The following is a 65,777-nucleotide window of genomic DNA, read 5'->3' as shown; positions in this document are numbered from 1 at the left end:
ATCTCAGGTAAAGTGTCACCTCAGGTGGTGGGATGGGGAAATAGGGAGAAAAGGGCCCTAGGCCTAGTGACCATAATGACAGACCTGTGTGCCAAGAGTTTACAGTATACAAGTCATTTATGTATGCGGGTACAGTGTATACCTGTATCCCCATGTACAATGTACAGTACATGTATATCAGTATGTGACAGACTTTTGTACCAATTACACATCAATTAAATATGATAACAATTAAATAATTAATATGTACACGTATGTAGTTAGAAATCCTTGATATGTATATGATAAAAATATTGTATTTTATGTGTATGTGTAAACACTAAAACACAACATGAATTATATGCGACACTCCACATTATTTTAATGTACATGCAGGTCGATGATCATCACTTTTAGTTAATAATCTTTTAATAAATGTACACAACTTTTGCTGCTTAATTTTGATATAGATTTCATATGTTTATACATATATATACGGTATATAGAAATAAATCAAAATTTAATATATCAATCAAAATATATTTCAAATATTATGATGTAATATTACATGTGTAGAAATATATGTTTAAACAGAAATAAGGATTTGATTTAAATAATTAGACTCATCAACGTGGTCCGTTTATCATATGGAATGATTTCGCAAATTTGATTGACTGATCGTCCCAATCGCACAGCTGTTAATTAACCATATAAATTTCTTGCTAGAATTAATAAACAGAGTCAGAAACATATAAAATCTATATTTGTATGTCTCTAACAGAGTTATTTGGGTACAAAGGAAGCTAATAATAAGATTTTTTTAATAAATTTCAAGTTAATTTATTCGAGGACGTATATATAAATCCTTGATTTATTTCAGTTAAATTGTTGACTCTTGACAAAATGCAAAGTTCTGTAACTTTTCAAAAATCAAAACTCATAGGGCACCTGTTCACCTGTATTTTCAGGAATCACAATTTTTGTGTTAATTGAACTGGCTTCATAGGTAATTACAGGATTAGGTGAGGGGCAGTCATGCATGACAAGACAGGTGACCCCTAGCTTGGTTATTGCCCTAGGCCTGGAGCCTGGCCAGTACAGGTAAAATTCACCAAGCGACTTATGAGGGTATAATAAAAGTGTAATAGCCAAAACTGCTAAATGTACAAAATCTGACATTCTAAATGTGAAATACAATTATATATAGCTGTTAATTTCTAGAATGGCAAAAACAAAGATATATGATTCAAATAAATAAATAATAAAATCAAATAAAACAAATTGATTAAATACATGAAATAAATTAAAATAAATATAGCTATTTATATCTAGAATACCTAATATTTGATCTGAGTAAATAAATGTAGCTATTAGTAAATGTATTATAACAAGTATAAAATATTTGATCCTAATAAATAAATATAAATTCATTTATTTTCTGAAAAAAAATATTTAAAGAAAAGATGCATGTGGTCAAGCCATATTGCAGCTTACGGTATAGTCTTTACTTTAATATTAAAACTCATATTAGGCTAAATTACTCAGATGAAACCCATATACATGTATAATAATGTACACCATTAAATGTAGCCATTTTATTTAATAAATTAATTATTTACATACTCACTTAGTTATGCTAATTTTTAAATACAGAGTACATTTGGTAATTCATCTGAAATACTTTAAAGATATTTAAAACCATTCAATGAAATATATACATGAACAGATTGTACATGTACAATTTATGCAATAAGAAGGAGTATCAGGCTCATTTATCTTGTGCACTACGATGTGAACTCTAGTGCACTACAGTGTTAACTCTAGTGCACTACGTTGTTAACTCTAGTGCACTACAATGTGAACTCTAGTGCACTACAATGTTAACTATAGTGCACTACGATGTTAACTCTAGTGCACTAGCTAGTGAACCGGAGTTAACTTTACTTGTGCACTCCAGTGCACTTCACTACCAAGTTTAGCTTGCTCCCAACTGTATGACGTAATCGGGATGCGTCACTTTGAACATTGTATAACAACGTACAACAACGTATATTTACATTTTCACTACAAATCAACTATGTAACCTTACCAATCAACGTTTGCATTCATTTAAACATTAAACGTCTTTCAGTTGGCATTCATAGCCAATATGAATGCAAACTGGAGAAAGGCAAATTCCATGATTACATAGTGTGAAATATAAATATATAAACAAGCGCTTATTATGACGTCATTATCATTGTGACGTCACAATTGTCGTGCCAGCTATCACGGAAAACGGCTGTTCAAATTGCTGTTCCATCCATACGATAACGAATTATTAATTATTCATTAAAGATGCAAAATCCCTTGGATAGCGCGCTAAATGGAATTAGCCTGTGTCCAGTTCTCATTCATATTTGGCTATGAATGCTAACTGAAATACGTTCAATGTTTAATAACTCGTATGTCTATACTAATCAGTCATGAAATGAAAGGCAACATTAACACTGACGCGTAGAACATTGAGGGCATTTTCAATAGCATTCAATATCCCGTCTTCATTTTCTTTTCGATGTGACTGCTTTTGGACTGTGATATCAGAATTATTTTGCGCCAATTCATCTGCAGTTTCTGTGTTCCTTCCGTTGATATTGGTATCACCAGAGTATCTGGAATCATCTGCAAACGATTCTATGTCAGAGCCAGTATCAAGGGTCAAACTTATTCGCTCTGTTCCTTCGTCAGCAGTGTTTTTACTCGTCTTTTGCATAGAAGCAGCATGCCATCTCTCGTACCAGATGTCGATTTCAGTCTGTAGAAAGACTTCGGTTTCATCTTCAGACGATTCCAGGTCACAGTCGGTGTCAGAGTCGGTGTTATGGGTCAAACTTGTTCGCATTGTATCATCATCAGCAGTTCCATTTCCTGTAACAGTTGAGGTTTCATCGTTAACCCTCATCTGTGATGCCAATCATATCTTGAATAGGAGCGATTGTACATTTGAAGAATCCACAGCAATAGTTGCTATAAGCTCCAGGTTTGTTAAGACAAATGAAGCAGAATTCCTGGCCGCATACACAAACCATGTGCTTACAGTCTTTTATATGTTCAATCAGCGATCCGCACTTTGGACATGCTCGTATCGATGGACACCCTTTAAGACCGACTATCTCTTTAAGCGGAGCCTCCTTTAGGATTTTCAGTATCGGATCTTCATCAGTACAGACATCATTTCCATAGTTACTGTTGCCAAATGGTTCCTCTTGTGCATCCGGGTCATTTCCTCCTGGAAGCTGAAACACTACAAATAAGTGAGATCTGTCCTTCAGGTCCTTTACCATCTGCAGTTCTCTGCCTGAAAGTAACATAATACTGATCAGTTTTACCGGTCTAAACCTAATGTGTTAAATAAGTTATTTGATGATCATTTGTAATATAATTCATTAATGTGCGATTGTTCATTTTTTTTCTCTGTCTAACTTTAACATTTTTTATGAATTCATAGAAAAAAATACACTTCAGATCTATGAATGATACGTATATGTCTACAAAGAATTCAATGATAGATATGTTAGTTACCTGCAAAAAGGACACGCTGACTTGCCTCGTCTATTCCATTCCACTCCGTTATTTTACTCACCAGGTCATCAACTGACGCGTCCTAAAACAAATTAAATAATCATGTATCCAAATACTATGCATGTTTCACAATGATGAAATCTTATCATAAACTTCGTAGACGTGAATTACGTTTACACAACCGAATGTGTAAACGCCTACGGCGGCTGTCATTGGTCGTTATCAACTTCTCTTGATTCTGATTGGTTTTGAACCGTTGGCTACTTTTTATGGCGCATTTGCTTTAAAATTACACATTAACGGATAATTGCTTATCTAAAGTATAACCAACAGACATTTGACTCTGTAATTGGGTACAATATTTTATGGCGGAAAAAAATCATGATGCGAAATGTGTCGGTTAACTTTTCTGAATGTGACATAGTGTTAAAGGGTTCCCCTTGCAAAAATAACCGTCTACACGACACGACGTTTTCAGTTCCTGAATTAGTCCTTTGACGGTATTATTTTAATAACATTACAATGCATCAAACAACGTATTGCAATTCTGGCGGCACAATAACATTTCCATACCAAGGTTTTAAAACATATTTAATTTGTCATTGAACATTTTGTTTTGGTGAAAAATACTGAAAGCAAGACGTAATATATTAATATTTGTTGAAATTCGATTTATTATGTATTTCAATGTATTTTGAAACTTTTCAGGTAATGCTTCATATCCGTAATAGTTTCTGATAAAAAATGACCAGTTTTTTTAATTCGAAGCGCATCTTTCATATGAGTGTCGCCATATTGGAAAAATTCAAACGCCTTCCATTAGACAGTGCCGTATCAATTTACACATCTGGTACGAATCTGCAGAAGGAACGCACGGAACAACAAATCATCTTTTCTTGAGACATAAGGGAACCGCAAGCTATTATTAAGCAGGGGATGATTTCTTTTGTTTCGTTTTGTTTTCACTTTCGTTTTTAAAATGTACAAAATTAAAGTATACAAGTGTAACAGACAGAGCACATGATCACGTAATCACTGCCTCTGCCAGGATTCGAACTCGGGACCTCTGGGTTACTAGTCTGACGCTCAACCGATCGAGCTAAAGAGAAGTTCTCTCTAGCCGAGCGGTATTTAGCGACTAGTATTCACCAGGGTTACAAGTATAAAATTTAAGAATATTACAAACCGGTAAGTTTACCTATACTTAAATCACAATTAACAAATATACTCACTTTGTGTACTTCAATAATGGTGTTCCTGTTACTTCCCGATCTTACAAACAGTTGAATCATATCAGTCATTTTCCTCGCTCAATTAATTTCTTTCTGGTGAATATCGTATAACGCGAAAAAGGATTATCTATCAAACAGTTGATGGCATACTAAAACTATATTAGAAATGAAATACGCTAAAGACAAATCTAGCTATACGTCATGCTTGTTTCTGCGAATTTGTACAATTGATTAATCGTGTCAATTATTCAGCAGTTTAATACAATGCATATCATATAAGTAAATATATTAGGTTTTTAGCTATCAATTGCCAAATATGCAGAACCGTGCAGAACCGTGATCCCCAAAGACCCGTGCTGTAAAGCTTATGTAATAGCCCACCAAAGACTGAATAGAACCACATATGCTCCATTACTTCAGTACGAACATAAATAATAACTAGAATAATACATGTATTGCTTGGCAGTGGGGTTCTCTGTGTAATTCTTAATTAAATCGTGGCTGTCATATTAATTTAATCAAAGACGCCAATGACACCAGGCGATCACGTACATTTAAACTCCCTTATTTTTTATATAAGGAAAAAATAATTAACTTTATAGCATGCATTCTATATCTGGACACTCAAACAATCCTACTTCATAATGACCTATGTCACCAGAAATAATGGAATATCTAAAAGGCCCAAAACATCTTCCTTTTTTTTAAATTGAAGTCAAACTTAAGAATAGGAGAAGATTGAAGTTGATTCAAACACGGAATCTTGAAATAAGGTATAGTATAACAATCACCTTGGCCAAAACTGTGAGTAAAATAAAGTGTGACAATTATTATTTATTAACAACAAGGTCTTTATCCGTTGTATGAATTGTAACATGCACATTACATTAATTAACTTACATAATATATAATAATAATAATAATAAAAAAAACTGTTAGAGGTATCTTCATAATTCCAGCTGTTCCGAAATCAGAATGATTTTTTAGGGTTCCAGCAAAATAAATGTATTTTATTTTTCTTATTTTTTGAGAAAATCAATTTTTTATGTCCCTGTTCCCCCCATACAAAAAATCACTTGGAAGGTCTTTATCACTACGGTGTTGATTCCAGTTTAAAACAAGCGTTCTGACGCCCTTCGAATTTGCGAATTCAAATTCAACAAAAGTAGCGGAACAATATCAATAAACCAGATATTTTCAGCACTAATATCGAGATTAATCAGGCATAGAACTCGATACCAGGTAATAAGAATTTCCTGAAACAGTTGCGATAGGAAAATATTGCGATGTGAGTAAATAAACGTGTAATTTCTTTATTCTGTTTTACCATTTCAAAATTTGACGATTTGATACCGAACATTCCAATGAAGTCACTTTTTAGTCCTCTATGAGCCCGGGTGATTCGACCTTGCAAGCTGGCGTTTTGAAGGAATACGCATTAATTTGTGGTATTATGGTGGCAATTCGCACTCATATACAGCATAACATAGTTTAAAATAAAAATGTAAGTATATCTTGAAACATTTTATTATTTTAACGTCACTTTGACAAAAAGAAAAAGAAACAGTAGGCATAGGCTACAATAAAATGTAAATCTTACAGCGTTTGTGGATACAATGCTTCGTTTAGTAGATGAAATTCATGAAATATTGCACAAAAAAACATCATTAACATGCTTCTGAAACATATAATTAATGATTTTGAATTGAATATGTTTGACATTGTGTGTAAAAAATCTAATTTGGTCTTTCGCCGTCGAAAACCGATGAAACCGCGGTACTGGCATGGGTTGCGAGTAGCCCGAGATACTCTGACCCTGACACTAGACTTAGACATTGTGACAGATAGATGTCTGGCATAGGGCCAGAGCGCAGTAGTACTCGAAAACCTGGAATAAGCCGACACCGTTTGGTATCGGGCCATCAGACTGACCACCGAGAAGCACAACTAACCTTAGTCTATTCAACAAATAAATATTATATCTACCCAAATATAGCAATCCGTCGAGATTAAAGGTGATTTGCATACTACGAGAAAATGGCAACGACGACGAGGGAAATTTAAAGTTGCGGAAAAGAAACTACTATGTTGACACTATAGATCGTGCATGCGTGATAAAATTGATGGCTGTGAGAAGATAAATTATTCATTTGTTGAAAAGACCAAGGTAAGTGGCGATTCTCGGTGCTAACAGATGTATAGCCCGAGATACTCTGACCCTGACACCAGACTTAGACATTGTGACAGATAGATGTACGCCAGACATCTATCTGTCACAATGTCTAAGTCTGGTGTCAGGGCCAGAGTATCTCGGGCTAGGTTGCGAGCAGCTATCGTGATTTTTACGTGTATTTTTTTTTTTATTCATTTAAAAAGCGATCTTTGAAGACTTAAACATCCACATGAACTATCTTTAGTCCAAAAAGTTTCGGCAATAACATTCATTTTTTTTTTATATTTGAGTTGAATCAGAAACATATGTTCACATGGTTGAATGCATCAAATCGGAGCTGGTCCCGACATCGATTTATAGGCCTACCTGCAGTTATCGTGATTTTTCATGCAACTTAGTAGAATTTTACGATGCATACGCAGTAGGCTCGATAGAAAGATATATATATAATCTAAAATAGATAGTATTGTACAATTTCTCACAGCATATAACTTTGATATTCCATGGTAACGTTATAAAATAAAAACTGTCGTTTTCTCAGTATCAACGTAACACGAGCCTTTGCTTCGTCTCGGCGAAATATAAATTCATTCCTCTCAGGGGTGACTTCACCGACGTTCGAGCATTTCGCCAAAAACAAAATCAATAAAATAACAAACAAACAAAGATTATCGTATACCAGGTATATTAAAGAAAAACAAAAAACTTTTTGATTTGTGATCAATGTGTTATTATCACTTTTTTTCTTCACTTTTCTTCATGTTGAAACAACAGCTACATGCACATTACATTTAAAAAATGGTTTTTTTCCTATTAGGAAATACTAAATTATACATCATCAAATACAAATAATGTATTTGCTATTAAAGATAGGTGATTAAAATAACAATGTTATCTGCTTCTTATAAAAAATCACTGTATATAAAAAAAAACAGAAATCTGGCTTAATGTTAACGTGCAGATCTTCTGATCTTTCGATTCTCACCACTGGCGGCATTTTTTTCGTTTTTTTTTTTTATATATATATATATCATGCAAACATGCCTATTCAAACTATTCACAAATCTGGTGAGGGCTACATGGCTACATGTACATGTAGCTATTACTACAAAATAAATTGTATTGAGGATTTACACGGTCCTTACAGTAGGCAAGGACGTATCCTTGAATAGGCAGTTAGCAAACGAAAGACGAGATGACTCCTTTCCTGAGAATCCGGCAAATTATAATAAAATATTGGTCAAGGAGACCCTAGGCCATCGCACCACAATGCACTCGACGTGGTCTTATACATATGTATTGTGTAACTTTTCATCGATTATGTGATCCAGATGTATCTGTCTTCGACAGTTATATTTAGAATTATGAATATGTGGAAGGAACGTATGTACAAGATAAAAGACAACCCATCTCAACTGCTATTCCGGGACCGTGAAATGTAATATTGGTCACCTCAGACCAAGCACAGGGGCACGCAAATTATTCATCATGTAAAATAATTGCTATGTACGTCATATCTACATGACTGAAAATTGCGAAAAATGAATTATATATTATGTAAATATCTGTTAGCTTGTAATAATAATAATAGTATACTTTATTTAAACTTGCTAACATGTTGAGCTTAGCAGCTCGTCTTACACATGGTCAAGATAAATATAAAATATACAAATATACAATGATTGAATGTGTATTGTCAAAATGACAGACATTACAGGCACCACGACAAAAGGAACCTAATTAAGTGTATGATAAATAAACCACACAGGTATTAAGTCCCCTCGAATGCATGGGTAAGATACAAAAAGTAAAAATACACATAAATCAGCCACTGAACACCGCTAGGGTAAAATGCTTCATTGTTCTTAATTACTCGGCAGTATAGACAATGTAGATCTGTATATCATATCACTATATTGCAATGGTTTTTTTAGCTATCAATTGCCAAATATGCAGAACCGTGAACCCAAAAGACCCGTACTTTAAGGCTGATAAATCATCCGAATACAGACGGAATGAAACCACACAACAGGCAGTGGAATGTGACACACATATGCTCCATTACTACAGTGCGAACACAAGCCCTAACTTAAACAATTCATTTATTATACGGCTGTGACGTTCTTCAAAATATTGTAAAAGAAATGATGGCTAAAATGATAATGAGATGACAGATGTTTTGATAATTCGTTAGATTACCACTAGCCGATCACATACATTTAATAATCCTAATGTGTGATATAAGGGGAAATTCATAGAATATTAAAGCCCTTTATCTTATTTGGCCATATAAACAACCCTACTTCATAATGACATATGTCTGTAGGAACGTCACCAGACATGAATGACCATCCAGAAAGGAAACAATAACATTTTGAAAATATTCTTTTATTAAAGACAAAATCATGAAACGGACAGTGAACATTTTAAATCACGTACATCTTAAAATCAGTTATAATACACCCATCACATAGGCCTAAATTGTTTTACACTGGAGTAATATAAAGTGTGAAAACTATTTGTAATATTTATTAACAACAAGGTTTTAATGCATTGTGCGAATTGTACCATGCACATTACATTGAATGAGTGTTGGTAAAAATTACAGGTACCATAATCCAAAGGTGATTAGTGCAGTGTATCTTAAATAAACCTCACAGATATTGAGTCCCCTCGAAGGGATAGATAAGATACGAGAAGTAAAAATGCATATAAATCAGTCACTGTGACCTCGAACGCAGGTGGGGTTATAGGAACTAATTTCGAACACACAATTTAATACTGTGTACAAAATCATACAAGCTACAGTGATACTTTACAATATCTTAATTAATGATGGAAAAGAACAATACAGACGTTTAAATTGTTACATATCTGAAAGCAAGAATCCTTGAATACTCAGTAATTCTTAGTCCTCAATGGCTCCCGAAATTAAGAATCCACATCAGAACACAGATCCACATACAGATGAACATATTTACACAGTATATTGTATAAAATACAGCATATCAGCTCTCCATGCAGTTCTCACATAGCACTACACAATTCCAATCACTCACATATAGGATGGAGTTCATATACACTTTCACTTCCAAATATGCAGATAGGCGCCGTGTTTTTTTCTGCGATTCAATCATTTTTATTTCATAGTGCCAATGTACTGTACAATAACGTTAGCAATGTATTGTCGCTTTAGTTTATATGTTGGTTTTAAATAAATCACTACATTCCTTTAATTTTCAACACATTACTGATTTGTGTTGTAATTATAACATAGACAATTCAGGAAATGAAATGGCATATCTCATTATCAAGTTTAAACGAATCGTAATTCATAGAAGTAAGTACTATTATATAATTAGCCGCTTTAGTAACTTGTCCGGTAGTTCCGGTTGCCGCTTAGGTATTTACAAAGAAAGTCGCTTACGTCATTGAGAACCGGCAAATCGCCTATTTGTGTCAGGATCATCCCTATCACTTCGACGTGGCTGGCTTTGGATTGCAATATCAGTGTTCTGTACCAATTCGTCTGTTTCTTCTTCAACATTCTCTCTTTCGATCATCCTAATAAAAGCTTCCCGTTCCAATTCTTCCATTAGTGTTGAATGCATTTTTCAAAAAGATACTTTAGACATTTTGAGTAGAATTCGACTCACTTTCATCATTTCGCGTTGAATGCATTCGGTTTGATAAAATAGAAATATTCTGCACCAAATTATCTGCATCTTCTTCCGCGTTCAATCTGTCGATTTCGATATTGCCAGAATATCCGGTTTCATCAGCAAACAATCCTAGGTCGGAGTCGGTGTTAAAGGTCAAACGTGTTCACTCTGTATCATCATCAGCAGTTTCATCTTCAGTAACAACTGAGTTTACCTCGTTATCCTCATCCATGTTGCCAATATTCTATTAAATACGAAAGATTGTACAATGACTATTGTAGGCTCCACAGCGATATTCACCATCAGTTCCAGGTTTGATGAGACAAATGAAGCAGAATTTCTGGCCACATACACAAGCCATGTATTTACAGGCTTCTGTATGTTCAATCAACAACCCGCACTTAGGACAGGCACGAATAAATTGACATCCTTAAAGTCTAACTACCTCTTTTAGCTTGGCTTCTTTCATGATTTTCAGTTTCGTATCTTCGCCATTACAGTCATCTATTCCACAGTTACTTGTGCAGGTCCGTATAAGCCTTCTAATTATGTTTGAGAAAGCAATCGTTGGTACAATTATACAGATCGGATAAATGTTTTAATGGAAAATCTATGTGTTATGTACAGTTCGTATATATACAGGATATGGAAATATCCTAGGAAAAAGTCCTTAAGGTAGCTCCATACTTTTGGGAAAACCCATGTCATTTTTTTCTAACAGGTCTTATTTTCTTGCATTTTTCATGTAGATTTCAAATCTGTAAAGATAAATGGGTGTTCTCGAACTACTTTTTGAGATATTTGAGCTTGAAATATACCATCCATGCAAATTTGCTGACCGAAAATAGAAAAATTCGTAAAATTATGTTTTCTGTAATATTAGGGTGAATATAGTCTCGATCCTGTTGATTTTTTGTCCTAAATTTCTTACGATAGGACAATATACAAAACTATTTTATTTTTACAAATGCCAATTAATTTTTGTTATTTCCCAGGACCCTTTCTATACGTAATTATCATGTTTTGTCATATTTTCGCCCGTAAAAAATCAATGAATAGACCAAAAAGGAAATGAAAACCCATGTCAATTTCACAATATTTGTATATGATATGCCCAAGGTAATATGTTTTTCAAATATCATATAAAAAACACGGGGTCCTCGATCAAAATTTCACAATTTTGTAAGCTTGAAGTTTGTAACTCGCAACCCTACCCCCATTTCATCCAGTGCTAAGATGGGTTATATTTGACTATTTTTTGAAAATCATGCCGCAAAAAAAACATTCCACATCATTTCATACGTTTTTTGTGATATTATATCTGGTTTATGTCTGTTTGTTTTTATGATTTTCTCCAAATTGTGTGTTTAAAGAAAATCCGTATGCGATTTTTTTAGAATTCCGGAAATTTCGGTCCGGCCGGGTCCCCTCTTATGATTTATAGCGACGAACGCCACTTCCGGTGTTTAAAAATCCATTCCCATTTACGACAGGGACCGCAAAAACCACAGAGATAGCATATAGTTTTCACTTCACTGCTTTTATTTGATTTATTTAATGATTTTAAACATTCAATATTATATGTAGACAATTTTCACCCATTGAAAAAATATCCAAGTCTGGTGTCGTGGGTTATCGGAAACCATTCTGGAATTCAAAACAACCTCCGCAACTTCCGGTATAGCGTCATATAAATTGGCGCGATTTTCAAAAGTTTGGACCTACCTTAAAACGAATCGTAGGTATTTTTCAAATATCATTCAAATTAATTTTGCTGCTTTTTATTTAAAGGGTTATGATAAAGTAATGTATTTATAGCGATTTATTCAGCGTTTTAGTGATTTCATCTTATTATCATCATTTATCACATAACTGACCCGTACAACCTTGTCATGAGGCTATGTCATAAATATCGTACGGCACACGTGTAATAATTCTATTGTGACGTAACAGGTAATAATGACATCATTATCAAAATATGACGTTGCACGATTGTCTCGGTAGACGAGAACGTCAAATCCTTCTCTGATTTCCTCACTCTTATATAAAAAATGAAATTGAAAGTGTTGTCTACATTTCCATAAATACTTGTTATTTAACTAATAGAATCTTACATGGGTCTGTGAAGTGGACAGGAATATCTCAACCCGAGCTAAAATCTTTCACGAGGGTTGAGATATCCCTGTCCACTTCACAGACCCATGTTTGATTCTTTTTCTCCCATACTTAATAGAAAAAAAATGATGAAATTTCACTCGATTTCCAGCTTTTTCATCGCTCCATTATCGCAGGAACGTCGTTATGCGTCAAAATTGATGACGTCATCTAAAATGCGCGCCGCAGTTACGCCGCATGTAATGATGATGTCACGTTATTGTCTAGCGCGTGTGAGCTGTCTTACAACCCCTGTGTAAGATAGAGTTATCTTCTCCCTAGCAACCACGGGATATCCCTGTGTAGTAAGGGAGAAAAAATAAAATCTCACACCGGTTGCTACGTAATATGAAATTTATCAAACTCATTAAATAAATTACCACCAATTACCATAGCCACTTATGTAAGATCCGTAGATAGGACAGAATCAATGATTGAGTTTCGTACAATTTATCACCCATATCCAATAATGACACTTTGTTCCAATTTCAGCCTGGAGATTTAGGTATGATTCCACGTCCCGAAAACTACCAGTCAGGAAAAGATGTCGAATTCTGGCGGAGTACAAACTGTCAAAGGGTCAAAGGTAGGTATAATATATCACAAATCTCGTTAGTGTATCAACTTGTATATCAAAGTACTCAAAAATGTTTATGCTTTACATATATTTCATGCCTTACAATCACTATACCACAACCAGTATGTATCTCCTAAAAAATGTCAATACAACAAAATCTTAACAGCACTGCGTTTAAGAATAACTATAACGTAAATGAACGAAACAACAGTTAATATCTACATATATGATTCCGATCTATCAAAGATACTTCCCAGCGTTTCACTCCGTCAGAACTGATTGAGTGCAACGAATGGGAATAACTCTTATAGATCAGAATGTATCTATATAAACAATATTAATTGAATTATATGCCAAATATATTTTCATGTTGATTCGATGGCGTAATTTAAAATCAAGTCCACTTTTTCTACAAACTGAAATCATTTAGCTGTGATTTTTTTTAAATTCTAATACCCCGCCAATCAGCTTAAATGAAGGTTTGCCTACAGAAATAAAGGAGAAAATCACACAAGTATTGAAAATGAATTTCTAATTGTAAAAAGTAAAATAAAGTAATATGTTAATTACATTTCAAGCATTGTACTACGCTGACCAGCTCTTCGACAATTTCACGCCACGACAACAGCAATCCTTTCTTCACGAGCAGGGACGGGAACATTCTCGTGACCAAATCAGATCACGTGGTACACCTATGGGCAGCATCGGACCTGTTAGTCCCACCAAGAGAATTCTGTATGGAAAGGGCTACAAAGTCACATGATATTGACTCTGTCGGTCGTCGTAGTGTATTTATGTAGTTAGATTATGCCAAAATATGTGTATTACGTGACGATTAAAATATCATTTACGTCAATAATTATATTAGTTTCACATCATTTTCACTCCCTGATTAGAATAACACTGAATAAAACAACGGTTTTCTATATATTCATATTTGCATTCACTTCTCCAAGTTCACTAATGTTGATATGGAAACAACGACTGATCACCGTCAGAATCCACCTAGAGGATTAAGTCATCGTTGATAACAACGTAAAAACATAGAGCCCAGAATAAGTTAAGATTGTAAATATATGTATAAATTTATTTTATGGCATATATCTTCAGTATATATGCCAGAAAATTGTATTCATAATGCATTAACAATTGTTAGCACAGCTCTTGCATCTATATAGAAATATATTCCATAAAAAGATAGTTTAATGTATAAGTAACGCTCGCTTGCCAAAAAGGTGAGATATCATCGAAGTGTGACCGTAGAAATAAATGATATTGTCAAATTGACAACACCTTCTGCGTATCAAATAGTCAGCTCGGATTAAGCAAACAGTACCAAATGTTGACATTACACAGCAAAAATGTAGAAATTCGCCATAAGAATACGAAATTATTACTGCAGGCTGCCACGTGATTTTTTTCTACTGAAACATTCATGTAACTATCAACTTCGATTGGTCAGTATTCGCTCAGTTCCCGGGATTCATTCAAATGACCAAAGTAAAATAAGAAGATCTTATGTATCTTAACCTATTGTATGCAAATCAAGAAAAAGGAAAACGATGATGTTACGTAATTATAGGAAACAAATATATCTGCTGTCAAACCAATTCCAAAAAAAAATAATTTAGTAATTTTAACACAATGCTTCCTTATATTATTTGATTTTATTAATTTTTGTTACGCAATCGGTTATGATAGCTGAAATATTTGTTTCCTATATTTACATTTCCGTTTTCACTTGACTTGATATGAAAAACAAACCAGTCGTCATTTGTAATTTTGAATGCTTTAAGTGCAGTTAAAGGTAAATTTCAATATAGAAAAAAGACTTTAAAGACAACGATTTCCATGGGCTAGAAATATATTGTGACGTCAGTCAGCAATGACGTGACGCCAGTATTTGACGACATCGTGACAAAATGGCGGCATCTGCTGGATTGAGTTCGATTCCTTTGGAAAGAGCATCTTTGGAATCATTTTGTAGGAAACCTAATCACAAGTGCGACCTACCGTATTTAAAAAGTAAATTACACAATACAATCATTATGTGTTATATACAATTTTATTTTCATTCCTTTAAATATTCAGACAGATGATACAATTGGTCTAGTGAGTTTCTTTTTACCACTATTCTTTCATTAGTTAAAAGACTAAATCTTAATAAAAGAAACTTCGATATTTATTTACATCTTATATATACTATTAGCCTTTGTAACATTTTCCACACAATCACCATATATAGTGGTTGGCACTTATCATCAAAATGTCGTTTGTTAAGTTCCATATCAATCACTACTGATCGAAAAAATATCAAACTTGTTTTGGTTGAGTTCCTAAGTTTCAATATTTACAAAACAATCAGTTGACTTTTCTATCTATATAAGCTATAAATAACACTAAATATACTACATATAATATAACTCAATATGGTTACTCAATGTATCTGATAATAACTGTAAAACACCAAAAACGATGAATAAATAAAAGCAGCTCCTGACGTGAATCCCATAATATGATAATGTATAATACATAAATACATACAATAAATCAAAAATACCGAGCGAGAAATCAATGATAATTACAATGAATAAATCAAGGGCTACCCTAAAGTCAAGTTAACGAGCTACCGAAAAGCCTTTGTAACTTAAAGTGACAACAAGTTAAAATTATTAAAATGATTTTTTTTAATAAGTATACTAAGAATCGTTTATGAGACATTCCCCGGTTGAGGACAGCCATTTTTCGTTTTACATTCCGACGACTCACCGACCCCTATATAAAGCGCGTGTATCGACACACATGCGCTCATTCATGTACCTATACACCTAGCAGTCTACAGGTTATATCACCTACAAATAGGTAAACAAAACCCTCACCTGTAAAACTATATGGAACTTTTTTTAGCAAGAAAACATGTCAACTCCTCTAAGTTGTCAATTAGATGTTTCTCAAAATAAAATCCAGCGCAAGTGAATAGAAATCCAAACAATAGTCCGTCCACATATCTCCACGTATATCATCGTACCCGATGCACTCAACTGACCATATACACGTGACTACGTACCTGACCCGAACGAGCGACAACTATCAAAAACACACACGTGTCGTTCTACATGTACGTGTAAAACCTACTGTATATTGAAGTGTTTTATTAGTTCGTATTGGACATATTTTGGGATTTAGCTGACAACACATTCATCTATTACTTCAATGAACTATTGTCCGGTGAGTGCAGTGTTTATATTTTCAATTTGACATTGTTATTTGCAATATCGGGGCATGTGTATCTGAGACAAGACATGTTTAGAATGATACACGTGTGTCAAGTGTCCCGTGCTTTATATAGGGGGTTGGCCAGTGAAGGTTACTAAGCAGAGCAAAAGAAAAATGGCTGCCACTTCCTTAGATACCACACTGTCATAACTAGGGGATGTCTCAGAAACAATTTTTGAAAAAAAAAAATTCGTTAAAATATTTTTTTTTTAATTTCAACTGCATGTTTTTTATCTTGCATTGTCAGCTTTAAAGGTGCTCGACAAACGTTTTTTTTTTCTCTATCAAAAACAGGAGCAGATGCTTTAGTATTTTTTTAGTTACAAAAGTTACATATTTACACCATTACCAGCTACTTTCTTTACACCATTACCATCATTGAAAAGTTTGAGCTTCTAATTTTACTTTTAAACACATTAAAATAATTAATTGCATCCCGTGGCACCATGTCCTATATGGAATGAAGTTCTGATTGCGCATGCATCAAAAAGAAAATAAATTGTTTTATATTATTTTTAGTGTTAATTAGACATATATATATATATAATATATACATACACGAATAAACACCAATTATTGTTCAAATGATGATGATCGTTTTTGCTCTGTCCGTACTGGAGCATCTTTAACTAACGCTGTTAATCTATATTCCAAGTCAAATTCTCTACAAGGCAAAAACCTACATTAGCAATTAATAGATTACAAACGTCTACCTGTCCTGGAGATTCACAAATATATGACAAGGGTAAATATTCTGGATAGTATGGTTACGCAACCGTTATTCACGACAATGACACACTACAGATTTTTTATGATGTCTCTATTTTTCTAATAATGTGTAAATGTATTTAACTCTCTCCGCTATCCACTTCAGAAACTAAGATCATTATAAACAAATTGTAAAATGTATGACATATTTTGTTGTGCGAGCGTACTTTCGCACTATAGCTTTCGTGGCTGGTGGGGAGCCTGTGTAATACAATGCAATTCAGGTTCGTATAGTCAATGAAAAATGGACGAAACGGATAACGGTTTGCACCGACCAAACACATTTAGCTGCAATTTGGATTATATTTACTTTGCGGGGTATTATGTTCTCCTTAACATACAATAATGTAGACAAACATATAATTCACATGCAATGTATGCATCACATACCGATGGCTAAGGAGTTCTAATTTCGTTTATAGAATTTTCACCAGCAGTTACATGTACGTTCCTTGGTGTAACTAATTCATTATGTGTTACTGCATACTATCTCTTAGCAAGGACATTATATGTGCATGTACAAGAAATATGAGTTTTAGGAAGTAGTTCGCTAGCACTTTTAATGTCTAACATGCATGTTTCTAGTTGTTTTTAATTTTGTATTATGATGCAATATAAATCATAACCTAAAAATGTCACAAGATATCTTGAAACATCGCAAAATGACCAGATGTCTGGATGATTTATACTAGTAAATATATTCTCTACCCAACTTTCATTATAATGAAGCTGAATTGTTGACTTGCAATGGTTTTGAGCTATCCATTTAAGACTTACATTAATGCATCATAACTGAAGTTAAAACAAAGTATGTTTGTCCATTGAAAGTTGTCCTAGTAATTATCCTTTTTCTAACGATGAGTCACAGAATGCAGAACTTGACACAGTATTGCACATACAAATGTGTTAAATAGATGATTTTTTTATAATTAGAATAAAATATCTGTGAACATACTAATGTAAAAAAAAGTTCACGTAATTACCATATCACAGCATAGAAGAAATTTTACGTAAGCATGTACTAGTATGTAAACGTGACTGGAAGCAGATGATGACAGAAGACACGTGAAAATTGTTAAACGCATGAAGCTATATTTTTCTTCCTTCAGACAAATTATTCAAACGGAGATGAAGGAATAATCTGATAAATTATTTGAAAACGGAAAATCCATGCAGCTACATGATCGTGCACCAAGAGCCATTACTCTGTCCTCCTTCAATTTCGTTGTCTTCTTTACCACTGTTGTCGATCTCCTCTTGTCTGGGAGCGATTTTACAATGACTGTTGTAGGTTCCACAGCGATATCTCCCATCATCTCCAGCTTTTTTGAGACAAATGAAGCAGAATTTCTGGCCGCAAATGCATTTCATTTGCTTGCAAGCCTCTGTATGTTGAATCAGCATTCCGCACTTAGGACAGGCTCGCATCGATGGGCACCCAGCTAAACCAACTATTGTCTTGTTTGGAGCTGTTTCCAGAATCTTTACTCTGGGATCTTTACCTGTGCAGGCGGTGTTTCCACAGTTGCGTGTGCCGGATGAATTCCACTCGCCCAAACAATACCAACAGAAATCGAACGCTTTGCCGGATTTACGGCAATACAAGCATGACACTCGCCTATCTTTTGAGGATTTTCTGGTACAGAAAACGGTACATTTGGGACATTCTTGAATACCAACCGATCTACGCATGTAGTTTTCCGACATTCTTGTTTCAAAATACTTTTTTTCGTCCTCTGTTAAAACTGCCAGTCGTCTAACTACGAAATATTCCCAAACGTGACCACAGTATGTCGAATTTTCCTTATCAATGTATGGACACTGGAGCTGCCATTTCCCTGACGTAAGTATGCTTCTGCAATATGCCGTAAGCGACTCTGGACCTGAAGCATTGCATTGCAAGAATAATTTCTGCTATAATAAATTATGAGAAAAAATATATCAAAATACTCTATAGGGCTTGAATGAACACTTGGTTTTCTTGTGCACTACAGTCGAACCGATACCACACCTTTAACTTGATATTCATAATAACTTTTCTCGAACGTTCGGATATCGTGGTTCTGTTGAGGTTTTATTATATATATATTTTATGCATCTTCAACAGAATTTGATATTCAGCTAAAGTCAATAAATTTCACAATCACAAATTACATACCAATGGCATGTCCACAGGGCATTTTTGCGCGTTTATTATTTGGGTCATCGTCCCAAGTAATCATGTCTGGAAGATCAGTAAGTTCGACATCATCATCCAACTGTTTAGGTGTGTCTGGGTCGTTTCCTCCCGAGACTTGCATTACTACAAAAAGATTGGACCTATCCAGAAGGTGATAGTCAGACAGGTACATCTTCTTTCCTTGCTTGGTAACCTGAAGCTCACTCACTGAAAGTAATAATTAAGTTTAATAGTTGAATTCTAAATGTGTTATAACATTGGTCTAGCAATTCAATTCTTTTTTTATCGTTTTACTGACTAGAAATTTTGTATATTCGGTTTATCGATGTTACAATTTACTGTTATTGTTTGGTCGGTTGTCCGTGGCAACAGCTGGAACCCACTGCAGTTTTTCCGCCATATTTTTCTCTATGTAAATTATTATTTATGTCTAATTGGTTATAATTTGGTATAGGATGCAATTTCATAACCTAAAAATGTCACTAGGTATCTTGAAATATCGCAAAATAGCCAGATGTTTGTACCTCGGACAAAATGGGTGATTTATATACAGGTAACTATGTTTTCTTTCCAGCTGGCATTATTATGATGGCATTCCATGGCTACCCATTAGAAACTTACATTATACATATTTAACGAGAGACGTCAATTTGTTCTAGGTTATGAAATCCGGCTATTTTCAAGACGCCTAGTAATATTTCTCTGGTATAATATTGCATCATAGCTCAAATCAAAACAAATTTTGTTTGTCGATAAAAAGATTTCCTTTGAAGATAGTTCAATTTTTAAGTAAAACCCCCATATAATAGTTATCGACCTGTTTCAGGTGGATATGGTGCTACATCACTCGAAAAAAAAATAATTTGCATGATCTGAGGCATTTTTAGAATACATGAGATATGCATATATATATAATTATATATGTAAATAATTATATATCAGATTACGTTAAATAGGCCGTGTCCAGTAAAAACCATATAATTATAAACTCGAAATCCCACGTGCATATATATTATTTACGCAGTTTGTTAGTGACCTAATACAGAAGAATATTGAGTTTTAAAAAAACTTTATTGGGCGAGGCCCTATTACGCCATTAACAAACAGTGTAATGGATTTATACCGTCGAAGTCGTCTTTGTTAAATACATACATATGTACAATGTAAATAAGAAAATACTTTAAAAACAACAATCAACAAAATGACTTCAGAAGATCTTATGCAATATTCTCCAAATCAAATAACTCACATACATTGTTATAGTCTATTTCTGTTCAACAATCTACATCTACTAACTTTAAAAAATGTTTACGACTATATATTTTAGATATCACGTGATATCAGTTTAACCAATAGGAATACACGATCCCTGCCTGTAGTGGATAATATTTATCTCTTTATGGTCTGAGGTCAATAGATGAAGCCTTATTATCATTTTACAATATGATCATGATGGTCAGCATTGTTACCTTCAAAAAGGACACGATAATCTGAAGAGTCTACACCAATCCAATGAGTTAATGTTTTCATTAGGTCTTCTACTGACGCATCCTGAAACACGAAACAGTAATCTGTAAGATATCTCTCATTCAGTGCTTTTTTGTTTATGTAGATATCACTACACTGTATTTGCGTATGTCGGCACATAATATTTATCTATATTTGGAATGTTAAAGCTCGTTTGTTTCGTAACTTTAGAAGATAACTCAATACATTCCATATCCTATACCTTTTATAACATCGTTTCAGCTTGATATGGACAAATAACTAAATCAACAAATGCGAAATATATACAGTCATGAAAACAAAACATAATGCAAAGCCGACACAAAAACTGATGTATACTATTATGGCCAAAGTAGGTTAGAAAATTTTCCTATACTATACCTGGGACTATACAGACACTAAACATAAGTGTTTTGCCAGGCACGCGTGCCATAGCATGTCTCTTACTCTTGTTCACGGCAAAGGAGTAGGTACAATAAGGGGCAATTATGGCCCCAGAATGTATAGAAATTCAAACAATGTCAAATCTCACAAACACAGCTTTCCAAAAGAGCTGAGTATCGATATTTTCGCAATCGAAGATGATTTTCCACTTACAGTATTTGTAGATGGGTTAAAAGACGATATATTTAGGCCATTTCATGCATTTTTATACCTTTTCTTGCAAAAATGGCTTGAAAAAGCGTAGTTTTCACATTGGCCGCAGCTTTGTCCAAACACCAATTTTTGTCAACAGAACCAACATAAAAATTTAAATCTTTATGCAAAATGTCGAATTTGGACACAAATGCGGCCAATCCGAAAAAAAGAAAATTCTATGAAATTAACGAACCAGAGATCGCAACGGCGGTAATAATAACATAAAACGGTATCGGGCACGGCTATTATTTATCCGGAAAAAAATAAATCGGAAACATATTCAGTGTGCATATATGAACTAAGGAATAAAAATAATATAAGTAATTATTTTGATTAGTTTTATATGACGATGTATAAAAATTATTACTCCGTGCAGTAAGCGCCTTTCTCAATTTTCTGTAGCGAAAACGTTGCGATAAAAATAGTGTCCGTATTCTTTTGCCCGGATTACGGTCCCGCCTTTATAATGTACTCGGTGTTTTGACACAGCGTAACTGGCGATGTTTACGCTGATTTTCTATATACATTGTCTTCCCGGTCGTTTCAACATGGATCGTGATGTTCAATTGAAGAATCAAGTATACTCTTCTTGATATATATAGTCTATAGATTTACTACTATATATCTCACGAGAGGTATTTTGATCATAGATGGGAACCCGTCAATGACCTGACATTTCGGTAGGCCTACGTCACTGAAAATTCGAAGCCATGTATCGTTGGTAGGCCAAGTACAGTAACGTTAACGTTCAGTTCAACATAGACCATTCCGTCATACAGTAAATCCTATTCATTGACACCATTTTCAGGTATAAGCCTGTGTGTTTTATGTGAAAAATGTTCATTTTTTTAATTTTGAAAATCTGAAAAGTTGGCGATTCTACAGTTACGTTAGGCCTACTAGCTAGCTAGGCTAGAGTAGTGCAATACGGTAGGACACTGGACATGGGTTTAACTGCTGTAGTTTTTTTTTATCTCTATATGTTATAGATGTATTTATATCATAAAGGCGTTATATACCTTTATATAATAAAATCTAATCTAGCAAAAAATTGTTTACATTAGAGTGCTACAGATTATTAAGGATACATATCTTCATTTTTTCAACTAATTACGAAGCATGCGTGGCAGTCGTGACGTTCTGTCCCCTGTTCCGAAGGTAGTGAGTCCGAATCGACATTTATCCATATATATATTTTTTTTTTAATTTCTGAACCCCAACTTTTAATGAAATTATCAATTCATCCTTTCCTAAAAAATATATATTTTTTATATATTAAAGACCAATTACCTTTCCGAAATAAAGAATTAATATTATTTCAATAACATTAATTATATAAGAAAATTATATTTATCGATGACCTAACACAAGGCTTCAACACTTAACAAATGCAAGCTTTCCTTCGTAATCTATTTTAACAGTGAAGTACACTTCGCTGTTTTGTTGTCTGGTGCAGTCAGGACGACGGCTAAAACATAATACGACCCGCATTATGAAAATAGCATTAGGGTTATTTTGAATAAATTGGTCAGAATGTGTTGCCAATTGAAGTATTAACAGAACGCTAATAACTTTTGCAAATCTACAAACTTATCAATCTCGTTTTACTTTTCAATTTTAAGAATAAAGAGCCCTTTCGGAAAGGTAGTGGGCCTTTCAGTAATAATATGTTAGGCCTATACCTACATGTGTTATTTTAGTAGGCCTATAGTTCCATTTACAATTTAAAATATTATATTTAGAAATATTGAACCAGGAACATTCTTAACCTATATAACCGTATGTGAATATGTTGTTCAATCTATTTTCTCCTTTATTCAAGTTGACATAATTAAAAAATAATAATAACAAGGACACCATTACCATAGTCAACATATGTACTATGTACATACTTCCCGGTAGTTATACATGTAACCATTGACTTTACTGTTAAAATATTAAAATACATATACATGTATATTACAACAACTTGTTCGTGGTCTGAGCGTTGATTATATTTACATCTGTATGGTAGGATGCCTAGACGATTAATTTGATTTGATTGTGAAAAAGGGACACTTCTTAATGAAAGACTGTATGGTTGCCATGCTACCAGTATTAATACTAAATATTTAGGAATAAACCACTGCAAGGACACTGGCGTTGCTTGCCAAAAGTATTTTCTTACATTAAAAGATCATGCTTGAAAGTAAATAACATAAAAACAGCTTATTAATTGATAAGAAAGGGTAGATGTGACGTAACGCAATTCCCAGAACAGGATACAAACCTCTGGAACACATTGAAAAGGTGTAAGTCCGAAGTCACTTGCGCGGTTGAAAAATGCTTGTTAATTAAACATGACCTGTTGTACATGTATCTAAATCTATTATCTTTCATTATTGCACTTGGAAATATTTACATGAATTAAAGTATTGTCGATTTTACTTTTGTAAATAGCGAGTGTATACATGTAATACATATCGTAAAGTAGTACCGTAGTGTACATATGTAGTAGTGCCATAAGATTGTGATTATAATTACGTTGTTGCTATCCTTTTGGGACTTTGATATAAAATTCAAGAAATGTGAAGACTACCCTGCTGAAATACAGAAATGGAATGAACAGACGTAAAATTAGATTGATTAAATATCTTTAAAATCTCATTATTTTGTGTTTTTAGTGTCTAGAGTGTTGTTGCTATGGGGAGAAAATGGTTGCTATGGTGTAACTATGGGCTATAATATGGTTAAGTGTTATGAAACATGACATGGTTTCGATGATTTCTTATACACATCACAAAGTACTAACTTTCTTAAAGTTTCCACCTTAATCTACGCGTTAGAAATTTTTAAAAGCAATTCAAGTGTCTGTTTTTGCATCAATACTGTATGCTCGTTGCCAGGCCTGTTGCTAGGCAACAACATAACAGAATGTATTGAAAGTGTGCATTTTATAATTCCCATATATTGATGTATATATAGTATCAAAATAAAGGCAATCTCTGTTGGGGCCAAAATTGACCTTTATTGCACCTACTCCTTTGTCCGAAATTGAAATAATCATAGATAGCTTATACAGAAGAAAAGGTTCACAAAACACGTTAAATACGTGTAACGACATTTACAATGAAAGCCTATTACATGTATCATTATAATGAATTTCAAACATTTCTGTTGTTTCAAAGTTTTTGTTTTTTTAGAAAATACTTCTATTTTTTCATATTCGAAAACGCGATTGGCCGTTAATGGCTTTTCATGACAAAGTAATTTCGGAATTTAATCATAAACGTTTTTATATACCAATTATTTAAACATTCTCGATCAGTTATCCCGATTTAGTTAAGGAATCCCGAAAGTACGCAAAGTGTATTTGTTAACGAAATACGTTGACGTACAGCAATGCTTTTCTGTAAATATTTTGTTAGTATACTTACTTTGTGTATTTTAATTACAATTCTCCTCTCGGATCCAAATTTGACGAACAATTGTAACATATCGGCCATTTTCCTCAGTGTTTACTGTAAGTTTTAAATGACGTCGAGAAATCCTTATTTCGTTTTGATTACACGTAGAAGGAAGCAGTGTTGTTAAAAGTTCAATTGGTTTGACTTCTTACTACCTAACAAGAAAAAAGGTTAAATGGTTAATTGTTTAATCAGACAGATTCATACATATATGATACAAATTCATACACAAAATTTCTTACATATTATTCATTTGCATCTATATTCATGTGAAACAAGAAATGAGTTAATGACGAAATGAGAAAAGAAATTAGATCGGCTAGTTTACCTTCTCAATTCCTGTCAACATTTTTAAGCATGACCTTTCCGTCTTGAGCTAAGATAACCACCTGCTTTTATAAACATATTGTTTGACTAAAGTTTGCTTGAAAGAATCAATTTTATATTGAATTTGACTTTAACATTAGTTTTATTGATATATATTTACACTTGCTAGGCTTGATCACTATACGTAAGTACTAGCCGATTTTGTTCACCATAACTGCATGGTAACATTGAACTTTGAACTTGCGTATGAAAATATTCTATGCAACGTAAAGGGGCTACTTTTTTAAAGAAACACATGGCTTTGTTTACATTTTGACGTAACATTACGTGTATATTGTTGTTTTTCATAGAATTTGGGGAAAATGTAAACAATACATATATGTTTTATATTTATATATGATACAAACATTTTTAAAATTAACAATTGTATAAAGAAACGGGAAAAATATCCCGACCGGGGCGACGTGCAGCGCTTTCATTTTTGTTAAAAATGATGGATGTCAAATGTAAACATTACCTCTGTGTCTGTGTCCTACGATCGAGTCTTTTGGGTTGACGGGCGTGAGACCCACTGGCAGAGATAGGTCAGTTATAAACATATTCTCTTGTCTTTGTTCTTTGAGAAATTAATCATGTGTATTATAAAACATGCACCGCTTGTAATCCACGTGTTGACAGTCACACGTCACCACAAATACATTGTATCCATCGAACACAAGTGAAGTTGTTTCATTTATAGATGGCGATGGATCTAAGCGTAGATTATATAATCACATGGCTTCGAAGGATGTAATATCGTCAAGTCAGACGACAATCTCAAACAAATTTAGCTACTTGAACATCGGTGTTTTGACAACTTCGGAAAACTCCAGTGTGTAAGCGTGCGTCAGCCTCGCCTCGCTTCACAATAACGGTCACCGAGTTCACACATGTGGCCGAGTACAAACACTTTATGTTATTACGCTATATATTAAAGTGAACAGTCGTGCAAGGATGGCTAAAGTCGGTAAAACTGGTGTGAATGTATCCAGTATAATTTCTTATGAAATAGAAAAAAAAGCTCTCGTCAAAATCTCTCTGCGTACGAAGAAATTAATTTAAAGTATAGGAATCCTTAAACGTCCTCCCGGCTGACTATGTCCGTGGTTACATTTCCACGCAGCCTCGCTTTCAATGCTTTCAACTTTTCTTTATTTCAATGGTCAGAACTGGGAAACGTAAGCAGAACTTGACCGTCGTATTAATATATGAGAACTTTTGGAAGGCCAATGAACGCATTTAGACTGGTTTTCTTTGCCCGACTATTCACTTTAACTTTTAGCAAAATTGAATACCTATTTAAAGTTCTGATATGATTAAATAAAATTATCACTGAGATTTACTCTGTTTGTCATGTTCATTTTACATTAAAATATTGAACTTTTTTTCGTCGCGGATGAATAATTCTATCCTACGTGAAGAGTCACCATTCGCTGTTCAATTGAGTAAGCTCCTCCCACTTTTGACCGACTTTTATTGAATAGTTACGCCACTTTCAAATGACGATTTTATTGCATAAAATATAAAAGAAAAGTCTTGTGAGTGTAAATATAGGGATTCAATAACGCGCCCCATAGAATATATTCTTAGAGGACTTGCTCCATACAAGCATGGTTAACATAAAAACGAAATCCAATCCCTATATACATTCAAAATATTAAGGACATACGTCTTACAGAGGAATTATTTAATTTTTATTGTAGCATTTTTATTGGCTTAAAAATTTAAAGATTTACTTTATTAGCCAATAAAGGAAAAAATGGCGTCATCATTTGCAACGTCACTTCTGATTGGCTGAGATCACATATAATGATTTCATAGACAAAACAAGTCCTAAAATGAATTTCGATTATTGAAGAGATTATCTTTAGTAAATTGAATTATAAGGTTTTATTTTAATATATGTTTTATGTTATGGAGATATAACACATGTGCTATATCTCCATAACATAAAATCTACTCAAGTTAATCCTTAATTAAATCGAAAATTATGCAATTCAACCAATGGTCGCAAAATAGCTCATGGTGAATACCGTTTTAACACTTATTGTAAAAAAGACATATTTTTAGCTAATTTTTGAATGAAAATATACTTACTATATGTATCTAAAGCTCAATTTGTTGTCACTGAAAGATCAAGCCAACAACTGCTTGGTAACGGCTACTCCTTACTGGTATTCAATTGGAATTGGGAAAACCTTATTTCGTTCTGCTAAATATGTGTATGATGTCATCATTATATAGACCAGAAATGAAAGTTGACATTTTAAGAATCCATTTCAAAAAGGAAAAAAGAAAAATCACAAAACAATTTATTATAAACCGAAAGATTAACACTTCAACTAAAATCAATACAGTTTTTGAATTAAGAAAAAGTAAGATAAATGAGATTAAAATATATTTCAGCGAATTTGCACACGTCATCAGTAAATCAACAATGAATATTTATATATACATCATTCCTTTTCTGCGAATTTGTACACGTGAGTCAATCGTGATATACAGTAATGTTTTATTGTTAAAGGGTTCGATTGTGTGGTGACCATGACATTACATTTATATGAATCACAGTAGGACTGTATAGATACCCAGCGGTAAACAATGTTATGTAGATATATATATCCACACCGAATTTAGCCTGTAGACTTCGACTATATAACCATATACATGCATTAGACAAGGTAATGTGGGCAAAGTATTTACGTACTGTATAGAAAATAGAATCCTATCTACATTAATTATTTCATTCGTGTAAATAAATGCTGCTGTTGATGATACGAGGGGTGTTCCAAAAGTATTGTTACTATGGTGATTTCTCTTTGATAGAAGTATTTCTGATCATTTTACTTTGCCCTGTCCCCCGAAGTACTCCCCTTCTGCATTTATGCATCGTTTCAAACCGATTAATTCACTTTTGGAAACAGTTTTCATACTCTTGAATTGGTATACTCATAAGATACTGGTAAATGGCAGAGCCAAGGGCATTTCTTGATTTATATTTTGTTCCAGACAGGTGAAATTTTAGTTTGGGGAACAAGAAAAAGTCACAGGGAGCCAAGTTTGGTGAATATGCAGGGTGGGGGAGGACAGTGACCTTTTCTGCCTTCAAAAACTCCGTTACAATGCGCGCCTTGTGTGCTGGCGCATTATCATGTAAGAGCCTGAGGTACTTCAAACCTGTCTGTGGGCGGCGAAGTTTGTAGACTTTCTTAAGTTTTCGAAGTACAACGTCTCTATAATACTTCGCTGTGACAGTTTTGCCTTTTGGAACAGGGATTTGAATGATTGGACCCTTGTTATCAAAGAATATGACATACAAAACCTTCCTCACAGTGCATATTCTTATAGCAATGCTAGGGCGCCTGGCGTTTTTGCTTGCCCAGATTCGATTAGAGCATTTTCTTTTGGGTTCGAAAAAATACACCCATGTTTCATCACCTGTGACCAAATTATCAAAAGCCTTTTTGCTGTATTTTGGGTATTTCTTCAATAAGGATTTGGCCTTGCCAACCCGGGACCTCTTTTGGTTGTCAGTTAGTAAATCGGGTATCCACCTGGCATTGATCTTGCCCAGCTTAAGATGTTTCTTTAAAATGCAATGAATACATGCTAAAGACAAGCCTGTCATTTTAGCTAACTGCCGGACAGTGTACCTTGCATCTTTTTCAAGGATTTGCCGAATTAGTTCAATGTTATGCTTTGTTGTTGTTGTTGCAGGGCAACCTGTGTGGGCAGCATCTTTAAGCTGCTGGTGTCCCGACTTAAATCGAGCAACCCACCTACAAATAGTCATATATGACATTTGACCCTTCCCATATATATCACACACCTCACGATGAATATCCACCGGCTTTAAGCCAAGTAGAGACCTACCTTTGATATAGGCCCTAATTTCAATTACGTTTTCAACTCTCTTGCCAACCATATTTGTATAGAGTGTAACGAGTGCGCTACAAAACAATGTACACAGCACCAAGGTCAGTGTAATTGTGAGCGAGATATTTACCTATACCACGCTTCAGATATCACGCTATCGCCACGAGGTAGTTTTAAGCCCATTTTGCACGTACGAGATATTGCGCAAGTAACATTAATTTCGGAACATCCCTCGTACTTCAGCTACAAACAAACAAATCAAAATAAACAAACACACAAATCAGTTTGAATAAGTTTCTGGTAGAGGTTATATTCTTGTTAAGTTTAACTCAATAATGTTTTTCTTTTTGCGATCCCGGCAATCAGTGATGTAATTCAAAAACAAAACAAAAATCCTAATTTAAGCCAAATTCCTCCTTAATTTCTTACCCTGTTATGAGCATTTGAACTTTCTCAAAATACGTCAGATGATTTAAATATACTTATTAGTATACCGTTTAAAGTTGTATGGTCTTAAACTTTCGCTCTATTTATCATAGTGAAAACAGTTGAAGTGTTATACACATTTTTCTCCGTCTGTCTGATGTTTAAACTTTCTAATTTTACCACTTTTCATAAAGTTGAGGCACTGGAAGTATTTTAATTATAAAAGAAAAAAAATTGACGTTTACACGTTAAAAAACAGTTACAGTCTCGAAGGAACACGAGAGTTGTGAAACCAAGAGAAAATGTCAACAATTTTTCATAAACAAAACATGTGGTCGACCTCAGCAGACTGGATATATAATCTGTCAATAAACTTTTTAAAATATAATCGTCATTATCCAATGTGGAAATAATAAGAATGACTAATTTTAGGGCCTATACATTGGAAGTCACGAAGCAACACAATATGCTTTACCAAACATAAGACACCATAATTGACGCATATAATTAAATGGATTGGAATACCATAACATAAAGCAAAATGTTACATCATTCCTTTTCTGCGAGTTTGTACACGTGAGTCAATCGTGATATACAGTAATGTTTTATTGTTAAAGGGTTCGATTGTGTGGTGACCATGACATTACATTTATATGAATCACAGTAGGACTGTATAGATACCCAGCGGTAAACAATGTTATGTAGATATATATATCCACACCGAATTTAGCCTGTAGACTTCGACTACATAACCATATACATGCATTAGACAAGGTAATGTGGGCAAAGTATTTACGTACTGTATAGAAAATAGAATCCTATCTACATTAATTATTTTATTCGTGTAAATAAATGCTGCTGGTGATGATACTTCAGCTACAAACAAACAAATCAAAATAAACAAACAAGCAGATAGTTTGTGTAATTTGTTTTTGGTAGATGATCCCGGCATCCCGTGATGTAATGCAAAACTGTTCAGGACGAAAGCCCTAAGTTATGCCAATTTTTTTTCTGCATCTGCTTAGCGCTTAGCATACAGGTAGTGGGACGACTGGTTCGCCCGTTGTCAGTATAATGTGACCGGGTGGGGTGTGTTGCTTGGTGTCTTCGGCGGCATGCTTCAGTGATATAGCACTATAAAAAGGGCAACAGTTCCACTATACAAGAAGACACAACATGAATATACCGCAGTCTCCCGAAACACGCACCTCGCACAACATACACACAACACACTGCATACATGGGAGGCCGTCCTTACATGACCATAGCTGTTAATAGGACGTTAATTAATCAAACAAACAAACAATGTATACATGTAAGTCCTCATCAATTTCTGACCCCATCATGATCGTACTTCCGATTTAAAGAAACTTATTAATATAATATAATATATTATTTGCTTGTTTCTGCAAAGTTGTAAAATGCTTCAATGTGTTTATTTACTCCACCATTTAGACACTGAGGATCTGTATACAATATGTCTGTATTGCTGCAGTACTGCTTAACTACCAACTATGTAGAACCGTGTGACCAAAACTCCCGTACTGTAAGGCTGATAAACAGCCTAATACAGACCTAATAGGACCACACAATCAGTAGTGCGATGTGAGGGACACATATGCTCCATAAGGGAGCAACCAACTAAATGAAAAAAAAAACCTTCGAAATGGCTCATGTGTATACAAGATTGAGCCCAGGATAGAATTCGACCCGGCCATCGATTGGCTGGTCAATTATGAATTTCAAAAGTGAAAATATTTTCTGACAGGTAATTATTCCTAAACAACCATGACATGAATTTGGATATTCAGATTGACACTTAAGTTAAAATTACCAATATTGATAATTAATAGGTAAAACATTAGAATTACATTATTTTTCAGTGCCAAATACACCCCATTTATAAATGGCTACCCTTTTCCTATCTATTGTTATATGAGAGCGTATACTTTAAGTACAGAACATGGTTGCTCATTGGAATTTAATAGTTTTAAAACGTTAACACTGTGGTCAATGTAAAAGCATTAGTTGGTTGTTCTATACTTACTGAAGTACACACAAACTCTATCTATTATACTGCATTCATTGCTCGGCAATTCTGACGTTCAAAATACTATAAATGAAATGATGGCTGTAATGATAATCAATGACAGATGTTTTGATAATCCGTTAGATTACCACTAGCCGATCACGTACATTTAATAATCCTAATGTGTGATATAAGGGGAAATCCATGGACTATTTAAGCTATATATACTATATCTGGACACTAAACAATCCTACTCCACAATGATCTGTGTCTGTAGGAACGTCACAAGACATCAATGAACATCCAGAAAGGACACAAAAACACTTTTAAAATATTTTTTTTATTGAAAATGGACCTCTTTCACGAACAATGAAAATTTGCCCACGAACCAATCTTATTAAAACTAAATGTAACATGTAGCAACATTAATGCAAACCCTTGAAATACGTTTAAAAAAATTCAAAAGGTCCCAGGGGCCTGTGCTGTGGCCAAATTAATGTTGCCCAGTAGAGGTGTATGACAGGGTTCCCTTTTTGATCCAAAAAGGTATCAAAATAATGTTTTATGTCATAAAACTGTATTATTTTCTGAAGAGTATAAATAATTACATATTATGATCACAAATATGTAGGCAAAATGTGACAAATAAAATTTTGGCTACATTTTAAAGACAGAAAATATCGAAATTTTGGGTGTTATTTTCGGCCATGTCAATTATTAACAAAGGTGAATCACCCACTTCCAGTTTGAGTGCACCAAAAATATTTTTTTAAAAAGTTAGCTCATTACCTGAAGTAAATATTGTGAAAATTTCAGAAAAATTGTGGACCGGTAAATTTGTCGTTTAAAGGTTATAATATAGCAAGGTCTATTTTTAGCGGTATTGCACCGTGGTCGCACCACGGCCCTTTTCAATCTTAAAATTGAGAAAACAAAGAAAGTATTTTCTTAATCTTATTTAATACTCATTAGTTACATTAAATGTAAAGTAATAATACATGATTTTATAACCGGTATATTGTAGAATAATCAAAATATTGAATCACAATAACAAAGTATTTCGGAATTTTTAGGGCATTATCGTTCATTTTTCAAGCTAGATGATGGTTGCAACTGCATACTCAGATATATTCTTTTTATTTACAGCTGAAAGGCATATAAAGTAAAAAAAATAACAAAATTTAGAAAAAAATCGGTGGGAGTAGATTATTAAGAGAATCAAGTTTTTACCAATTTTCACACATCCAGTATATTAGTACATATATGTATAATGTTGTTGTTTTTAAAATATTGTGCTTTCAAAGTGTTGGCAATGGCATCAAATCACAGCATTACATACAAGTTTTTATTTTAAAAAAACATATAGAAATTGTTTTTTTTTTCGTTCAAAGTTGTATTATTTTTACTATATTAAGTATTTCTTAGCAGTTTAATATTTAGATTGTTCAGAACATTTTTGTGATCAATCAACTGAAGTTTGAATTTTTTCAGAATTTTCATGAATTCCATAAAGATTAACTAAGAATTTTTTTTCAGTTATAAAAAAATAACAGCATCTTTTATGGTTAATGAAACAGTCAAAAGTTTTTGAGGTCCACAGTTTTATTTTTGATAATTAGCTTAGTGTACCGTAAACACAAAATGGCATAAGGTTTATCATTTCAGGTATTACATTTAGATTTTATAAGAAATTGGGTTATCACAACCTGCATTATACATGTCAAGGGGATCCAAATAGATTAATTTATACGTGACAAATAGCTAAGTAACATACAGTATATGTAATACACTGCATTTAAATGATTTCCAGTTTGATCAGACACTCTCATTTCCTGTTTGACTGTTTCTCCATTATCTCTGTACGATTAATACCATATCCGCCAATTAACATTTTTAGAGATGTTTTTGTCCATAAGGATTACTTCAAAATTACTAATAAAATTCAATATATAAAACTATAAAATTCAAATATAATTCAAATCTCAAAGTCAGTTTATATAGTATGGAATTAAACGGTTTCATCGCCACACACTCTTTACCACGGGGATATACACCATGTACATTTACTGTGATCAAAACCTTTCTTTTGTGTCAGTAAAGCTGTTTAATTTTCTAATTATATAATAATACTATCATGGAATTCAAATATGATTATTGAAAATAAAGATACAATCACGTTTTGATGATCTACTTACAGATAACGTCTATTTTTATTATTAAAACTGCTACATTCAGTTAGTTAGTTTGCAAGATTAAAGAAGTATTTGCCATTAATGTATCTAAATCTGAAATGATACATAAATGAGTTTCCCGACCAAATTAAACTCAAAATCTAAAACAAAACAATATGTAAACGTGATGAGATTTACATTTGTTAGCATGAATCAACATAAATGTTAATCATGACCCATCTCACCTGGTAACTCTTCCCTCTCAAACCACACAGTTACAGAATCCCATTTTAATCACTATTTTCACTGTAAATATGCTTTATAATTACAAAATAAATCATTAGAACAGGACATATTAGTGAAGCTACTTCAAATGCAAAACAGCTTATTGTGGTCATAAAACACCCAAATGTTTTGTAATTTTGATTATGTAAAACTTAATTTTTCTGCAAAGTATCACTAAATAAAATCAATTTGAAATCGTATCAAGCGTTACAGATGAGTATTGGATTATACATTAATGTTGACACCGTTAGATTATTGATTAATGATCCAAAATAAGTATATCCATAGCATTATGTAACGTTACTAAAAATAGACCTTGCTATATTATAACCTTTAAACGACAAATTTACCGGTCCACAATTTTTCTGAAATTTTCACAATATTTACTTCAGGTAATGAGCCAACTTTTTAGAAAATATTTTTGGTGCACTCAAACTGGAAGTGGGTGAATCACCATTGTTAATAATTGACATGGCCGAAAATAACACCCAAAATTTCGATATTTTCTGTCTTTAAAATGTAGCCAAAATTTTATATGTCACATTTTGCCTACATATTTGTGATCATAATATGTAATTATTTATACTCTTCAGAAAATAATACAGTTTTATGACATAAAACATTATTTTGATACCTTTTTGGATCAAAAAGGGAACCCTGTCATACACCTCTACTGGGCAACATTAATTTGGCCACAGCACAGGCCCCTGGGACCTTTTGAATTTTTTAAAACGTATTTCAAGGGTTTGCATTAATGTTGCTACATGTAACATTTAGTTTTAATAAGATTGGTTCGTGGGCAAATTTTCATTGTTTGTGAAAGAGGTCCTTTATGAAAAGGACATTGGACATTTTAAATCACGTACATCTTAAAATCAGTTATAATACACCCATCACCTAGGCCTAAATTGTTTTACACTGGAGTAAGATATAGTGTGAAAATTATATGTAACACTTATTAACAACAAGTTTTTAATGCATTGTGCATATTACATTGAATGTGTATTGGCAGAATGATAGAAATTAAAGGTACCACAACCCAAAGGTAACTAGTACAATGTGATAAATAAACCACGCAGGTATTGAGTTCCCTCGAATGCATGGGTAAGATACAAAAAGTAAAAATACACATAAATCAGCCACTGAACACCGCTAGGGTACAATGCTTCATTGTACTTAATTACTCGACAATTTAGACAATGCAGATCTCTATATCGTATTAGTATATTGTAATGGGTTTTTAGCTATCAATTGCCAAATATGCAGAACCGTGAACCCAAAAGACCCGTACTTTAAGGCTGATAAATCAGCCTAATACAGACGGAATAAAACCACACAACAGGCAGTGGAATGTGACACACATATGCTCCATTACTATAGAGGGAACACAAGCCCTAACTTAAACAATTCATTTATTATACGGCTGTGACGTTCTTCAAAATATTGTAAAACAAATGATGGCTAAAATGATAATTAGATGACAGATGTTTTGATAATTCGTTAGATTACCACTAGCCGATCACGTACATTTAATAATCCTTATGTGTGAAATAAGGGGAAATTCATAGAATATTAAAGCCCTTTATCCTATTTGGCCATATAAAACAACCCTACTTCATAATGACATATGTCTGTAGGAACGTCACCAGACATGAATGACCATCCAGAAAGGACACAAAACACATTTTTAAAATATTCTTTTATTGAAGACAAATTCATGAAAAGGACATTGAACATTTTAAATCACGTACATCTTAAAATCAGTTATAATACACCCATCACATAGGCCTAAATTGTTTTACACTGGAGTAAGATAAAGTGTGAAAACTATTTGTAACATTTATTAACAACAAGGTTTTAATGCATTGTGCGAATTGTACCATGCACATTACATTGATTGTGTATTGGTGGAATGACAGAAGTTACAGGAACCACAACCCAAAGATGATAAGTGCAGTGTATGCTAAATAAACCTCACAGGTATTGAGTCCCCTCGAAGGGATGGATAAGATACAAGAAGTAAAAATTCATGTAAATCAGTCACAGTTACCCCGAACGCAGGTGGGGTTACGGCAACTAATTTCGAAAACACAATTTAATACTGTGTACAAAATTATACAAGCTACAGTGATACTTTACAATATCTGAATATAATGGTGGTAAAAGAGCAATACAGACGTTTAAATTGTTACATATCTGAAAGCAAGCATCCTTGAATACTCAGTAATTCTTAATCCTCAATGGCTCCCGAAATTAAGAATCCACATCAGAACACATATCCACATACAGATTAACATATTCACACAGTAGATTGTATAAAATACAGCATATCAGATCTCCATGCAGTTCTCACATAGCACTACACAATTCCAATTACCCACATATAGCGATGGAGTTTTTTCTCTGCTATTCAATCATTTTTATTGCATAGTGCTAATGTACTGTACAGTAGCGTTAGCAATATATTGTCGCTTTAGTTTTTATATGTTGGTTTTAAATAAATCACCACATTCCTTTAATTTTCAACACATTACTGATTTGTGTTGTAATTATGACATAGACAATTCAGGAAATGAAATGGCATATCTCATTATCAAGTTTAAACGAATCGTAATTCATAGCAGTAAGTACTATTATATAATTAGCCGCTTTAGTAACTTGTCCGGTAGTTCCGGTTGCCGCTTAGGTATTTACAAAGAAAGTCGCTTACGTCATTGAGAACCGGCAAATCGCCTATTGGTGTCAGGATCATCCCTATCACTTCGATGTGGCTGGCCTTGGATTGTGATGTCAGAAGTGTTCTGTACAAACTCATTTGTTTCTTCTTCCACATTCCCTCTTTCGATCATCCTAATGGAAGTATCCCGTTCCAATTCTTCCATTAGTGTTGAATGCATTTGTCAAAAAGATACTTTAGACATTTTGAGTAGAATTCGACTCACTTTCATCATTTCGCGTTGAATGCATTCGGTTTGATAAAATAGAAATATTCTGCACCAAATTATCGGCATCTTCTTCCGCGTTCAATCTGCCGATTTCGATATTGCCAGAATATCCGGTTTCATCAGCAAACAATCCTAGGTCAGAGTCGGTGTTAAAGGTCAAACTTGTTCACTCTGTATCATCATCAGCAGTTTCATCTTCAGTAACAACTGAGTTTACCTCGTTATCCTCATCCATGTTGCCAATATTCTATTAAATACGAAAGATTGTACAATGACTATTGTAGGCTCCACAGCGATATTCACCATCAGTTCCAGGTTTGATGAGACAAATGAAGCAGAATTTCTGGCCACATACACAAGCCATGTATTTACAGGCTTCTGTATGTTCAATCAACAACCCGCACTTAGGACAGGGCTCGAAGAAATTGACATCCTTAGAGTCTAACTACCTCTTTTAGCTTGGCTTCTTTCATGATTTTCAGTTTCGGATCTTCGCCATTACAGTCATTTATTCCACAGTTACTTGTGCAGGTCCGTATAAGCCTTCTAATTATGTTTGAGAAAGCAATCGTTGGTACAATTATACAGATCGTATAAATATTTTAATGGAAAATCTATGTGTTATGCACAGTTCGTATATATACAGGATATGGAAATATCCTAGGAAAAAGTCCTTAAAACGAATCGTAGGTATTTTTCAAATATCATTCAAATTAATTTTGCTACTTTTTATTTAAAGGGTTATGATAAAGTAAGGTATATAGCGATTTATTCAGCGTTATAGTGATTTCATCTTATTATCATCATTTATCACATAACTGACCCGTACAACCTTGTCATGAGGCTATGTCATAAATATCGTACGACACACGTGTAATAATGCTATTGTGACGTAACAGGTAATAATGACATCATTATCAAAATATGACGTCGCACGATTGTGTCGGTAGACGAGAACGTCAAATCCTTCTCTGATTTCCCCACTCTTATATAGAAATGAAATTGAAAGTGTTGTCTACATTTCCATAAATACTTGTTATTTAACTAATAGAATCTTACATGGGTCTGTGAAGTGAACAGGAATATCTCAACCCGAGTGAAAGATTTTGGCCGGTCTACCCGAGGCTTGCCGAGGGTTGACTGCCAAAATCTTTTACGAGGGTTGAGATATCCCTGTCCACTTCACAGACCCATGTTTGATTCTTTTTCTCTCATACTTAATAGAAAAAAAAATGATGAAATTTCACTCGGTTTCCAGCTTTTTCATCGCGCCATTATTGCAGGAACGTCATTATGCGTCAAAATTGATGACGTCATCTAAAATGCGCGCCGCAGTTACGCCGCATGTAATGATGATGTCACGTTATTGTCTAGCGCGTGTGAGCTGTCTTACACTTCCTGTGTAAGATAGAGTTATCTTCTCCCTAGCAACCACGGGATATCCCTGTGGAGTAAGGGAGAAAAATAAAATCTCACACTGGTTATCAAACTCGTTAAATAAATTACCACCAATTACCATAGCCACTTATGTAAGATCCGTATATATATATATATTTTGATTTTGTAAAGATAGGACAGAATCAATGATTGAGTTTCGTACAATTTATCACCCATATCCAATAATGACACTTTGTTCCAATTTCAGCCTGGAGATTTAGGTATGATTCCACGTCCCGAAAACTACCAGTCAGGAAAATATGTCGAATTCTGGCGGAGTACAAACTGTCAATGGGCCAAAGGAAGTTATCATATATCATAAATCTTGTTAGTGTATCAACTTGTATATCAGAGTGCTCACAAAATGTTTATGCTTTACATATATTTCATTCTTTACAATCACTATACCACAACCAGTATGTATCTCCTAAAGGATGTCAATCCTACAAAATCTTAACACCTCTGGGTTTAAGAATAAATGTAACGTAAATGAACGAAACGGTTAATATCTACATATATGATTCCGATCTATCAAAGATACTTCCCAGCGTTTCACTCCGTCAGAACTGATTCAGTGCAACGAAGGGGAATAACTCTTATAGATCAGAATGTATCTATATAAACAATATTAATTTAATTATATGCCAAATATATTTTCAGGTTGATTTGATGTCATAATTTAAAATCGAGTCCACTTTTTCTACAAACTGAAATCATTTAGCTGTGATTTCTTTTAATTCTAATCCCCCGCCAATTAGCTTAAATGAAGGTTTGCCTACAGAAATAAAGGAAAAAATCACACAAGTACTGAAAATGAATTTGTAATTGTAAAAAGTAAAATAGAGTAATATGTTAATTACATTTCAAGCATTGTTTTCACGCCACGACAACAACAATCCTTTCTTCACGAGCAGGGACGGGAACATTCTCGTGACCAAATCAGATCTCGTGGTACACCTATGGGCAGCATCGGACCTGTTAGTCCCGCCAAGAGAATTCTGTATGGAAAGGGCTACAAAGTCACATGATATTGACTCTGTCGTCAAAGTGTATTCATGTAGTTAGATTATTTAAGGATTAACTTGAATATATTTTTTTATGTTATGGAGATATAACACAAAAATCTGAGTGTACTCTAAATAAACCGCGAAGCGGTTTATGATGAGAGTACACTCAGATTTTTGTGTTATATCTCCATAACATAAAAAAATTCTTCAAATTAATCCTTATAATTCAATTTACTAAAGATAATCTCTTCAATATTCAAAATTCATTATGGGACTCTTTTGTCTATCAAATCATTACGCCGTCATCGCAGCCAATCAGAAGCAACGTTATAAACGGCGACGCCATTTTTTCCTTTATGGGCTGATAAAGTAATTTTTTAAGCCAATGAAAATGTTCGTAACAAGCAAAATTGAATTATTCAATAATATGTGTATAACGGGGTGATTAAAATATCATTTACGTCAACAATTATATTGGTTCGACATTTTTATTTCATGGTTAAATTAACACTGTATAAATTTTGTTTTCTATATGTTCAGATTTACAATTACTTGCTTAATAAGATTTTTTTTTCACATAACTGGTCCTGTCATACGGCCATGTCATAAATATCATAAGACATATATGTATAAACACTATTATGACGTCACAATCTATATATGACGTCGAATGATGACGGGTTTCTACTGTTTTGTATAGATATTAATAAAAGTTATGTGATAAATAGATTCATACACTGTTGACTATGTAAGATGAAATTTATCAAACCCGTTAAATAATTTGATATGAGCCTTTTTCAAATTATTGAACTCGTTAAATTTCGTATTACAAAGCGGTTCATGTAAGATTCTCTGTTTAACACAATTTGGACAATAACAGGTTTTAAATGCAGAACCGCGCCTACCTTAGCCAATGAAATAGTGTACCTTGTAGTATTAACATTATACGTCTCTGCACATTGGTGTATGAAGGAGGATATTCCTCCTATGTGGCATGTAATTATGGAAAATTCTGAGCTAAGGGCTCTGAATAGTTCAAAAGTAGAATATTTCCATCAATTTTAACCATTAAATTGAAGTGTTTTTTTATCTCATTTCACATTGTTCTGAAATATACATTGTATATATATATATGCTGAAATAACGCTAAGCCAATTATTTAACAATCGCGTTTTTCATTCGTTACAAGTTCATGAACATTAACGAATACAAATTTTGAGGTTTGACAGGTATCATTACACAGATAGAATTTTTCGAGACAATATCAATGTTTCTCGAAATCGCAAAAAATATAATCGTCGCAAAAATCGGCTATACCACAAAACGTTTTCAGTTCAAGAACAATTCTGAAGGCAAAACAAAATTTCCATACCAATGTTTCGAAACATGTATCATGTACAGGGTTATTACCCTGAGCAGGCCGGAGACATGATGACATTATATTCATTTCTCAACGTGTAAAACGGACAGGAAATATAAGTTTATCCAATGATTGGAACAAATTTTGCGTCTTTCTTAAGAAGCAAAGTGTTGAATATGAATAATCAAATACCACATCTAGAAAAGAAAGGAACGTTCAGCTACTTTATAGTACACCTTCAGCCGCCTCCCTGTTCGTCATCGCCGTTATCCTCATCCATGTTGTCGTTCTTCTCTTGGATAGGAGCGATTGTGCAATGACTATTGTAGGCTCCACAGCGATATTTACCATCAGTTCCAGGTTTGATGAGACAAATGAAGCAGAATTTCTGACCGCATACACAAACCATGTGTTTACAGGCTTCTATATGTTCAATCAGCAATCCATACTTTGGACAGGCTCGAATCGATGGACATCCTTTAAGTCCAACTACCGCTTTTAGTTTGTTTTTTTTTTCAGGATTTTCAGTCTCGGATCTTCACTAGTGCAGGCATTATTTCCACAGTTACTGGTTCCAAGTGAATTCCAGTCGCCGAAGCAGTATTAACAGAACTCATACGTTTTGCCGCCTTTCTTGCAGGACAGACACACGATCCGCCTATCTTCGGAAATTTGCCTCATGCAGAAAACATGACATTTAGAACATTTTACACACGGAAACTTCCGCATGTTTTGTTAATTTGAAACGATGATGTAAGATTTCTTGAGGTTTATCTTTGAAATTTAATAATGGTAACTTTGACTTGACGGATGGAAATTCCGGAGTATCCAGAATATACCTTTGGTGTTCCGTACAAAAGTGTGAGACCGAACTGATTTACAAATAAAATATATCACGCTTAAATAATGTACAGACAATACAATTATAGAATTATGATTGACAGATATCGCTCAGTGGGAGATTAATTAGCCGTTGTCACAGTCCTTTAGGCAATTAGGGTGGCTGTGACATTACCCCGGTTACGTAACAGAATGGAAAATAAAATCTTTCATAAGAGGTATCGAAGTAAGTCGCCAGAGGATATACACAATTATCACGCCTGAGTTTTTATCTCAAATGTCACAACGGATAAAAAAAATGTAGAATAGATATAATCAAGAAAATAATCAAACCTAAGGAATGTAAATTCATATGATAAATTGATAGTTGATGTTAAGATTTAGCAACTATTCACACACAAGTTCAAAGCACTTTTAAAGTTATCACAAAATTCTTTGTGACACATTCTGGAATGCAGGCAGCTCTGTGCAAATAGTTTTCTGACGTTTTATTTTCGAAGTATTTCATTTCGTCCTCGGTCAGTAACACCATGGCGTCTGACAATAGAATAATCCTAAATCTCACCACAGTATTCTGAAGTGTCCATGTCTTTATATGGACATCGGAACTGCCAATGTCCAGCTGCCATCAAACTTCTACAGTATTCGGTCAGGGATTCTGGACCTGTAAATTTGATATAATTTTAGCGTTTCTCGTTTCCTAAATCGTCAATATCCTCGGGAAAAACATCTCTATTTAATCAAAATGACAGAAATATTATTACGACGGCATACGTACCAATGACATGTCCACAAGGCATATTTGCATTGTTCGGGGTCATCATTACAAGTTATCATGTCCGGGGCATTAGAGCGCTCTACGTCATCATCAAGCTGTTTAAGGTGGGGATTCTCATGTGTATCCGGGCAATTTCCTCCCGGAAACCGAAACACTACAAATAACTGGGATTTGTCCTTCAGGTTATAGTCTTACAGGTACATCTTCTTCCCATTCTTAATCATCTGTAGTTCTCTCTGGCTGTAAATTATAGGATTTCTTTTTCATATTTGATGGTTTTCCGTAATGCTTTGGTTGTAATATACAATTTTGAAGTTTCCTCGGTCTAAAATTATTATTTCTTTTGTGAATTCATTGAAATATACATCTCAAATCGGTAGCGTCATCCAAATGGAAGTATTAAAAAAATAAATGGTAAACATGGTATTTACCTGCAAATAGGACACGTTGGCTTTCTGCGTCTATTCCATTCCACTCCGTTATTTTACTCATTAGGTCCTCAACTGACGCGTCCTAAAAGAAAATTAAATAATCATGTTTCCAAACTTATCTCCGCAATGTGGTCAGCTCATTCCACTAGCCCTGACGTCTGTTAACAAAACGTTACACCAAACAAACAAACCAAGTATCAGCTGTTCATCAATCCGGTATCCAATCATCAACATTCGACTTTCCATAGAGGGACAAGAACCTAAATAAACCATGTAAATTTGAATAAAATACATATTTAAGACGTCTTTAGATACCTAACTAAGTAATATATATCAGTTATTGTGCAAATGTGTAAAATAAAATACTTATAATGGAAATTCCATCTTTCTGTAGTTTGAACCGGCCCGGTCGAATTTTGTGGCCAAAGTGTGATAAAAATAGTAGCGTTGAATTTAAGTGACCTCCCATAAAGCACTACACAAATTAAAGGAATGTAAACAAAAAGGTTGATGATTAAAACGTGGCTGAAGGGAACACAAATAGATTCCGATAGAAAACGGAGTACGGCAAGAATAAGTAACGTGTGCGATTGGGAAAGTAGATAAATATAAATGGATCGCTGAAATGCAAGAGACGGGAGCAACGTCCTACTTTATTCTAGCGTGATCTACATATGTGCAATTAAGTCAAGAACCTCCCTTTGCTGTGCCCCGTCGAATGAAAAGTCTCGTTTGACTTTTGACTTATCATTCTAAACACAAATTGCTTTATAAACGAATATTAACAAATATGGCTTATACTTCATATGTCAACGATCATAAATTAGAAAACAATATTAAAATGTGTGGAAAACTAATATTCCTTATCGTGTTGTCAAGTTTGTTGTTCATTATAAAAATCGCTTTCGACCTTCTTTCGGTTTGGTTCGAAAAATAGAATATGGAGGTCTATTTTTATCATTTTTGGGGTAGGTATTACCCACGTTTTCCTGTCGTTTTAGATAACCAATCATTGTAATAAAATATTCAATAAACATTTGAAACCCATATCTAAGCATACAGAACAACTTATTTAAGGTTCATGTCCCTTTAAATACCTACCAAAAGGACCAGCCGTTAGTTATGGTCTTCAGTAAAAGTTTATTTATCACATTGATTAGAGGTAATATTTTTGAATATGTCTAACATGGTGTAATATGAAATCATAGCCATAGAGAAGAGACTCAATACAGCTGTAGATTGTCCACGACTATCCCGCCCTAGTCTTTCTTTAGACCAAATGAAGCAGAGTAGCCTCCTTGATCACAAAACTACTTCTTTCATCTGCTTTTGCTAAGCCTTTGATCGTGTCTGATTTAAGTATCTCGCACTTTGGGGGTTCCATGGCTCGAGCTGTTGGGCAGCTTTTATGATCTGCGGTCTATCTCTTTTTCCTGCTTTTGACATTTGAAACATTATTTGCATTTGATCATAAACATGTCAGACAATTCATATAAGGATTTGTTTTATAGTCTTATTTAATATCGATGATCTTTTAGTAATGCATATAATTCTATAAAAAATCTATTCTTACCAGAGTAGGAATTATGTCGCTCAATATTACTTCTAATCCTAGACCTAACTGAATACTATTATACATGTTTTGGCGATTGCCATACGCGTGATTGTCTTTGTTCAGACTGTTATAGTTGAAGTTATTCATATATATGTGAAGCATTATTATTTTAATCTAATTTATTTAATCATCTCACTTTGTGTATTCTTCAAAAATATATAATTTTGTAATGCTGTTTCTGCACTGATTTAATGTACACCTTGATATTAATAGTCGGTCCCTTACTTTTCACACCCGATGTTGTTGTTTACCTGAAATTAAATCATCAGCCTTAATGGTTTTTGATTGTGCAGTACATCCTGATTTTACTACGGATACCTAGTATACATGTGTTGTATTGCAGGGACAGACTTAATTCATCGAAAAATTAAGTTCAAGGCTCTTATTGATTTTACTTAAATTAACCTCCGTGGCGTAACTTTTTCGCCATTTCCAACACGTATGAATTACGATGGACCAGCGGAATTAAGTTAGTATCATTAGGTATGTTGTGGGATTTTTTTAATTTATAAATCCCTATTATTAGCCCATGTTCTGTAAGGAAAAGACCATGCCAAGGTTTTGTTTGCGGAGGTAAATCCGCGTAGGCACCCAAGAGTGGACAAAATCCCAGAGACCAGCGTGTTGTCAAAAGTATCCTTTGGCTAACTTCCCCATACTGGGTGCGATTTGTCTATACTCTTAATACCTTTAGGTTGGAGTGTCTTTGTTGTGTATCATATTGTCCGTACATTCTCGTAACCTCTCTGGTGCCGCCGCGGTCCCCAATGTGTTTTAGGTAAATCTCAAAGGTACGCTGCTCTATTGAATAAACAGGCAAAGTCAACTACAGTCTGATTGTTTTAAAATTGACAGAAAGTGCTATATATTACATTATAAGTTTTGTTTGTGTTATTTTATTTAGTCGTGTATTCAATTTTAAAAATCTGAGAATAAAAAGATACTATAAGAAGAAATGGGAAATTTATTTTTATTTCCATTCATTATATTTATCCACCAATAACGCAATTTGAATTTCCAGGCTCGTTGAATTTCTTTATCAAATTTACTGTACCTGTACTGTAGCTGACGTAAATGTATAGTGTAATACCGAGAATACGCTGCTTTTTCAGGTATAGAACTTTATTGACAAACATCAGTACTGTAGAATATGTACATGTATACGAATGACAACAAAGGCTGTCTACAGTAACCCATAACTGCCAAACCAGAGAGGACATGTTGGTGAATAAAAAAAAAAACCCAATTGCATTCTAGTTCTAGGAAAGGTAATATTTTAAACTACTTAATTTGTGCGTGTTATTTTCAACATATTCTTGAATATATAAAATCGCGATCAAGAGCATTCATATACAATTATTTGCGTTAGATTTGAATCTGCTTTCTAGCTCTCCCAAAATTACTCGCTAACTATTTTGTGAAAAAAGTGGTTAAAACTAGGGTCACTAACACAACATAAAAGAAGCAGTATTGGTAAAAAAATACTGATTGGTTTAACTTCCTATTCATGTAAAAGATGACAGAAAGAGAAGAGGGGAGATAAAAATTATACTACAATGCAAAACAATACATTATATATTTAATTCAAATCATCGAGGAGATTAGTGGACGAACTAGATTAGACTGGAATTTGATTAAAATAAATTATGTTCGTTATCAAAGTTGACTTTCAATTAAGTTTTATTGTTATATAAATTCAAACTATTAAGGACATACGTCTTGCTGAGAAACAAATTATGAACTCTCGAACCAATGATCGCAAAATAAGTTATGATGATGATATACTCTTGTTAACACTATTTGTAAAAACATATTCTCCAGCTAATAGTTGATATTAAAATATAACACTTACTATATGGTATCTAAAGCTCAATTTTGTTGCCACTGAAAGATCAAGCCAATTCAATCTGTTTGGTAATGGCTACTCCTTTTTGGCGCGCTCAGTTGGAATTGGGAAAACCTTATTTCTTAATGCTAAATTTGGGTAATGATGGCATTATTATATATATACCAAAAATGAAAGTTAATAATTCAAGAACATATTCCAAAAGGTGAAAAATGAAAAAACAAAAAAAAATTTATTATAAACCGAAAGATTTACTCTTTCTAACTAAATCCACGATCGAGTAATTTAGAATAATGAAAAGCAAGATTTTTTATGAGATTACAATCCTTAGATTAAACTCATCATCTCCTGAAATTTGTACTCGTCTATCACTCTACTTTATACAATGGATACATTATAGGTGCTATGCAGCGATTGTTTTGCCCTTTAACATGATTAAATATCATAGGCTACTGTTAGGCCTGTTAGGACTATGCATAATACGATCTTAATCAAGGCTACGTGTGTGCATAATATACCCTCTTAAGTTTAAGCCAAATATGTTACCATCCATTCCTTTTCATCGGGCTTTTTTACACGTGAGCTCGATTGTGATATACAGTTTATGATCTATTGTATAAAGAGGGTTCGACTCGTCTGGTGACCATGGACATTGCAATACACGTGTATCACAGCTTCAGGAAATTCGATACTTATATATCTTGTTACGATATTTTGAGTCTCTTAGGTGAATGTGGGCGAAGTATAGGCTCAATACTGGAATAAATGTACTGATAACGCCATAACTACATTTGAGTCTTTTAATTATTTTTTTTTTGCAGTAAGCATCTATAATTCGTCTTGCTGGTGATGTTACTTCAAGTCCTACACAAGAATCTAATCAAAATAACTACCCTCAATCTGTACTTGTAGCCATTTAGTGCTTTGATTGTCTCGGCCGGTATTTACATCTTTTTTTTTTTGTTTGTTTCTGTGTTTGGAATGCAATAATCTCTTGTTACAGTGACGATATTCCTAAGTTATGTGTCGCAAATTATCTTATTGTAATCATCGCCAGTCTCCCGTTAAGTTTCTTCACACTCTTACTTGATGTTTGGACTTTCTCTCCAAAATCAAACTTTTTAAACCAATGAAGACATGCTTTTTATCGAGTCTTCCGATCTTTAAAATGTACAAAATTAATATTATCGTTTCAAGTGTCGCTATGGGCCAATGTTTATTGTTCGTGAAGCAAGAAAAGACCGTTTTGGCGTAAATGGCTAATTGCGTACCACTAATCATTTCTTACGAAACAAATCAACATTGCATACATTACGTCAATGACTGAGACAGACGACGTTACATACATCTAAGTCTGAGAAATTATCTTAAAATGTCATTATCACCACGCTTAAAGCGTTGAATATAATAATGAAGGTTTAAAGCATACATCGTTTTTTATACTGATCTGAACCTTTTTTATAGCGTTGCTCAAAACAAGCACAAACGTCAATCATTGTTCGGCCCCTATGGAAACGCAAGGAAGTGACGCGTAATTGGAATGAATGATTTATGTCATTGCACAAAACCACCACCGTCTCTCAAACCATTTCGATTATCGACCAATTTTGCTATGGTGACCACTGGCGAGTTTATCGAAACCCGAGGAAGTGATATAACGCGTATGGCCAGACCTCCAATTGGTTTATATCATCTTCTATCCTAAACTGGATTATACAGCGTCGTAAACTGTTCTATATTTCTTGAAATTCCACATGATCATTTATCCAATTCAAACGGTCATAAATACTATACATCTGACCGCGCTAAGTGATTCTTAACATGTTTGGGACTGTTTTCTTTTCCAAGAGTAGTTAATTGCTATCTATAGTACGTTGATAAATGTCCTAAACCTTTTGATTCCGATTGATAGGAATCGGTACAGTTTTAACTCGCTGGATCGAGCTGTGGCGGCATGACTTTTTTGGGGTCTATAGCTTTTCGTTCTATTGAAGCTTACAATTGTAATGATCTGTTTGTGCACATAGATAATCCTAACGTCACACTGAATTCGATAAAGTCGCCTCAGTTACTGCTATAATTGTCGGCTCACGACATTCAAACGTTCTACCAAGAGGTTCTGGATGACGTCACATATAATTAGGCCGTAGTATTTCTGGGATATTGCTTGTTTGATGAATACTTCTGCGAAATGTATCGGCCAATCAAAAACAGCATTTTTAAAGTTTAAAAATAAAAATCCCCCTCTGGTCCCAGTCCAAAACCCATCCAATCCATAATATTTTTGTCTAAGTTTATAATAAGCACGTATATTGCTCAATGTAAATTTTATTTTTGATATATAATGCATTTTGTTCAAACAATCCTACTCCACAATGAGCTGTGTCTGTAGGAACGTTACCAAACATCAATGACCATCCAGAAAAGGCACAACACATTTTTGAAATATTTTTTATAGAAGACAAACTTATGAAAAGGACATTGAATATTAATTAAATAACATACATCTTTGAAATCAATTATAACATAAAATAACGGCCAAAATTGGTCTACACCGTGAGTAAGATATAGTGTGACAATTATTTGTAATACTAATTAACAAAAGAAGGTTTTAATCCATTATATGAATTGTACCATGCACATCGAATGTGTATTGGCCGAATGACAGACATTATCTGTCCACAACTCAAAGGTAACTAGTACAGTGTATGATAAATGAAAACCACAGAGGTATTGATCGAGTCCCTCCTCGAATAGTATGGGTAAGATACAATAAAAGTAAAAATACACATCAAATCCAGCCACTGTATACCCTGAACGCGCGATGGGGTAATGAGAATCAAATTTCTGAATCAATCAATTTGTAATAAATATTTACATACGATTTATACATAAGCCTACAGTTATATATCACACTCAATTAATGGTGGTAAAAAAATACAGACGTTTAAATTGTTACCTATCTGACTGCGAGTATCCTTGGATACTTAGTTTTCTTAGTCGTCGATGGCTCCCCAAATTAAGAATTCACGTCAAAACACATATATACATACAGATTCACACAGTACATTGTATTAAATAAACGTTGTAAATCATATCGGCTGTCCATGCAGTTCTCACATAGCACTAAATAATTCCCCACATATAGCAAGGGAGTATACAGAAGTTATAAATAAGTTGTTCGTATATTGTAAAACGATCTATTTCAAGTATTGCCAGTAAACAAATACCAAATAAACAAACATACTGGGGATATTTTACATGTGTGCCTTCCAGTTGAGATTGGTCTCAAGTCTGAAATTTACAAATAGTTTCCTTATAATATAACTAAAATACATAGCGCCATACATAACACTATTAAAGGTGTCTACAAACATTACGGGTTATTCATCAATATTCCAGGTAAAATAAGCTGAAATTATAGTTCAGGTTCAATTCCTGGTAATCAACGGATAATAGTATCAAGTACGTTTTATGTCCACTATACAGGGCGACGTGTCTTTTCGTCAAAACTAAAACACACAATTTGATTTATCAAGAACAGATGGTTATAACACAGATTTTTGGAAATAAACAAACTTTGTGAAGTTTACAAAATCGTACACTCCGACCGAGTTGATCCCGATTCAGAATTGGCGTCATATTCATCCCTATCACTTCGATGTGGCTGGCCTAGGATTGTGATGTCAGAAGTGTTCTGTACCAATTCATCTGTTTCTTCTTCCACATTCCCTCTTTCGATCATCCTAATGGAAGTATCCCGTTCCAATTCTTCCCTTAGTGTTGAATGCATTTGGAAAAAGATACTATTGACATTTTGAGGAACATTCGACTCACTTTCATCACTTCGCGCTGAATGCCTTTGGGTTGATATGCTAGAAGTATTCTGCACCGCATTATCTGCATCTTCTTCTGCGTTCAATCCTGTCGATTTCGATTATCGCCAGAATATCCCGGTTTCATCAGCAAACAATCCTAGGTCAGAGTCGGTGTTAAGGGTCAAACTTGTTCGCTCTGTTCCTTCGTCAGTAGTGTTAGCAATCTTCTTTTGGATAGGAGCAGCATACCATCTGTCGTACCAGATGTCTATTTCAGTCTGTAAAAAGACTTCTGTTTCATCTTCAGACGATTCCAGGTCAGAGTCGATGTTAAGGGTCAAATTTGTTCGCTCTGTATTATCGTCAGCATTTTCATCTCCAGTAACAACTGAGGTGTCTTCGTTATCCTCATCCATGTTGCCAATCTTCTCTTGGATAGGAGCGATTTTGCAAGGATTATTGTAGGCTCCACAGCGATAGTTGCCATCGGCTCTAGGTTTGGTTAAGACAAATGAAGCAGAATTTCTGGCCACATACACAAACCATGTGTTTACAGGCTTCTGTATGTTCAATCAGCAATCCGCATTTTGGACAGGCTCGGATCGATGGGCATCCTTCAACTCCAACTACCTCTTTTAGTCTGGCTTCTTTCAGGATTTTCAGTCGCGGATCCTCACCAGTGCATGCATCATTTCCACAGTTACTGGTTCCAGGTGAATTCCAGTCGCCGAGGCAGTACCAACAGAACTCGTACGTTTTGCCGTCTTTCTTGCAGGATAGACATACGATCCGCCTATCTTTGGAATTTCGCCTCATGCAGAAAACTTGACATTTAGGACATTCTTGAATACCGGCAGCTCTACGCATATAGTTTTCTGACGTTTTATTTTCGAAGTAAATCATTTCGTCCTCGGTCAGTACACCATGGCGGCTGACTATAGAATATTCCCAAATCTGACCACAGCATTCTAAAGTGTCCATGTCTTTATATGGACATTGGAACTGCCATTTTCCAAGTGCCATCAAACGTCTACAGTATTCGGTCAGGGATTCTGGACCTGTAAATTTGATATAATTTTAGCATTTCTCGTTTCCTAAATCGTCAATATCCTCGGGAAAAAACATCTCTATTTAATCAAAATCACAGAAATATTATTACGACGGCATACGTACAGAATCTGGTCAGGGATTATGGAACTGTAAAGGTGGTGTTCAAGCTCATGTTAAAAATCCCACAGAAACTGCCCACAGCCAAATTTTCTTGAAACTTTGTATATCGAAAGTACTACTAGTTACCCCTTGAAAAGTACCTGCACAAACATGCCAAATTAGGTTAGCTTCTGTTAAATATTTCTCTTTAATATTTTTCTTTTTTTAATCATTTAAGTAGATCGTATATGTGAGTCATTTTATTTTTTATCATTAACAGAAAACTTTATTTGAAATAATATTTTTTTCCGAAAAATAAAACTTTTGGAAATAACGAAAGCGAAACATTTGTCATTGTTTTTGTCATCTCATTTCACCCTATCACGGGTTTTAATCCACAATTTTAACCCACATTAAAAAATACTTTCATGACTTTTTTTGTCTATGTGTAAATTAGTTTCGAAATTAAAATCCGAGAAAACAGTTAATTAGAAAGGGCATCTTTAGATCTAGATCTTTAGATAAATGAAAAATTGGTACATATGAGTTATTTCATTTCAACAAAAATGTTATTTCAAACAAACAAGTTGAAATAGGATCGAACAACAGGCAGTGCCTATATAAGTTCTCTCCTGGTAACAAAATGTATATATTTACAAATGACACAAAAGAGTATTTGAAAACATTTGAAAGTTATATGTTTCATAAGTCATGACAATATATCATATATTATTAATGAGATTATAGATAGTAATTTTGTTTTTCAAAAAGTATAATAATAAAGAAATGAGAATGCAGCAGCCCATGAGGAAATTACCTTCACCCACCAGATACAGACCAGAAAGTCCATGTGGATAACAAGCCGATGGTCATCCACCAATGGGATTCAGAAATTCTACCATGGCTGCTGTATTCATGTATATGATTTTAAAAGATAAAATGTTGCAGAATATTGATATAAAGTTTGGTCTAAATTTATAATTGTCATGACACATGCATTAATTTTAACAATTACCTAAACAGATATGTAGCTAAGATAAATGTATTAATCATATATATTTTAAAAAAATATGACAATTCAGGAATCTGGGGGAGGTCCAAGTGAACCCCCTCCCCCTACAACTTATCGAACCAACGTTTTTCTGAAGCCAACTGATAACGAAATCGAGATGTAACATTGTATAAACTGGGATGAACTTTCGGTTATGACCGTCATCAAGATGGCCGTCATCTCGAATTTCACTAACAATTGAAAAAAAAATAGTCATAACATTGACAATTTTTCAACCGAATAGGACAAATGAGGTATCAAAATGACCACAATAGAACAGACAACCTACATATCAGGACCATATAATTCAATAATAAAAACATTATCATTGTGCGTGCTTTGCTGCCTCACTGCACTATCCTCTGACGTGACTCTGCATGTCTGGTAGCTGGTACATGCTTTCCGATATCAGAGTTAATCGGGATATCAGTATCCAATTCGTCGAAAGTATGAGCGTCGTCTTCGATGTCGTATGAGCTGTTGTGACACTTATTTACCAGTGTTATTCTAGCCTGTCATCTTTCATGACCCATCCATGGCCAGAGTTTATATCAGGAACAAACAGGTGTGTCAGGGATGTGGGATCTCCTTCAGATTCTAACATATCGTATATGCTGTTTCAGACTTCTCAGGAAATTTAGACCAGATCCATATTCTTCGAACGGTGGTGTAATGATTCCATAACTTCATGATTCGTATGAAGCACCATTCATCAACCTTGTGGACACTCGTGCGACAACAGATGACATAGGTGATATCATCGATTACTTTAATGAGGTCATAAATGTTAAAATGTTTTTCACTGGTCAGACTTTTCCGAGTCCCTTGAAGGTGCTGGTTGTGTCGCATCTGGGTGTATGCGTGGAGACACCATTGAAGACTCTCCAGAAAAAAAGTTTTCCTAGTGCTTTCCAGACTTGGCAAAGAGAGGACCTCATTTATTGACCCTCAAAGAATTCACCTGTGCCATCTATGATCACTAAAAGTTCACCAGGAATGAAGAATTGTGCTTCATACGAATTAAGGAGAAAGCAACTCAAACCTTCGAAGAATGTGGATCTGGTGTCTTTTCCATCCTACCGGGGAGGTCTGGAACATCATATACGATATTGTGAATCACTAGGTTGAAAAACAAGGGAAGAGCTTCCCACATCCGCGAACCCGATGTTCTTGATCGTTACCTCTGGCCATGGACTTGCTGACACAGTTAGAACCACGATGGTTAACCGGTAATGTTAATGTCTCATCAGCCCTCAACGACACTCTGGCGAGAAAGCACGCACAACGATGATGCTTAATACATTAAGAACTATTGAAAGAAATTATGTGATACTGTTGTGACCATCTGACATATTTCCTTACGTTATACACAGGATTCCATAGTGAGTGCCTTTTCTAAATGACACACATTTCGGAAAGTGTCCGTGGTATTAACGAAATCATATGCTTTATCTTCAGTAATGTAATTTGATACCCGATTAGTTGGCGTTGTGCTGTTAAAATCATTGTGAGACGCTCTATTAGAGTCTACAAACTTTAGAACATGACAAATGGATTATGTTAGGAATTCCCCAATTCGATATTAAGCACAACTTAAAATTCAAATGTGTTATAAGACTATTTAATCGTTCAATAAGCCAATGCTTTCAATTCAGGAAAATTATCTTAGTCAGAACACGGAACCTGTAGTCTCAGACGGTTTGGAAAAAATAGCAAATCACATGCCTTGTATAAGCTTCCGGTGATGTTTGTAAACCATAATGATGGATTCTTAGTAACAATAATTCTTCTTTTGCCATATACTATTTATTTTGTGTTGTTGTTGGTTTTACTGATTGATACAGAGATCATATAAATGATACGAATCTTATTGCTTTCTTGTTTGGAAACTATTTTAGACTGCGGCAAACCATTATATGAAAAATTGCTGAAATATTACATATTTTTGAGCTTTAAAATCCGATTTTTTCATTTCCTGCCTAGTACATCACTAAAGATATTGAATTAGTCTGGTTTTCCCGATGTGTATTTGTTGTTTCTATTTGTGGTCATTGTGAGTACACCTTATTCGGCGAGACTACGGTGATAAAAATGTCATTGTTATGACTATTTTTCAATTGTTAGTGTAAAAATTAGATGGCGGCCTTCTTGATGACGTCATAACAGGAGGCTCTATACACAATGTTAGCATTCTTTTTTTTGCTTGGTGTTGTTTTAACTTGATTGATAAGAGGCCAAATTAACTGATTAGTAATAACTAGTTTTGCGTGTTGTGGAAACATTTTTGCTGAGTCAAGCCATAATATGAAATATTCGCTTAAAAAAGTACCCATTTTGAGCTTAAAATCCGATTTTGTCATTTCCTGCTTAGAAAAACAAAACTTACATATATTGGATTTAAGGTCATGATATGTAGTCTCGATGTTCTCTTGTGGTCATTTGGATACCCTCATTTGTCTTTTTCGTTTGAAAAATGTCATTGTTATGGACTATTTTTTCAAGTGTTAAGTGAAAATTTGAGATAGCAAAGGCCATCTTGATACAATGTTTACCCTATCGATTTCGTTATCATTGGGTCATAAAGGCTTCAAGAATAAACATTGAGTTCTTCTAAGTTGTGGGGGAAGGGTGCACGTGGACCCCCCTTGATCCGGGCCTATTGCTAGTTGAAACGCAAATAAAATCTCTGTTTCCCTCTTTAATCATTTTGAATTCAAGTAAAATCAAAAATTGATTGTATCTTTTATGAGGGTTGGATAATCTTAATTTGTATCTTAAATGTTATGAGTTGCTGACGAAATTTTTTCTTTCCTATAATGTGTATTATCTAATATTTTTAAAAAGAAAAGTTTCACCCTAATAGTATATTGTATTTATTAAGCTTTTTTGTATCTGTAATAGGGGAATATTGTATGTAAACACTGCACTAAATTGTATAGTATATATATTAGTTTACCGAGTTCTATCTCTAAACTGTTGTTTTTATTATGAAACTCTCATGGGAGGTCATTTGTAATTTACCTGCTCGTGGGGCAACAAACTACTGATTTTTTTAGAAAAAAAATCTCCTGGCTACATTTCCAGCCCATAACATGCTATTTTCCCGGATTTTTAATGTATCTTTGAAAAAAAAGATCGTTAGATGTTATAAAGTTGGATACCTATGGCCTGGTTGATAAAATGCGTTTTTAATGCCGTGGGACTAAATCGATAACAGGCGAATTATTTAGAGCATCACCCATTATTTCTATAATTTTTTTGCCATGACTAAATTTTTATTTATTCATGTTGTCTTATAAATAAATAAAACATCTATTTGTAGTAAAAAAGTATAATGTAAATTCTTCTCATTTCTACTATATTGCGCCTTATTGATGGCATTTACAATAAATTATGTTATTTTTATATTCAACTAGAAATAGTTTAAAAAACTAAATATATATGTTTCAAAATGAGGACATATGGAGGGTCCCTTTGCCACATCACGAAAAGGTATTATATTTCAGGCCTTTTTATGCCTTTTTCATGTACCTAGACTTTTAACACTGACAAAAACTTTGAAAATAACCCGGGAGAGCGGAGTGGATTTTGTAACCCACACCCTTTTGCATCTAATTTTAAACGGTTACATTAAATCGTCAATTTACCAATGGGAAAAAATCCGTATCAATTTAATAAAAATTTACAGATTATATCATTATCGACGGCTCCATAAGTACCAAATGGCATGTCCACAAGGCACTTTTTGCCACGTTGGATATTTGGGTTCATCTTACCAAGTTATCATTTCGTGGGGATCACGAATCGCTCTACGATCCATTCAATCAGTTTGTTATAAAGGCGGGGTGTAGTTCTGTGTATCGGGTCATTTCCTCCCGGAAGCTGAAATAACTACAATATTCACAGGGTCTTGTCTTTCACGGCTTTTACGTCCTTGGTAGAGATTGAGTAGATACATCTTCTTCCCACTTCATTACATAATTTGTACTCCCTGGCTGTATAATTAATAAATAAATTTGACCTAATATGGAAACGTAGTTGCTTTGGTAATTCCCCCTTGATATATATTAATATCAGATACAGTAGCGTCCAACTAAATGGAAATGATCTAATATAATTCAAGTATATGAAACGGTGCACTTTACCCGTGCATATAGGACACGTTGACTTTGCTAGCGTTCTATTCAATCTGCCATTCTTACTATTGTTACTCATATGTGTCCTACATATTGACGTGTCCTAAACGATATAATGACATATTAATTTTATCGCACCTCGTACAGAAATGTCCCCAAATGATTGAGGCTGAGAGCTTTATTCTGATTTATTCGTGCAATATCGCCCATTCGCTTCAAAAATTTAAACACATTTTCTTAAATACTATATATACCATTTCATTGCCGTAAATATATTTATCTTACTTGTTTATTTTTTGTGTGAAAATTTATAATTCGTAAATCGTTTTAATTACTTACAAATAATGATAAAATACATTTTTAATTCGATGTATGAGCTGTGTATAAAATTCTAACGGTTATATTACAAGAGTTCTTACGACTGTGATTGCAAACAAATGGATGGGCTCGCTCATCTAGAGACCAGGACCAATCCTCACTCTACAATCTAAATATTATCGTTATAAACTTTAAGCGTTTATATCATGCGAGATTGCGGTGCATTCGGATCAAAGAGATTGCGCTTTATAATGTTGGATGGTTGTTTGTGGCCACTTTTCTTTTAAAGTGTTTTTGATATACAGACTCGTATATTCACGGCATGTTAGTTATTGGTGGTTGGTAATTACTTTCATCTACTATTGTGAACTGTCGAAATTATTGTTTGATTTATGAATTGGTTCATTAATTATTTTGTAGGTTCCTTATAGAGTATGGTATGCAGCATTCCAGGGAAGAAATACGTTAAATAAAATATTTTGGTCTAGGCCACTTCTGATTAATTATTTATAACGGACGTTGGTTTGATTCCCACCTTTGGCATGAATGATTCACCAGTTTGACCTTAGATTGCTTGTCAAAAAGAAAACAAAAGTCTATAATGAAAACACAAATTGATGGTCCTCGAGGCTCGATAAATTCGTCTATATAGCCAGTTACGAGAACACTATATAAGGACCAGGCTGCTCTCAATCTTCCCTGATTCTGATTAAAGCTTTTAACCCTTGGACTACTTGTTTGGGCGCATATGCTTGTTATAGTTCACTCATTACAAGGGGTTAAATGCTGTTATTTTAAAGTGATATCTAAATTAATTTTTTCTCTCGTATTTGAGGTAATCACTAATTTTTGGGTGGAAAATGATTCAATGACGCGGACAATATGCGTTTTTACGTAGATTATCACATTGGGACAAGTAACTATTTATTATTATCAATGCAGTCAGATGCTGTTGCAATACTGGCGGAACAATATAACTTTTATTTACCAAGGTTTTGAACGTTGATTAATTTAAATAAATAAACCGCATTGTGTCCCTTTATGCGGTATTCCTAGTGGTGTTATTATTATATTGGTCTGTTATTTTCCTCGATCGTCCATCCAGCCGATATACTTAATATGATTATTATAATATTTATTTATCTATGTTTAAAATAGCTATATATAAAAGTTAAATAGTAAGATTTTAACTAAACAGGTAGGTAAGGTCGCCACATTATATATTAGCTCTAAGCTTTTGCAATTTTAAATGACAATACCATACCTAAATGATTTAACCCTAAATAACCTCACTGTGTGTATTATATGGTGACAATGGTGTAGCTCGCTTTGAAGAACAAAACAATACCAATGATTCATAATCGATTCTATGTACACCCAAAAATTTTTAAAGTAATATGTGCCGTATTTTCCATACTTAACAATCAAGAAAAGCTTTTAATATATTATTCGCCACAAAAAGTTATCAACATTTAGAGAATTACAATACTTCAATCTATTTTACAAGTAAAAATAAGAGCTAAAAATGTTGTTTTGTAGTACTGCCAAAATCATTACATTAACATCTACAATGCAGTGAAATTAGTACATACGATAAAACCATGAAGTCAAATTGTGATTTATAATTTCATTTTACATTTTTACAATATTATTAGTTAGTAATAATTGTAAAGTGGTCATTCATAAGGCATAAAACCAAAAATTTTACAATAAATAACGACTTTGTTATAGCTAACGTTTATAAGGTATCATATATGGATACAATGTATGTCTGTTTGTCCATTTGAATGATTTCCGCAGGTTTATTAAAGAAATTCCATGGTTTTAAATAGATTACCGAAGACAAACTTAGATGTCAAAATTTCTAAGACGGCGGACCATATTCATTTAATTTGTCACTGAAATTTATTTTTTGGTGAAAAATACTGAAAGCAAGACGTAATATATTCATATTTGTTAAAATTCGATTTATTGTTTTCAGGTAATGATTTTACATCCGTCGTGGTTGCAGATAAAATGACCAGTGTTTGAATTCGAAGCGCATCTTTCATATGAGTGTCGCCATATTGGAAAAACCCAAACGCCTTCCATTAGACAGTGTCGTATCAGTTAAGTACAACTGGTACGAATCTGCAGAAACGCCTTTTCTTGAGACATAACGGAACCGCAAGGTATTATTAAGCAGGGGATGTTTTCTTTTGTTTCGTTTTGTTTTCACTTTCGTTTTTTAAAATGTACAAAATAAAAGTATACAAGTATAAAGTTTAAAAATATTACAAGCCGGGTAAGGTGACCTATACTTTAATCTCAAAGACTCTGTATGTACAACAAATATACTCACTTTGTGTATATCAATAATGGTGTTCTTGTTTTTTCCCCATCTTACAAACACTTGCATCGTGTCATCCATTTTCCTCGCTCACCAAATTCGTTCTGGTGAAAATCATATAGTATTGTATAATGTGAAGACGCGAAAAAGGATTATCTATCAAGCAGTTGATGGCATACTTCAAACTTTTAAATTAGAAATGAAATACGCTAAAGACACATCTAGATATACGTCATGCTTGTTTCTGCGAATTTGTAAAATGCTTCATTGTTCTTAATTACTCGGCAGTTTAGACAATGCAGATCTGTATATTTTTTTAGCTATCGATTGCCAAATATGCAGAACCGTGAACTCAAAAGACCCGTACTTTAAGGCTGATAAAGCAGCCTAATACAGACTGAATAAAAAACCACACGAAAGGCAGTGGAATGTGGGACACATATCTTCATTACTGCGGTACGAAACACAAGCTTATACAATGCATTTATAATACGGCTGTGACGTTCCTAAAATATATTATGAAAGAAATGATGGCTGTAGTGATAATTAAATGAAATATGATTTAATAATCCGTTAGATTATCTCTAGCCGATCATCTACATTTAATGATCCTAATGTGTGATATAAGGGAAAATTCATGGAGTAATTCGTGTATTCTATATCTAGACACTTAAACAATCCTACTCCACAATGACATATGTCTGTAGGAACGTCACCAGACATCAATGAACATCCAGAAAAGGCACAAACAACATTTTAAAAATATTTTTTTATTCAAGAAAATTTTTTGAAAAGGACATTGAACATTTTAAATTCATTCATTTTAATTTCACCTAAGCCTAAATTGTTTTACACTGGAGTATGATATAGCAATCGTTGGTACAATTGTGGCAACTGATCGGATAAATGTTTCAGTGGAAATACATGTACTATGTGATATGTACAGTTCGTATATATACAGGATATGAAAATATCCTAGGAAAAAGTCCTTAAAACGAATCGTAGGTTTTTTTTTTAATATCATTCAAATTAAATTTTGCCGCTTTTTTTAGAATTTTTATTTAAAGGGTTATGATAATGTAATTTTTATAGTTAATTATTTTATATTATTTAAATATCACTTACGACACACGTGTAATAATACTATTGTGACGTAACAGGTAATAATGACGTCATTATGAAAATATGATGTAAATACGTTGCACGATTGTCCTAATAAAAGAAAACGTCAAATCCTAGTCTGATTTCACCACTCTTGTATAGAAACGAAATTGAAATTTTTATTTACATTTCCATAAATAACTAGTTATTTGATAAATATAATCTCACTCTGATGGCAACGCAATATGTTTATTAAATTCGTTAAATAATTTGATATGACACTCTCCTAAAGCCTCATGGCATATCAAATTATTGAACTCTTTTAATAATTTTCATATCGGTATTACATAGCCACTCATGTGTGATCCTTCTATGTAAAGATATCTTGATATCGTAAAGCTTTGACAGAATCAATAATTGAGTATCGCACAATTTATCACCCATATCTAATAATGCCAAGTGCCTAATCCCTACCAGTCTGGAAAAGATGTATGTGAATTCAGCCACAACGAGATAGAGGAACTGCGAAAGATACTCTCGAATTCTGGCAGGGTACAAACTGTCAATGGGCCAAGTGTAGGTATCATATATCATACATCTTGTTAGTGCTTTATGCTTTACATATGTTTTCTTTCTTACAATCGCTATACCACAACCAGCATGTATCTCCTAAAGAATGACAATCCTACAAAATCTTAACACCTCTGGGTTTAAGAATAACTGTAACATAAATGAATGTAACAATTGTTAATATCTGTATATGTGATTCTGATTTACCAAAGATCCTCCTCAGCGTTTCACCCTGTCATTACTGATCGAGTGCAATGAAGGGGAATGATTCTTATAGATCTAATCCCCCGCCAATGAAGGTTTGCTTATAGAAATAAAGGAGAAAATCACACAAGTACTAAATTTCACGCCACGACAACAACAATCCTTTTTTCACGAGCAGGGACGGTTATATTCACGTGACCAAATCAGATCACGTGGTACACCTATGGGCAGCATCTCAACTGGAAGGCATACATGTAAAATATCCCTAGTGTATTTATTTATTTGGTTTTTTTTTTTTTTTTGCCAAGAGAATGCTGTATGGAAAGGGCTACAAAATTCACATGATATTGACTCTGACGTCATAGTGTATTAATGTAGTTAAATTATGCCAAAATATGTGTATTACGGGACGATTAAAATATCATTGATGTCAATAATTATATTATTTTGACATTATTTTCATTCCCTGATTAGAAGAGCACTATATATAACAAGGGTTTTCTATATATTTATATTTGCATTCACTTCTCCTAGTTACTATATGAAACAATACGCCAAAGTCTTAAGTGCAATAATTGACATCCAAAACGTGTCCATTATGACGTCACTAATGTTGACATAGAAACAACAACTGGTCAAAATCCATCTAGAGGATTAAGTCATCGTTGATAAAAGTTTTTTTTTTTTGTCTGACTGCAACAACGTAAAAGCAAAGAGACCGTAGAAATAAATGATATTGAAAAATTGACGACAACACCTTCAAATAATCAGCTCAGATTAAGCAAACAGTACCAAATGTTGACATTACACAGGAAAAAAAATTGTAGAAATTTCACAGACATTCGCCACAAGAATACGAAGTTATCTACTGAAGGATGCCACGTGGTTTTTTTTTTTTTTTTTTTTTTTCTACTGAACTATCAACTTCGATTGGTCAGTATTTCCGCTCAGTTCCCGGAATTCATTCAAATGACCAAAGCAAAATAAGAAGATGTTATTATCTTAACCTATTGTATGCAAATCAAATGAAAGGAAAACGAATATGTAATGTAATTATAGGAAACAAATATATCTGCTGTCAAACCAATTCTAAAAAGATTAATTTAGTTATTCTAACACAATGCTTCCTGATATTATTTGATTTTATCAATTTTTGATACGTAATCGATTTATGATAGATGAAATATTTGTTTCCTATATTTAATTTTTTTTCTTTGACTTCATATGAAATAACAGTCGTCATTTGTAATTTTGCATGTTATAAATGCAGTTAAAGGTAAATTTAATATTATAGTAAAACGACTTTAAAGACACCGATTTTCATGGGCTGGAAATCATTTGTGACGTAAGTCAATATTGACGTGTCGCTGGAATTTGAGTACATCGTGACAAAATGGCGGCGGCTGCTGGATTGAGTTCGATTCCTTTGGAAAGAGCGTCTATGGAATCATATTGTAGGAAAACTGATCAAAAGTGCGACCTGGAGATGACTACCATTTTAAAAAAGTGAATTACACAATACTATCATAATGTGTTATATACAATTTTTAATTTTATTTTTCATTCCTTTTATCATTCAGACATATGATACAATTGGTCTAGTGAGTTCTTTCTACCATTATTACATTACATTAGCCTTTGTAACAGTTTCCACACAATCACCTTAGTGGTTTGCATTCAACATCAATGTCGTTTGTTAGGTTCCATATCAATCATTACTAATAGATAATTATGCAATGTGTTTTACTTGTGTTCCTAAGTGGTAATATCTACAAAACAATCAGATGACTTGCTATCTATATAAACTATAAATAAGACTAAATATGTTACAAATGATAGTATAAACACAATATGATTACTCAGTATATCTGATAATTCCTGTGAAACACCAAAATGACTAATAAATATAAGCAGCTGCTTTTGTGACTCACATAATATGATAATGTCTAATGTTATACAATCAATCAAATATACTGAACAAGAAATCAACGATAATTACAATGAATAAATCAAGGCCTACCCTAAAATTAACGTTAACGAGCTACCGAAAGCCCAATGTAACTTAAAGATGCTCGACAAACGGTATTTTTTCTCTATCAAAAACAGGATATCTTTGGAACATCGCAAAATGGCCAGATGTCTGGATGATTTATACTGGTAAATATATCCTCTACCCAGTTTTCATTATTATGAAGCTGAATTATTGACTTGCAATGATTTTCATCTATCCATTAGAGAATTACATTATTGCATCATAACTGAAGTTAAAACAGAATCTGTTTGTCCATTGAAAGTTGTCCTAGTAATTATCCTTTTTCTGACGATGGGTCACAGAGTGCAGAGTTATAGAACCTGACACTGTATATACAAATGTGTTAAAAGAAGATGTTTTTTTATAACTTGATAAAAACACTAATGTGTTCATAATGTGTTTAAAAAGATGTTTTTTCTATAACTTGTGCATAATAATATCTTTTTTTGCACTACATGTTACTTCTGGAGAAAGTTCACTCTAATTAAATAAATGTACACCATTGCACCAAGATTCATACTCTGACTTCTGAAATGTAATTTCGATGATCTCAATTTAATCATGTGTCCACACGTTATTACCACATATCAGACGATCAACTGTAAGATCAGATATTTAGTTCTTGTCCTATACAGAGTCCTACTAGTATATGTATATTATCGTGGCTCCTACAGAAGCAAATGATTCTTATTGTAGACATACGTTTTTCTGTGTAAGAGGAAATTCGTTGTTCTTGTGAGCAGTGAGGAGACAGACTCTCCATGCTAAGTTGAAAAACTGTACTTTGGTAAAAATCAACATTTGTCCTTCAGCTTCCAAATCGTTTCCTAAGTGCTCTACCAATGTCGTGTCCGCATTCGTGTCCTCTGACTTGATATCTGTGCTTCGTATGTAGTGTCCTGTCGTGTCCTATGACAGTGTCAAAATGTAATAATTCTCTGTCTTGTCCTCTGTCCTGTCCTCTGTCTTGTCCTCTGTCCTCTGTTACTCTGATCCTGTCTCTATCTTTCTCTGTTTGTATTCACTGTAAGACAGTAATATACATACACAAATACGATGACGTGTTAAATGACACAGTCACCGTAGTAAACGGTATGTAATAATGTTAATGTTTATGTGCGACAAAAGGCCGATCCGACTAGGATTATTTCGTAAAAAGAATAAAGCCTTATTACAGGTATTATTATAATGATAATTTCAACGCTTTCATTATTTCAAAGTTTTTGTTTTTTATAAAGTTAAGCTTGTCTACATTTTCTTATATATTTTTATCGACATCAGGAAATTCTCCGTGACTCAGCAACTTACTTGTTTGATAAAATAAATTTCACACTCACTTGACTATTATGTCGATAGTATTGTGTGTTGTATGACCAGAAGTAACAGAAATGAGAAAATCAGCAGCTAAATTCAAATCACACATTTTAATTATATAATTGCAATATTATACAGAGATGGTTTGTACAATATCTAAAGTAATTGGTGGTAGGTGGGCACAAGAGTAATACGATAATTTATAATGTGTTACTTATCTGTATGCGAATGTCCTGGTATAATCCTTGATCCTTCCAGGTTTCAAATTTAACAATAATCACTAAATCCAGGAGGAAAATGAATGTCCACAAGATTTATTTGTAAAGTTCCAGGGCAAATATGAATAATCCTCACAAAGTGTGTAGAATAATCCACCAGATAAAGTCACAATAGCTTCCCATAGACTATCATGTATGGAACTGTACAATTCTTGATATGGTTCATTACAGTTCTCATTACAGTTCTTGATTAGCTTGCGACACCTGGAGTATATTTAGCTATAAAACCCTATTCAAGAATATTGGAGAACCTTCTATTCTAGAAATATCTAACTAAAAACAGTAATACAAAGAAACATTACATAAGCTTTCTGGAAAAATAGATCATTTCTAGATCGCCCTACTTATAATCAACATGTATTACAATACATATTTGTTTATATACAGATACTATTCTAGGAAGGTTGTTTAAGATCACTGCAACTTACTTGATTTGACCCTTATAAAGATTTATATTGCATCACACTTGACATTGTCATAGTATACGTGCAATAGCCCGTTTAAAGGACGCACTATCTCTCCTTTTCGCTTTTTTTTCTAAAATTGGGAGGGTTAAACAGAATTGATGATAAATGTGAAGAGACGCAAAATTATTAGCACTTACCGTTATGGTACCAGTACACTCATAATACATCTTATGCTGGGCAATTTACACGGTGTATCAAATAAAAAATGTGTTATCATTTTCATCAGAGAGGCTCGAATTCGTCGTCTTATGTTTCTCGCCGTTGGATCTACTTAATCGACTTTAGTGGACTAATCATATGGCGCAACACCAATGATCTAACATACTGCGACATATATCCTTCACCTTTGATTAAAACAAACATTACGCTACGGGGAATATTGCATTTATCTTGATATTACCTCATCTAAGGCAATCGCCAAATATTTCTTATGTTATCTTAGTTTC

General features: G+C 33.8%; 2 protein-coding genes, 1 long non-coding RNA gene and 1 pseudogene across 4 annotated transcripts; 1 reads left to right on the top strand and 3 right to left on the bottom strand.

Annotated features, from left to right (window-relative positions):
- Positions 1–197: 197 nt before the first annotated feature.
- LOC138312237 (uncharacterized) lies at positions 198–4,981 on the bottom strand. The gene is made up of 3 exons (XM_069253224.1): positions 4,773–4,981; positions 3,541–3,622; positions 198–3,316 (listed from the first exon to the last, which is right to left on the bottom strand). Exons 1-3 carry the CDS (start codon positions 4,839–4,841, stop codon positions 2,910–2,912), a joined length of 558 nt encoding a protein of 185 aa, XP_069109325.1. The 5' UTR covers positions 4,842–4,981; the 3' UTR covers positions 198–2,909.
- Positions 4,982–5,313: 332 nt separating this feature from the next.
- LOC138312239 (uncharacterized) lies at positions 5,314–14,219 on the top strand. The gene is made up of 3 exons (XR_011206889.1): positions 5,314–5,545; positions 13,254–13,347; positions 13,917–14,219. It is a non-coding gene; the product is annotated as an uncharacterized lncRNA (long non-coding RNA).
- Positions 14,220–16,045: 1,826 nt separating this feature from the next.
- Positions 16,046–27,746, bottom strand: LOC138312236 (E3 ubiquitin-protein ligase DDB_G0292642-like). 2 transcript variants are annotated; one of them, XM_069253222.1, is made up of 5 exons: positions 27,616–27,746; positions 25,123–25,307; positions 21,031–21,112; positions 19,541–19,768; positions 16,046–19,265 (listed from the first exon to the last, which is right to left on the bottom strand). In XM_069253222.1, the coding sequence occupies exons 2-5, from the start codon at positions 25,189–25,191 to the stop codon at positions 18,559–18,561; spliced, it is 1,086 nt and encodes a 361-aa protein (XP_069109323.1). In that variant the 5' UTR covers positions 25,192–25,307; positions 27,616–27,746; the 3' UTR covers positions 16,046–18,558. The 2 variants fall into 2 exon arrangements, with proteins under 2 accessions (XP_069109323.1, XP_069109324.1); XM_069253223.1 differs by lacking the exon at positions 27,616–27,746 and adding an exon at positions 25,997–27,161.
- A 22,755-nt stretch (positions 27,747–50,501) lies between these two features.
- LOC138312238 (uncharacterized) lies at positions 50,502–51,744 on the bottom strand (annotated as a pseudogene).
- Between the last annotated feature and the right edge of the window lie 14,033 nt (positions 51,745–65,777).

Source organism: Argopecten irradians, unplaced genomic scaffold (assembly GCF_041381155.1).
Source record: "Argopecten irradians isolate NY unplaced genomic scaffold, Ai_NY scaffold_0258, whole genome shotgun sequence".
Classification (NCBI taxonomy): domain Eukaryota; kingdom Metazoa; phylum Mollusca; class Bivalvia; order Pectinida; family Pectinidae; genus Argopecten; species Argopecten irradians.
This window is presented reverse-complemented; position numbering and strand designations above follow the sequence as displayed.

Coding starts and splice junctions, on each gene's coding strand:
- LOC138312237 (XM_069253224.1), bottom strand. CDS start 4,841: ATGACTGATATGATTCAACTGTTTGTAAGATCGGGAAGTAACAGGAAC. Junction 3,623..4,772: donor CCATTATTGAAGTACACAAA/GTGAGTATATTT, acceptor AATTTGTTTTAG/GACGCGTCAGTTGATGACCT. Junction 3,317..3,540: donor TCAGCGTGTCCTTTTTGCAG/GTAACTAACATA, acceptor TGTTACTTTCAG/GCAGAGAACTGCAGATGGTA.
- LOC138312236 (XM_069253222.1), bottom strand. CDS start 25,191: ATGGCCGATATGTTACAATTGTTCGTCAAATTTGGATCCGAGAGGAGA. Junction 21,113..25,122: donor TTGTAATTAAAATACACAAA/GTAAGTATACTA, acceptor TTCGTGTTTCAG/GATGCGTCAGTAGAAGACCT. Junction 19,266..19,540: donor GCCCTGTGGACATGCCATTG/GTATGTAATTTG, acceptor GCAATGCTTCAG/GTCCAGAGTCGCTTACGGCA.